Source organism: Sebastes fasciatus, chromosome 10, assembly GCF_043250625.1.
Source record: "Sebastes fasciatus isolate fSebFas1 chromosome 10, fSebFas1.pri, whole genome shotgun sequence".
Taxonomy (NCBI): Eukaryota; Metazoa; Chordata; class Actinopteri; order Perciformes; family Sebastidae; genus Sebastes; species Sebastes fasciatus.
Window position 1 is genome coordinate 10,258,899 of NC_133804.1, and position 64,861 is coordinate 10,323,759.

The 64,861-nt window shown below is 41.3% G+C and overlaps 1 protein-coding gene and 1 long non-coding RNA gene across 4 annotated transcripts in view; one reads left to right on the plus strand and one right to left on the minus strand.

The window, feature by feature from the left end:
* Positions 1 to 883, minus strand: part of tenm1 (teneurin transmembrane protein 1) — a 213,779-nt gene extending 212,896 nt beyond the window's left edge. The window contains exon 1 of the mRNA XM_074648019.1: positions 363 to 883. The gene's annotated coding sequence lies outside the window, so the exon portion shown is untranslated. The remainder of the gene's footprint in view (positions 1 to 362) is intronic.
* Positions 884 to 30,835: 29,952 nt separating this feature from the next.
* Positions 30,836 to 50,985, plus strand: LOC141774805 (uncharacterized). Of its 3 annotated transcripts, none has more exons than XR_012595470.1 (3): positions 30,836 to 30,900; positions 31,854 to 31,928; positions 50,738 to 50,985. It is a non-coding gene; the product is annotated as an uncharacterized LOC141774805 (long non-coding RNA). The 3 variants fall into 3 exon arrangements; XR_012595468.1 differs by lacking the exon at positions 30,836 to 30,900 and adding an exon at positions 30,909 to 31,378; XR_012595469.1 differs by lacking the exon at positions 30,836 to 30,900 and adding an exon at positions 30,909 to 31,374.
* Positions 50,986 to 64,861: the final 13,876 nt, after the last annotated feature.

Below are 64,861 nucleotides of genomic sequence, written 5' to 3' on the forward strand. Positions count from 1 at the left end.
ATGCAATAACGGTGCAAAAACGAAATGCACACACACACACACACACACACACACACACACACACACACACATTCATATGAAGCACAGCAGCTCCACCATATACCTGGGACTGTCATTATTCAGACTGCTTGTCACACAACACAAAGTCTGCATCCCTATACACACTTCAAAGGAGGCGCACTGATTTTCATTATCAAAAAACCCGCATCCACACACACACACATGCACACGCATGGGCCACATCACCATCCGAACAGCTGATAATAAGCATTTCCTGTGAACTCACGTTGTCTCAGCACCAGAGCCTCGTTTAGCTCCACAATGAGCCCACTACCAGGCCAGAACTGAACGGTATCTCTTACCTTTCCGACGTAAAGCCATTCCTTTTAGTCCTGATTCCACGCTATGAGAAAGCCCGCAAATAGATGAAGACTGCGCAAAAAGAAATCGGACTGAGACGCGGACGCGGTGCTCCTGCTAAAAAGAAAAAACTGTGAATGAGACACCTCTGTTTCTGTCTGTGTATGTGCTGCTGCTGCTGGTCTGGTGTCGAGGCGGTGCTGGTGCTGATGCTGATGATGCTCGCTCTCAAAATGCCGATAGAGGACGACGAAACGATTTTTGCGCGCAGAGGGATGGAGCTCCTTGCAGGAAGCTGTACTAGAGCCAGCTCCTCTTGTGTTGTGTTGCTGTGTGTGACTGTCACACGGAGAGCACGGTGCTCGGTGGTGTTTAGCCGCAGTTGAACCCGGAGGAAGCTGACGGGTTGTTGATGCTGTTGCTGCTGCTGCTGGCTGCTGGTGAGGCTCGGTGCCGCTATAACAGCCGTTCACCCGGATCATACCACCGCAACCGAGGAGAAGGGGGTGTGGCACAGACCGCCGGCCACAGACACAAACACGAGCGCAGAAGGCTCGCTCTCTCTCTCTCTTTCTCTCTCTCTCTCTCTCTCGTCAGGAGGTCGTCTGGTATCACTGGTTCAGGTGATGCCATATGGCTGCCCTGTTGTCCTGTGCTGGAATGCTGACTCATTGATATTTATGCATGGTGGAAGTTTGGTATTTTTTTTTGCCTGCTTTTGGTAACCTTTTTCAGCAGCAAATATATAAAACAATTTATTCCCATGCAACAGGCAAACAAATCACAAAAATCTATAAAAGTAAAATTTTTGGAGTAAACTAATAAAAGCTAAGGTGACAAAAATCCATCCATTATCTGTAATCGCTTACTCATTAATACAGTATATGCATGGTGGAAGTTTGGCATTTTCTGCCTGCTTTTGGTAACCTTTTTCAGCAGCATTTCCAAATATATAAAACAATTTATTCCCATGAGCAACAGGCAAAACAAATCACAAAATATATAAAAGTAAGATTTGGAGTAAACTAATAAAGGCTCAGGTGACAAAAAATCCATCCATCCATTATATGTAATCGCTTATCCTGATCAGGGTTGCAGAGGGCCTGGAGCTGAGTTCAGCTGACATTGGGCGCCAGACTATCACAGGGCTGACACATAGAGACAGACAGCCATTCACACTCACATTCACATCTATGGGCAATTTAGAGTCAACCATTAACCTAACCTGCATGTCTTTGGACTGTGGGGGGAAACCGGAACACCCGGAGAAAATCCACGCTAACACGAGGGAGAACATGCAAACACCACACAGTCGGTGGCTGATTAAGGTGGTTTAGGTGATGCCATATGGCTGCACTGTTGTCCTGTGCTGGAATGCTGACTCATTGATATATGCATGGTGGAAGTTTGGTATTTTCTGCCTGATTTGGTAACATTTCAGCAACGTTTCCAAATGTCTAAAACAATTTGTTCCCATGAGCAACAGGTAAAAACAAAATCACAAAAATCTGTAAAAGTAAGATTTGGAGTAAACTAATAAAGGCTCAGGTGACAAAAACCCATCCATCCATTATCTGTAATTGCTTATCATGTTCAGGGTCGCGGGGGGGGGGGCTGGAGCTGATCCCAGCTGACATTGGGCGAAGGCGGGGTACACCCTGGACAGGTCTCCAGACCATCACAGGGCTGACACATAGAGACAGACAACCATTCACGCTCACATTCACACCTACTGGCAATTTAGAGTCAATCATTAACCTAATCTGCATGTCTTTGGACTGTGGGGGGAAACCGGAGCACCCGGAGAAAACCCACGCTAACAAGAGGATAACATGCAAACTCCACAGAGACAGTGGCTGATTAAGGTGGTCAGGGGCCCCTAGGCTACTCTTTGTATGGGCCCCCCACCCTTACTCATCATGCTTTAAAAAAAAAGTTATTTAGTGCCATGTGTAAAAGCATGCTAGGAATATTACACGGCCCACACATACACACTCGGGGAGAACTGGCATATACACACACACACACATTAAGACAGCCTTTAATCTAAACCTTGAAATATCTAGCCAATTTAGGGATTTTTTTTTAGTAGATCTTGGTCATGGTGCATTTTCAGCCGTTGTGCTTTTCATTTTTGTGCTCCGTTCATTTTAACGCTATTCTGTCCAGTAGTGACGTATGATTTGAAATTCAAATTGACCTTTTCAAACTGGTCACATCATGGGGCCAGGTTCATAAGGTCAGCTGATTGGGTAGAAGTGGCCCACATCTACCCAATCAGCTGCTTCATTTTGTTATGTTCCTTAAGGGCCAATAGGGGTAAAGGTGTTTTTTTTCTCTGAAGTACATTTTAATAATAAAAATAATCTGGGGCCCTTAGGCTGCAGCCTAGGCCAGCCTGTACATTAATCCACCCCAGCACACAGAAGGGCCCCAAGCCAGGTTTGAACCTATGACCCTCCGGCTGTGAGGCGACAGTATTAACCAATTTACCACTGTGCCGCCCAGGTGTAAAAATGGTATATAGAAGATGGAATATGACTGTAATTTATTGCTGCAGTGCCTGGTTTCGTGATAACACCTGCAGATCATCTCATAATATCTGCTTTGCTGTAAATGATCCACCTAATGATGCTGACCTGTGCTCCTCTATATATGCGATGCATTGCTGTGGGTATTTACAGCCAGTCTGGTACAAACAACTTGTGAATGACAGGGGTTCTAATGATGCAGTTTATTATTTCCCCAAAGCACAGTACGCGCGGGGCTACAAACAACCATTTTGACAGCTGCTTCAGTCTATCTGCCTTTCTGCCTGTCTTCGCTTATATCCCCCTAACACAACACAGCAGTGTGCATCTTTTATCAACAATAGGTTTTGGCACTTTCCATCAGTTTCATCACTGGTTTCTCTCTAAATGGGAGTCCGGCAAGTTGCGGGCATTGAGTGAAATGATCCAAGGGTGTATGCAGAAAGAGAAAGAGAAAGGAGCTTTATAGGTCCGAGCGTGTTTGATAAAACTGTGTTTCTCTGACGTGTGTGTTTGTCATCTGGACGTGGGCTGTCAATATGTGGCTGCCAGGCCGCGGCAAGAGGCTGCTTCTTGGAACAATGGCTGGTTGCAGAAAGATTGTAATGGATTTTGATCAGGAGACCGAGGGACCTCCAGAGCTTCTGAGAGCGTCGGCCGTGTTTGCCTGCAAAGTCCTAATGGCAGGCACGTTACACCTCCAGCAGCTGACTAAACGCTCTCTATTTTAAAAGAGCAGCTCCTCTTCTGGTCTGGTCGACACATCTCACTGAGACATCTCCTTGACAACCAGACAAATTTTGAAATGTCACAGTTTTTTACTGTGATTCTTTTATTATTATTATTATTATGGTCTATGGAGAAGGGATAATAGATGTTAGGAAGGGAGGAGGGTTGGCCTTGCTATAAGAGAGACAGACACAGCCCTCATGCATTATTCTAGAAAAACATGGTGACTACAAAGTGACAGTAACATTTTGTATCATGAGAGAGTGAGTTTGGAGTATGTGATATAATACGCGGAGCCTACACTGTTGTCAGGCTATTAAATAGGCATTATCAGTCACTATGAGCCCCGTAGATGTGGATAAATAGGGGCCTACTACACCCACTAGTAGGTTTTATCATCTATTCACATGGTGGATCACCGAAAGAAGGTATAAAAGAACACAACAGCGACCTCTAGTGACCGTAGTAATTATGACCGGAGCAGAAGCTGAAGTTAGGCGCTGTAGTATAGACAGCAAGAAACTCCATAAGGGGTGGAGGTCGGGGACGATGGATGGGACACAAAACACAGGACTTTCACCCAGGAGACCAGAATTTGCACTCTGCGAGAAACCAACAATGTGTAGTTGTGTTTGTAATATTTTATCCCAAAACACAATGTTTTTCCCCAAACTTAACCGTGTTTTTTTGTGGCCAAAACCTAAAGAAGTTGTAATTTTGTTGCCTAAACCTAACTGTTTTTTTTTGTCTAAACCTAAATAAGTTGTAGTTTTGTTTGCATAAGCCTAGCTGTTGTTTTTGTCTAAACTTAAAAAAGTTGTAGGTTTATTCCCTAAACATAAAAAAAAATTAGTTTTGTTGCCTAAACCTAAAGAAGCCTTTTTGTTTGTGTTCAAAAAGTGAAGTTTTACAACATGTTAGAATGTGTTGCTTTTAAGTGTCTCTTTCACTTTTACAACATAGTTGGCGTAGTAGGCGCCTACTGACCCACATCTATGGTGCCGATTGATAACGCCAATTTAATGGCCTGATATCAGACCAATCGGTTGCAGCCTCCATGGTAAAGAAAGTTTGCAAAGTAGACCCAGTCAACATGTTATCGGATAATAAGCATCATTAGATGCTCTATAGTGCTGGTCAGAGTGCATTCCAGACATAATGTCAGCTGCATTATATCTGATGTCATCAGATTATAATGTAAATTGCATAAAAATTATACAATCCAATTAAAGAGCATCTCATCTGGCGAGAAAAAAAAAGATGGTCAGTGGAAACAAATAGGAGAGCCCCATCTCCATAAGACCATGTTTGCTGATCCAATTATTGCTGCCCTATTTGGATGACATGGAAGCACAGCTGAGCATACAGGGAGGGAAAAGGGAGCGCAGAGGTGGATTTAGAGCCGGTACTCCATAAAAGCGGTGCGAGAGTGGAAAAGAAAAGCTACTGTTGCTGTTGCTGAATGCTAAAATGGAGTCTGGTGCATAAGTTGGATGATGGGAAGCTTTCCGTATAGCCCTTCTTTTTCCCTGATTAGAAGCGCGCCTATTCCGTTTGACACATCTGTTAAAACCTGAATGGCTGGGATATATTACGCTTAGACATAGACCCTTAATGCTACTTCAAGCCCTAGCAGCTGGAGGCAGTTTCAATGAGCGTTATTTAAACTTGTACATGCAAACTTGCAAAGCCAACACAGTTTTTCTCCTCGGAACTCTGTGTTCCTCGTAGGCTGTGATCGATTGGCCGGTGATCAATCTCTCCACTATATAGAACACAAGGTGAATGTGGCATGCTGTAACTAGAAACTAACAGTTATCCTCTAATTTCTTTGCGGATTTTCTTGCTTGTTATTTCCTCCTCTGTCCCTTGCCTCCTTCTCTTCTAAAAGACTTTCCCATTCCTCTTCTGTTTTCTACTTTCCTCATTTCTTTTCCCACTTCTCCTTCTCAATCCCCCTACCTAGAGCTCCATCCCTCTCCAGGGTGACGTTGCTGAAGGGGGTTTCTCTCATTCTGTAATGAGGGATCTTGGATCGATGCTGTCAACAATGCTCACCAGCTGCACCAGCGATACAGTGTTATACTGCACTCGCGGTGGATGCTGGATCTCAGGGGCTGTTAAGAGTTAAAGCAGCAGTGGGTAGATTTGGAGCAAAAAAATGATTAAAAAAAGTTATTTTTATAAAACGGTCATTATATCGTGACAGTAGTGCATGAGACAGGTGATCTGAAAAAACAGAACAGAACAGCCAATAGGAACGCTCTCCCTCTGAAATGACCTGTGATTGGCTAAAGTCTCTCGTCGCTGGCTAGATTTTCTAGGACTGAAAACAGAGCCATGAGGAGGCGAGAATTCTAGTTTGCTCTCAAAACACTTGAATTACAAAATGAAGAAAGGTTGTTATGTAATTTTTGCCCAACGATGCCGAAAACGTTCTGCCTACCCTCGCTTTCACTTGGGTATTCTTTCTCCGGAAGGGTTTTCTCTCCCTCTGTTCTCCACCAGGCTCCACCCAGTCAGCCACACAATTTGAGCATCTTACAGGAGACGGAGCCAACCGTTTATTGAAATCTGTTTTTAAATGACAGAGCTATGTGACCTTTTCCGATGCACAGCCATAAATTCTCGTAGATTTCATTTTACATTTCCTCCAAGCGTTCACGACCAAATTACACCTGCGCAGGCCTTCAACCTGCGGGCAAGGATCCAGTATTTTCATCTTCAATTATTTTCACTTTCAGATGGTCCTTTAGCACTTTTGGAGGCAGTTTCGAAAGTTCTGAAAAAAGGGCGGTGTAATCTGTCCCACACATTTTGACAGCAGTTTCAAAGGCTGTCCTTTTTCTAAGCCTGTCATCAACTTCCCATCCGAAAAAAAGGGGAAAGGAAGAAGAGAGGCGAGAGCTTGGAGAGGTATATTGATTAATCACTAACAGTAACAGTGTGAACCAGTTTCAAACTGTTGACAGATGAAACAGCCATATATTCACCTCTGTGACACATTCCCCTTCAAGCCTTCCTTTCATAATTAGTCATATCCTTAAAAAGGGCATGACATTAATAAATTCTACATTAAACCCACATGTATAAACTGAGGAGGGGATTTGAAAGAAAGCAATATTTTTAACCAGCAGTGCTGTGACATTCAATAGCTAGTGAAGAGATTGCACTACAGAGGACACAGAACGATACAGGGGAGGACATCACTGCACCAAAGACAGGCACCGAAACACGTGACGCAGGAATTATTGATTTATAAGGCATATCTTTATCCTTACAGTATGCATGAAAGTGAAGAGAACATCAAGAGCATCTCTCGATCACCTTGAACAATGGAATCGAGTCTTTGTTCTGGGCTTAAACAAAGCACCAACACACACCCTTTGGTCCCAAAAACCAGGGCTAAAAAAAAAAAAGCTTTTTACTTTGGATCCCTAAAATCTGAGGATTGTTCCCGTGAGGATCAAAGTGTGTGTGTATGTTTCAGGGGGGCTTTTGGTTTTAAGTGTGTGTAGCGCTGAGTGCTTTCCTCAGCCCGTGCAAAAAGCCCTCAGATACCAAATGCCACCCCAAAGCACGGGCACTTCTCCTCTCCTCCTTTTATCACCGCACACTCCTTGCTCCCCCCACCCCTGCTTACCTGTGACAGGAGCGCCTTTCAAACGCACCTCATTGCATTTCAAAAGCCGGCGACTCCCACTCCCCGGTTTCCAAGGCCCCCACGCCGACGTACGCGCACGCACGCACAGCTGTCAGCTGCCCAAATATTGTATATATCCCCTGGCCTTCTCTCCCACCCCCTTCCTGAACTAACTCCTCCACAACCTCGAGTTGTTGAGAAAATAATATTTTATGCATGCCACAGCAGCCCACACACACACGGATACGGCTTATGAAAGACATACCGAGCCGACTCTCCTGCCAACATTTGTGTGCGTGTCGTGCACGTCGTCCCTTTCTCTCCCTCTGTGTTCACGTACATTTGTGTGCTTGTTTTTTGTGTGCTAAATTAAGATGTGCTTAAATAATGTTCTTGTGTTTTAATGCACACATAGCACGAAACTTGTTTTGCAGTGTCCCAGGGATCATATGCATTATGTAAATACTCTCTCTATAAAACTTAGGCGGTGCAAAAGGTCACAAGAGTCGAGTTCTGGCATATAGGCATCCTGCTCTCGAGAGAATTAATCACAGCAACAGATTCAGATGGAGTCTGCCTACATTGTACCTCAGCATTTGTCAGAGCAGGAGAGGACACAGTACAATGAATTTGCATCTGTTTGAAGTGGCATTATTAATTCATGCCAATGAGACTTTGCATAAGGGAGACTGGGTAAAATTTGAAAGGGGGAAAGAAAAGTCCCAGTAAGCACAGCTACTGTTTGATCTTGTTATGTCTCCTTGTTCTTGTGGAAACCATAGTGTTGTCCGAGCATCTTTTGGCGCCCCCGTATTGACTGAGCTCTTTGGGAACAACAGGGCGCTATAAGCATTGTGGCCCCTATCTTATTTAATCAGCATGTGTTGAGCTAAATGACAAGCTATTATCGCCGGCCACCCATCGACTGCCGCTGCAGCTTCTCAAACAGCCAAAGCAAAAGGTCAAACACTGATAATGAGTAGACAGAAAGAGCTATTCCTAATTAGACATGAATGTAAAATTTGAATGGGAAATTACGGCTGGCATGCACAAGCAAAGAGATACCGCACGTCCATCTGGCGATGCGTTCCAGCTGTACTCAATATTTACTCTTCTCTCTTGTTTTTTGTTTCTCAACAGGTGCTGGTGAGTGTGGGTGTTTGCGTGCGTCGTGCAAGAGAGTGTATCTACATTCGTATTTAAGCATCCGCAGGGTGTATGTTGGTGTACCTGCATGTGTATAGAGTGTTACAGGAATGAGTCTTAAAACCTGGAAATGAGTTAGTATTTGAGCACTTCCTGTTCCCTCTTCTGGAAGTTAATGGGGTTTTTAGTTAGATGTCTGAAATGAGGTCTGTGGTTAACACAAGCTGAAGAGATTTAACCATTTGTTCTGCAATTTAAAATACGTCAGTAAATACTCCACTCATGAATTTTAATGTGTCCTAAAAAAGGCGGTTGCTAACAAGTGGCTAAATGAGACTACCTAACGTCATCACGCCTACTCGTTAGCTTTTTTACTTCCGGGGATTGCATTTACGTCTCAAAAATCATGATAGTGGTGTTCATTTGTGGAGATTACCTTACGGAACAAAACGTATTTAATGCCAGAATTGATACATTTGCTTCATTTGAGTCTATGCGGAAGTAGAAGGAAGTTACCGCTTTTATAGTTGTCTTCTGAGTAATGTGACGTCATATCCGTTCTGTATCCGTCACCAAAACAAACAGCAGACGGCTGGCTGTAGGACAGAGCAGAAAATGGCGAAGGGTCTGCTTGGATACGACCTGCACCGTCACATGTTAAATCCAACGTGGTAAACACTACACATACAATAAAGTATGGAAACACGTTGGGTTCCCTCATTGCAGGAAAAGTAGAGCTAAACATCAGGGAAAAGTATTTATTGTTTGATTTTTAGGTTGCCTGGAAAAAAGAAAAATAATAATTCCTGACAATGACTGATATATTTGACTTCAGGACATCTCTGACTACATACATGCTGAAAATCAAACATTTTTACTGTATTAATTTAGATATTTTACAAAGTAAAAGTCCCTAGAAGTGTATGATTCAACTTTTCCCCCATGGTCTAGTGTTAAAAAAGTTAACAAAAATCTCAATAAATTGTAATATTGAATCACAATACTTACAAATCTCAACACATATCGAGTCGACACCCAAGTATCGTGATAGTATTGAATTGGAAGATAGCAGTATCATCCCAGCCCTCCCAATGGAAAAATCCCATTGGCCGAGGGCGATGCTAACTTCCTGGTTGGCCTACAAAAATCCCTGGAGCACTCTGTAAGGTTGCATGTGATATCCCACGTGTGTGTGTGTGTTGTATTGGTGCCCAGCCTGTGTATATGCTGGCACAGCTATTTCCCCTCGGAGAAACTGGTGGCGTTTTGGGATGGGGGTGGGGGGAGAGGTGACAACATACTGGTGGCACATTATCAGCAGCAGCACAAACACAGGCTGGCAGTATCCCAGCTGTTAAAAGGGGGTCTTTATTTGTGTATGCATGTGACTCTACGTGTTTGAATCAAGGCAAGAGACGCACAGAAGGGTACTGCCAAGTAGGGAGGTTTCGCCTTCAAGGAAAAGGGTAATTACATGCGAGCACACAGAAGATAAAACATATTAATGGTATTACTGGTCAGAGGGGTGGTGTCCTTGGGGTGTCCCGGAGACACATATCAAGCATGTTCTGTTGATTTAAATCTATCTTACAACAAATACTGTAATTCCGCAGCCAATTTTCTTCCTGTTTCTACATGATCTAATAGAGCAGTCACGGCATACTGAGTAAAGTAACCATCTTTCAAACCAAGAGTGCCTGAGCTCAGGCCCCAGTGACAGCAAGCATTTACCTTGCTTAAGTGTCCTTGAGCGTTTTGCTTAATCCCCCACTTGCTCTAGGGGCGCTGTTGATGCGGTGCTAACCTGTGCTCTCTGTGGAGGCAAGTGGAACAAGATTTTGCCCTTCAGGAGCAGCAGCATCACTCTGATGGCTCTGTCCATGGTGCTGAAATCCAACAGTAAGACATTCAGACATAATGTGCTGCATCCCAGTTCTATACTTACATACTAATTGCAACTGGTTCTCAGTATGCAGAGCGTTCCCACTCGTAAAGTGCTGAAATTAAGCGTACTCAGAGATAACGGTATGCATGCGACATTCACTTGTATTCGAGTGTGCTGTTGATGGACACTATTATCGTACAATGCACTGCACAAATGAAATGGAGGAGCAGTTTGCAGCTGGAAAAAATTAAAACAATTTGTGGCTTCAAGAGGGAGCCCAGAAATTTTTTTTTTTTAAAGGGGCACTTCAACGATTTTACACATGAAGTCGTGTCACGAGGAGTACTACTCAGCCTGTGAATACAGTCGGATAATGCCATCTGGAGGAAGCTTTGCAAATTTGTAAAAAATAACCCTTATGCCCACAAGGGTTATCTCGGCTTGGGCTTGGCTGTAAAATGATGTGCAGTTTGGAGTTGTGGGCACTTAGGGAGGTAAGGAGGGTCTAATTAAAGACACTATCGAGGTGTATTATGGGATATGGATCCAACGTTTTTGCTAATCCAGTCACCAGAAAAAATGTTGGCATTGTACTTTCCTGCAGGATTTGCTGATTGTCGACGTTTCTGAACCCAAAACGTGTGTCATAAATATGTTTCATATCAGCCTCGTATCACGCTTGCAGAGACGCACAATGCCACGTGGTTAATGTTTCGAAGTGAGCAGTTAGGTTTAAGCAACAAAATTGGTTAAAGGCAGGGTCGGTAATGCTGAGAAACTAGCAAGAGTATAATAGATTTTAAAAATGATCCAACCAAAAAACCCAGCCCAGTGTTGCCAACTCTTTACCGATGACAGTAGCTAACAGCACTAGCTCCAAAAGTCCCTAAATCTAGATAGAAAGTAGCCAAGTTGGCAACACTGACACTCCCTCTAAAGCCACTCCCCCAAAATTATCATTATGAACGTAAACATATCATAATGTATGTAATGATTGTTAGTATTCACAGTACCACAAGCTAGCAGCCTGTGGAAGTCAGAGCAGGTAGGCCGTCTAATCACGAGGCGGCCACAGATACCATATCTTTTCTTTTTTTTGTCAAAGCATTTGATTTATTGATTGCTGTTGGGATGTAATGAGAATCTCAACTAATATAACAAAAAATGTATTTGAACAACACTACCAATACTTCCTTTAAGGTTAGAAAAAAATCATGGTTTGTGTTAAAATAATAACATAACAACGTAACGCAACAACCATAACTACCGTAAATAAATAACAACCGCCCTTAGCGGACTACATAACAATACATACCATAACAAGCGGTCTCCTGGGTGAAAGCCCTGTGTTTGTTTGACCTATCGTCACTTGCTATGAACAAATGCAAAAACACTGACATTCAACGTATCCGTGGTTTGCAGAAACGAACAATGCCAACATTATTTTTCTGGGCTGTTTTTTGGAGTTTGACTCATACTAAGGGGCTAAAAATCAAAATATCTCAGTTTTTGCAGCCTCCTTTTTCACATTTTTTTTTTTTTTAAATCTGTCTCTCATAAGTACCCCAACTTTATGGAAGTGACATTTTAAATCACTGGCTGCCCTTTTTAAAGTATAAAGTCATTTGAAAAACATTTAGCTTTCTTTTTGCGAAATGCTCAGTGTGATTGATGCCTGTCAGGATAAGTCTTGTACTAAACTACATAATTTTCTTGTCAAAAACAGTACACTATGAGAATTTGTAGATAGGAAATACTGTCTACTCTTAATATTAAATAAAGAATTAGGACAAAGTAATAAAGTATATGTTGCTCCACAATTTGACTAGTGGTTCCCTGCTTTGACTTGACACTACATACTTCCTCAATTGTGAGTATACTGTAGGTCATAGAGGAAGTAAATAATCTTACCTGTTCAAAAGTGTGCAGCCCAGTCTCACATTATTTAAATGCATTACACATTTGTTGTCAAGCCAATTTATTTGGGGAGCATATTTTAAAACAAAAAATGTTGACAAGAGCATGGAACAATGGGGCTAAAAATTAGGGCTATCAATCGATTAAAATAGTTAATCGCGATTAATCCCATGATTGTCCATAGTTAATCACGATTAATCACAAATTGTCTGTTCAAAATGTATCTAAAAGGGAGATTTGTCAAGTTTTTAATACTCTTATCAACATGGGAGTGGACAAATATACTTGCTTTATGCAAATGTGTGTATATATTTATTATTGGAAATCAATTAACAACACAAAACAATGACAAATATTGTCCAGAAACCCAAACAGGTACTGCATTTAGCATAAAAAATGTGCTGAAATCATAACATGGCAAACTGCAGCCCAACAGGCAACAACAGCTGTCAGTGTGTCAGTGTGCTGACTTGCCCCAAATTGATGTTTGACAGCCCTCCAAAAAATACAATTAGATAATATAAAATCTATATATTATATATTAAGAGGCCCTATACACAGAACACATTGAACTATAGAGACATTATATGTGACCCACAGTTAAAATAACATATATAGACTCCAAAGCTAAATTGCAAAAAGTTCTTAAGACGTCAGGATTTAAAACTATGAATAGAAGAAGAAAAAAAAGCCCGATAGTGACGGGTAGTTTTATCTTCAGCCCCTCACCTCCTCACAACATGTGTCATAGCTGCGAGGTTCAAGTTTTGGATTGGATGTAAATGGGATTTTTAGTGATATCCGATGAGCCATCAGTTCTTGAAAGAAGCTCTATGATTCAAACTGAAATCTGTTCATGGATCTTCTTTCCAAGGGATCAAAATAATTTAAGCAGATTAATAATGTATTGACCAAAAAGTCACGATTTATGTAGCTTCATAAAATTCTAGCTGTGCTTTGGTGTCTTGGCCTGAAGCCCATAAATATAACCAGACTCTTGATAAGTTCTTTTTGCACCCGTTTTGTATTTCAATGTATCACAATGAGAATTCAGCTGTGACTGCCCTTGGCTCCAAATTACTCGGAGGCAGTCGGCAGTACGTGGATGGGTTAGAGAACAACAATAGTGTGACTTATCAATCCGCCTCTGAATGATCATGTTCCTGCTCTTTACAAAGCAAAGAGACGGAGGATTTTCTTTCCTCTTTCTGTTTAAATTTCTCCATATTACTATATTAAAGATAAACACTTGCAAAATTAGCATGGGTCTGTTCAAATGGTTTCATCCCTTTTAACAAAAGGGACTATGAGCCAGAACAGTTGGATTACCTCGATTTAAAGGCCCTGAAAACATATTTTCTCAGCCAGCTTTCTGTGTGAATGATGGAGTCCTCCATCATTATTTTCTGCCAAAGTTGGAACAGATTGGGTTATTTCAAACTGAGCGGTTTCTTTATTTTGTTTGTGCTCTTATCTCTGGTTTGAATTGGACCCAATTGGAAAGATGTGATGTCAGACATTTTAATCAGACTCTGACGACAGTTGTAGGTTTGTTTGCTGATGTTACCATGCCACTGTCAATAAACACAAACTTCAACTTTAGTTGTTGCTCATGGATATTTATGGAATTTGACTCTGTTTTTTTATGCAGCTCTCTCAATGTACTTACACAGAATAGAAATAACAGAATAAAGGAATACAATAATAAAAATAAAATTAAAATAAAATGTCTATATACAAGTCAAGTGTTCGGAAGTTGTAACAATACAAATAGTGCAAAGAAATAAATACCGGATGGATATACATTAACTGGATGATTATGCACAGTATGTACATGTGGATATATCTATATACTGTATGTACAGTAAGTAGGATTTATATTTACAGTGACATTAATGATATCGAGAAATACTTAAAGTACTTTCAAGCCTGTTATCAGGCCATTAAATAGGTGTCACTATAAGAACCATAAATGTGGATCAATAGGGGCCTACTACACCCAATAGTAGGTTTTATCATTTATTCACATGGTAGATCACCGAAAGAAGGAATAAAACTACAGTAATTGGGACTATAGTAATTATAACCGGAGCAGAAGTGGAAGTGAGAACCTGTAGTATAGAGAGTGTGTAACTCCATATGGGTGGAGGTTGAGGGTGATAGATGGTACACAAAACCAGTGGGCAACCTCCGGGTCTGAGAAGTGAAGCCAATGCAGAAGTGCCTTAAACTTGCATTCTTTCTAATAGCCAGCAGGGGGCGACTCTTCTAATTGCAAAAAGAAGTCTGATTGTATAGAAGTCTATGAGAAAATGACCCTACTTCTCACTTGTATTGTAAACATGAGTTTATGGTCTCAATAGACAGTTTCAAGTCTTCTTTAATGCAGCATGATGTTCATTTAGTAAATTATGGTCCAAATTATATTATTAGTGTCAAATAGACGATATACAGGGTATGCTTTAGGGCGTGGCTACCTTGTGATTAACAGGTACCTAATACGGCGTTGTCCGGTCTGGGAGTTCTCTGTGTTTTCATTTTAGAACTTTAACTCTTTCACAGTGTGTTTTCAGTTCATCAAAGTTAATTACAACCTTTTTGATCGCCTAAAAATGTCTTATTCAGCTTTTGGTTGTACTTAGCTCCACCCTCTCGTGTCACTTCTGGTTGCAAAGAACTAAGATGGCAAATACCAAGATGGTGACAGACAAATACCAAGATGGCGATGGCCAAAATGCTAAACTCAATTGGTGACATCACAGTGACTACGTCCACTTCTTATATACAGTCTATGCACAAAACACAAAACACAGAGCTTTCACCCAGGAGGCCGGGGTTTGCATCCATGTGAAACCAACAGCGTGTTTTGTCTTTGTGTTCACAATCGTTAAGTTTAACTATCACTTTTGAAACATTGTCATTTTTAGCCAAAACATAATGTTTTTCCCTAAACCTAAATAAGTGTTTTTGTTACCTACACCTAAAGAAGCCGTTTTGTTTGTGTTCAAAACGTAACGTTTTATGCAGTTAAAACGTGTTGCTTTGAAGTTTTGCTTTCACTGCGCAGCGTCGTAGGTGTAGTAGGCCCTTACTGACCCACATCTATGGTGCATATGGTGACCGATAACGCTTATTTAATGGCCTGATTACAAACGATTCAGTAATAATACTGATAGTATAAAGCGCTTTCAATGTAAGTGACAAATCCACAATCCTCGTTCTATAGAAAAATGTATTCCAAATGTTATCTGAGTCTAAAACAAATCAGCCTGGTGTGTTCCACAGTCTCTGTGTGTCCCTTGATGGCGTTTCCTTGTTGAGCTGCAGTGGAGGGATAATAACACAAAGAGAGAATTTTGTATCAAAAAGACTATAACTTTGGAACTTGATTTGATTAACTCCGGCTGCTGAAGCCTCGTATTATCTTCAGTTAACCTTTAGAACGTATTCTTGCGCAGAACAACGACCGTAGATTTGTCCCCCCATCACTTCCATTGGAAGCGCATTAAGAAGGAATCCCTTAATGGTCATTAAGAACAGGAGGAATGATTACATCCTGTAACAATGTCCATGTGGGTACCTGACTTTTGTTTTAAGACAGACTGAGCCTATCAATTAAAGACACAGTGAGATGAAAAAGGCATTTTTTTTATTCCATATCAAAATATATGTTTTTGAGCCTGTTCTTCTCTCTTTTCTATTCTTGTAAAATGTTGAAATATTGTTGATGACTCATCTTGAACTCAGGAGAATATGTGCAAATCTCTCCCATAAAATGTGATTTGAGGCTAATTCCGCCTACAGTATAAAGTAGCACTTGACAGCTTAGCTTGGGGGTCGCAGTAGCTAGCAGAGTGGTGTCATGGGTCATGTGTGTTTGGATGTTAGTTGGCAAAAACTTCCGCCTCCTGATCTAACGGTGTAACAGGTGTGTGGGTAGAGGGCAACTGTTGCGCAGAGACCTTTTCAAACTTGTCAACAAAAACATTCTAAACGGACCCCTTTGTAATTCCTTTTGCAATGTTTATTTATGCGGTAGCTGACAGGAAGTAAACTTGGACCAAGAATGCCAGAATGGCAATGAAAAGGTCTAAATTGTAAGTCATGCCCACTTCTGACCGATCCAATGAACTCTGAAATATTTTCATAATTATATATAAATATAAACTAAAGACACTTCGGTTTTACTGTCTTTAAAGTTTGAACTCAAGTTTGCAGGTGCTTTAAAGGGATAGTTCAAAAAACAGTATAGATACATTTCGATTTCAATTAAACGTGCAGTAGTCAGTATGTTTTTGGCATCATTGGGCAAAAATTCCGAAAGAACCGTTTAGCATATTATAGTTCAAGTGTTCTGAGAGAAAACTAGACTTCTGCACCTCCTCATGGCTCTGTTTTCAGACTTTAAAAAATCTAGCCTGTAACGGGAGACTTTGACCAATCACAGGTGATTTCAGAGAGAGCGTTCCTATTGAGCGTTCCTATTGGCTGTGCTCCAGCTGGTGGGCGGTGCTTGGTATTTCCTCAACTGTTGCTGCGTGGTCACAAACTTTCTCATTTTACAGCTAAACATTACACTACAAGATGTTTCTGAAAACATTTCTGGTGAGAAATAGACATTACAGTAACAGAATACTGATTCATATTTGATCAGCGCTGCCTAGTTTGACCGTTTGATCGGAGTTTGCGAGTGATTGACAGCTGCTCAGAGATGGCATGCTCCAGCTTGGCTCTGATTGGTTGTTTTCCTCCGGACTGGGAAATCTTGCAGATGCTATTAGGAGCACCGGAGGACATAGAGGAACATGATTTTTTCCCCCAGATAACCTGTCTCATGCACTACTGTAAGGATATAGTGATGTTTTAAAAAATAACTTTTTTAAATTATATTCGCTCCAATCTCGCCTACTGCTGCTTTAAGTTCGCCATCGGAAAATATTCTAAATATAGCATACACTTAAACGGATATCACTTTTTTTAGGTGGCTAAAACACGTTTTGCTGCAGGCCCCATCCACAGTAGTACATTGCTTTGCTCCGGGCCCGTTGCTCCTGTCTGCTTCTCCAAGCTGGGGGTACGCTGACCGTCATCTACTGCAGGTAATACACCGACAATGGATAAGTACCTCATACAACCCCACTTCAAAACATCCAAACTATTCCTTTAAGTAAGTATAAGTAAGTCAATAAATGCATTTATTTCGGTGTCACATTAAAAATGACAGAAGCGGTGTTTTATTTATGAAACGCTCTGTATCCTCTCAACCGAAATATGTGTGGTTCAAAAAACCCTGCAGCCTTATGCCAAGTTTGATGGGAACAAGAGGTGAAGGGGCAAGTCCAGCAAGTCTGGGGCTTTGAGTCCACATAGTGTATACTGTATGTGTGTGTGTGTGTGTGTGTGTCTGGTTGGTAGCTTCAAAACACACCTATCGATGAGACTATATTTGAATATTGTGCGTCACCATCAGGTTGATCTAGAAGGCATCAATGATCTCGGAGAAGGGTAAGAGAGAGCTTAGTGCTGCAGATCTGTGACAGGGCATCGGTTGGCAAGGTGTGAAACACTTCTCCGTTAACACTTTCACACACGGCCTGTCAGCGTAATGAAAGCCTACAACCCTAGGCTGCGACACGCGTACTGTAAACTCTATCTGTCACTTTGATTTAACCTTGCTAAATTGCTTCACAGATATTTTTTCTGAGTGGAGACAGATTTTCTGCCTGACATGTGATGGGTGAGTAAATTAAGACAGTGACATTATTAAAGCCAAGAGTGACTGTGGCGTGTTTTTATTAATTCACCATCTGACCTTTCCTCCGGATTCAACACCTGATACCTTTACAATTACTGTATCACACCTCCGAAAACGTTCGGCGGAGAAGGAGAAAACACAAATTCAGCTGTTAAATATCTCACACCGGAGCCGCATTGAGTTGTCAGTTTTGTTTCTGTGTCCTTTTCTTACTGTTAGCGGGAGGTGTGCTTTAAAAAAGGGCAATTCAAAGTCTGCACACACACACACACACACACACACACACACACACACACAGAAACATGTAGACGTCTCTTTGTGGATGGTATGCGGGAGGTCTGTAATAAAGCAATTGTGAGAGATTTAAAAACAGCATTTTGTTTGAATATTACTTCTCAGAAATGGTCGAAACTTTAAATAGGAGAAATATGACATTTACAGAAATACAAAAAGTAATCTCCAAAACCAATTTCCCACATGTACGGCTCGGCTTGAAGAGCTCACAGCCTGTAATATTAGGCAGATGAAATTATTCATTGATTAAAAAAAAAAAAAAACACAGTTACACAATACAAGGCCTCAAGCAATAAACTTATGAACCAATGAGACTCAAAGGGCAATGATGACAAACAATGCAGCTGGGATCCCTCTCTCTCGAGTCAATCTCATGACTTTGCCTTCAGCCAAAAGTCATGAAATTACAGTTTGTTATCAGGTGTAGGGGAGCCAAGAATTTCGACAGCTCATCCCATGAGCAGACACACTTCTATTTTTATCTGTGTATTTGTTTAAATCCCAGGCATTTAGCATATTTCACCACAGGTAAAAGATTAAAATTTTTCTTTTCTCTTGATTTTCAGTATAATTGTTCCTCTATTGTTTAATGTTTGTGTCTGATTGTGTTGCAGCATTACATTTTTTTTTAAAAAGCTAAAGCTAAAAAAGTAAAAGTTTAAAATTTTTGTGATTTAAAATTAAAGGAACAGTGTGTAACATTTTGGGGGATGTTTTCATTAGTGTGTAATCACCTGAAACTAAGAATCGTTGTGATTTCGTTAGCTAAGAATGAGCCGTTTATAGCTACATAGGGAGCGGGTCCTCTACACGGAGTCCGCCACGTTGCTCCTCCATGTTTCTACAGTAGCCCAGAATGGACAAACCAAACGCTGGCTCTAGAGAGAGCCTTTTACGTTTTTACGTTACCTGAAGGCCACCGTAGTTCTCCGACACGCTTGTGAAACTGCGGTAATGTGAGCTGCAGAGTGCAAAACCGTGGTACCGCCAGCCGCCGTCTGACTTCCGTTGCTCCTAAAGTAGTTATGATAAGGAGCAACCATGGTCTTGGAAAGGGAGGAGCGAGTGGAGGGGTATTCAGTTGATTGCAATCTGCAACCACACCACTAGATGCCGCCAAATCATGCACACTGACCCTTTAAAGTGCTGTTGGATTATAAAAGCCGTGAAGCTATACGATTATTAGTGAACAATCCCTGATTATTATCTTGTTATGTAAACCTGCATTTAACCAACAAAAGCAGAGATGTTAAATATTATAGCCTAAAGAATTAACGAGTGGATGCACGTAAAAGTATTACATGAGAAAGTTTGTGACCCAGCAGCCATGTTGAGTTGAGGAAATACCAAGCACCGCCCAGCAGCCGGAGCAAACATTCTCATTTTACAGCTAAACAGTACACTAAATACGCAATACAGTAACAAAATATTAATTCCTATATAGTTGAATTTGAGTTTAGCTGCCTAGTTTGACCGTTTGATGGCAGTTTGTGAGTGATTGACAGCTGCCTCCATTGAATGAACAGCCAATAGGAACGCTCTCTCTCTGAAATGACCTGTGGTTGGCCAAAGTCTCCCGTCACGGGCTCGATTTTTTAAAGCCTGAAAACAAAGCCATGTAGTTATCTCTCATAACACTTGAATTACAATATGCTAAAAGGTTATTATGGAATTTTTGACCAATGATGCCAAAAACATTCTGCCTACTGCCACTTTAAGTGATAGCCTTTTTCACAGACATGACACGGGATTTTGTCACTGTCAGAAAAGCACAGGTGTGCATAATAAAATGAAAAATGTCTGGATTTCATTTAGCAGCTTCAGTTTCAGGGTCCTCGTATTGTGCATGCTGGCTCACTGTCACTCATTCAGATACTTGAAGAGCGCCATCATGAATGTAATTAGTAACACCTGTGCTTCTCCTACTATGACATGTGAAGATGTCTGTTATGAAAAAGGCTTTTTGAATGTCTACCCTGTGGAAGAAGTCTAATCTAATCTTTTACTTGAGCTAAAGTAACACTGCCATAATGTAAAAACACTGCCATACAAGTAAAAGCTTCAAAATCACACTGAAAGCTGCTGTACTCAGTATTTTATTGTAACAATGGATCAAATGACTATGTATATGTAAAAGGTGTTGCTCATGGTGACAAGCCCTCAGTAAATAATCACCCAGCCCTGCAGTTCCCCTCGGCTCTACAGAGTGTTTTAGCATCTTTTTAGCACATTGTTACAGCCTGCAACTACGAGCAACAGCTGGCAGCTTTAGCAACAGACTCAAATAAACCCACTGTACACTACCTGCCCATTAACACCAGGCAGGTAGCGACTAGCTGAACACAGCGGCACATTTAGTTGTTAATGAGCCAGATGTTTCCCTCGGGGGCTGGTGTGTGGAGACCAAAACAGAGCTAAAAGGAGAGTGACGTACATCCGTCATGTGGACACAAAGACGTTAAGTGAACACTAAAGTTGCTCCTTCCGTGCTGGATGTGTAAATACGTAACCGTTTGCTAAAAAGTTCGTTATATCAACTTAAAAGGTGATGATTTCAGTGTTGTGTTGACAACTTGTTTCCGCTGCCCTCCAGTGGCCAAAAAAATCAGTTGATGCAGGTTTTAATAAAAGTACAGAAGTATTAATGTAAATGTATTTCATTGGCCTGCGGACTGCTGTTTTGAAGCCTCAAGTTTGGCATTTTGACCGTTTCCATCTTGGTATTTGGCTGTCGCAATGTTGTTATTTTGTAACCTGAAGTGACACGAGAGGGCGGAGCTAAGTACAACCGAAGTCTGAATAAAATGTTTTCAGGCGACCAAAAATGTTATAATTAACTTTCATGAACTGAAAACACTGTGAAAAGGTTAAAGTTAAAAGCCGAAAACACGGACAAATCCCAGACCGGATAACGCCGTGGTAGTGACCTGTCAATCACAAGGTAGCCACGCCCTAAAGCATCCCCTGCTTTATGGTCTATTTGACCCTAAATGTGACCATAATTTACTAAATGAACATCATGCTGTATTGAAGAAGACTTGAAACTAGCGATTGAGACCATAAACTCATGTTTACAATGTTTACTGAGGTAATAAATCAAGTTAGAAGTGGGGTCATTTTCTCATAGACTTCTATACTGATAACTAATAACTATGGCTTTCACGTAAGTGTAGTGGAGTAAAAGGTACTTAGGTACTTGTATTTAGTACTTTCCACCACTAAGGGAGATTTTGGAGTGACATGTCAGACATTGCATTAACAAAACACAAAATGAGATCATGTGTTTTCTGCAATGGAGTTCAGAGTCTTGGAGTATCTAAGCCATGTATAGATTGGTGGCCGAACACCTGGCACAGACACCTAATGATGCTTTTACCTTCAATTTGTCACCTATCTGTGTTTCCTTATCGATGGTAGCTGATTGGATGAACAGCCCCTGTAAGAGAAAAGCACTAACCACATTCCTCATCCACTTTTAATTAACTACTGGGATGCAACTCAAGAAGCAGCAAAGACCAGAACTGGGCGACACGCTACACACAACACTTTGAGTCTGGACCCCGAGGGCCAGTCTGGCTGGATGAGGCAGACTGATGATGGCATTACTGATTCATCCTTTAAGCAAAGCGGTGAAAAGCTGAAAGAGGTTTTGTTTTCTTGTTTCATTTTGGAGAAGGGCCTAACCAGCCGGTATCAACAATAGCGCAGCATTACACATTATCTGTGTGTAGCTCCGGTGAAAATAGCAGGTTGTGAAACACACTGAATCACCTGGCAAAACAACAAGAATAGCACAGCATGACTGTTTGACATATTGACTATTTTTTTTCTTGTTTCTTTAGACGTGCTAAACAAAGGATAAAGGCAAGAGAATGAATTGATTCCTGACAGCACCGGGCATGTTATAATGCATATTTTGTAATTAATGCTGTCAAAGTTAACGCGATAATAACACGTTAACGCGCAATCGTTTAATGCCACTAATTTCTTTAACGCATTAACACAACTTGCGATTTTTAGGTTGTAGCGGGCTCAGTTTTAAAGCTAGAGTGAAGATACTGGTATCATATGAAACTAGAAAACCTAAGGAATCCATTGGTACCAATGTTATACTAACTTAAAAATACATAACGCTCCAAAGTTACGCTAAATTTTGGTAAGGAAAAACTGGCATGGCCATTTTCAAAGGGGTCCCTTGACCTCTGACCTCAAGATATTTTTATGAAAATGGGTTCTATGGGTACCCACGAGTCTCCCCTTTACAGACATGCCCACTTTATGATAATCACATGCATTTTGGGGCAAGTCATAGTCAAGTCAGCACACTGACACACTGACAGCTGTTGTTGCCTGTTGGGCTGCAGTTTGCCGTGTTATGATTTGAGCATATTGTTTTATGCTAACTGCAGTACATGTGAGGGTTTCTGGACAATATTTGTCATTGTTTTGTGTTGTTAATTGATATCCAAAAATAAATACATACATTTGCATAAAGCAAGTCTATATGCCCACTCCAATGTTGATAAGAGTATTAAATACGTGCAAAATCTCCCTTTAAGGTACATTTTGAACAGATAAAGAATGTGCGATTAATTTGCGATTAATCGTGATTAACTATTTTAATCGACTGACAACCCTATTCGTAATGTAATTTTAACAAGCAGGGTTTATTTGTCGCTTGCTTTTTTCTGATTTGTTGGAAGGGAGTTTACAGGTTGAACAGACAGATACATACAGAACGTACAACGGCAGCCATTGCAACATTTCTGAAGAGACACACAAACACCCTCCAATGGTCTCATGTATATATGAGACACAGTACAAGCAGCCGATTCAGTCTGAGTTCAGGTCTGCCCTGATGGTATGATGATATGTAGCAGAAAACTCTCAGAGCACCTGAGGTCCCTGAACCACAGAGACTGCTTTGCAGGCAACCAAAGGCATATCTGCAGGCAGCCACATCACACGCCGGTATCTGTCTGGGGCTGGTGTACATCATCGTGAGCTCTGTAACACTGGGTACTGAAACATCCAAACGCTGCGATTCCCAGTGGAGCGCCGCTTTCTCTTCTACAAAAGCCTGAACATATTGCATTACAGTATAGGGAATATGAAACAGTACTGTATCTGCTGGAGGTTTGTGTTGTGCGCCTCAAAGATAAGTTGAATAAGTTCTACCAAAGTGTAGTAGAAGGTGGTCTTTGGTTGTTATCTCCACCGCAGTTTCACCCTGAGCAGGGGGGGCGGGGGGGATCTGTAAACAGTGTTAATCACCAGAACAGAATAATGTGATTTGCTCATAATGAGAAAGGGCGTAGCACATCACACTTAGAGCTGTGATTACTGTCATCTCACTGAGTCCCGATGTAGCAGAACTAATTCATACATACAAATGTATGTCTAAAAAAAAAACTGTGAATGCACTTCAGGCAAATTAATAACCAAACAAACCAATGAGCAGTGAAACACACAGATGATGCGTTGAGTCCGACTGCTCTCGGCTTTCTTACGATCATAATACGACGCCGTCGATATCGCCGGGAGCTCTGTTGTCTTCATTTGTACAGAGTTGCGTTTGATTTCTTTAACATTCACACCCGGCTCAGAAATCCTGCTATCCTAGAGGGATGTAAATATCAAAGTGAGAACACAAGGTAAAAGAAAGGTTATGCAAAGGAGCGAGATCTTTATCCCTGCACAAGGAAAACCATCAAGAACAATTTCAACTTCTTTGTTTCCTTTGGTGAAGACGTTTTGCAAACTTAGAGGTCAAACTGTGTGAGACACTTCCCATCCGTGTTGATTTTACACTACTGTCTTGAAGAGAGACAGAGCTTAAACCAAATTGACCTATATGGACATGACATGTTGACTTTAAGTAATGAACAGTTTAACCCCTTACCATTTCGCCCTCTTCTTTAGAGGGGTAGGGGTGGGGGACAGGTAATGTTCAGGAGTATAAATAGTGAACAGTAGATGTCACATAGAAGTGGTGTACATCATGTGAAAGCTGGGAACCTGGAGATTAATTTGAGATGTAGCTCAGCACTGTGTGTCAAGGTGTTCTAGTCATTATTAAGAAATAGAAATTATTTAATAAACTAATTAATTAAAATAAATTGTGAAAGTGTATAGGAGCTTAGAACATTATGATTGAAGTGCCATGATGGCCATTCCCATCCTCTATGTCGCATAAGTTGTTGCAGCAATTTTTGGGTTGATACCATTTGTTAAAAAGATTTGGTAAGAATTGATAAAAAATGATCAATAACCTCTCCAAATTACCACATTAAAACACCAAGACCTTGAGGAACAGCATAGAAAAAGCCATGCTGTGATTCGGTATCAAAAACTTTTGACATTTGGAGAATTCTGCAAGAATTGCATTTTTCGCAGATTGGATGGCGAGCACTTCTGTTCTGGAAACTGCTCAGAAACCCCCTTATTGTCAATCGACCTAGGCCAAGCCATCCATCCGCCGAATGCTCTAGGTCTCTAGTTTGTGGTTGTTAAGTTTCATGAGGTTGTGATTATCTTAGAGGTCACCACAGGTCATTTTATACTGTGCGGTCACATTTCAAAAAATTGTCTCACTACAATGAAATGGCTACTATGGGGACTAACATCATCACACATGAATAAAGTTGGGCTTATTGGATCCACAAGAGTCTCAGCTTTACAGTCATAACCAATTTATGTAATTCCAAGACTGTGGACCCCCAGTATGCAGAAATATTCTAATACTTTATACTAATACTAATATAGAATACATTTATACAGCATTAAAAAAAATGCATGTTTTTTGCCCAAAACTGCATGTGATTATCATAAAGTGGGAATGTCTGTAAAGGGGAGACTCGTGGGTACCCATAGAACACATTTTCAGTCACATATCTTGAGGTCAGAGGTCAAGGGACCCCGTTGAAAATTGGCGTGCCAGTTTTTCCTCTGCAAAATTTTGCGTAACTTCGTAGAGTTATTTAGTGATCTTTGTGACAACCTCTGAAAGACAGAATAGTCGGGCTGTCAGAGTTTTAAGGGGTTAACTTCTCTGTTTCCTTTGGTGATGACGTTTGCAAACTTAGCAAGTGAGGTCAAACTGTGTGACACACTACTTCACATCCGTGTTGATTTTACACTCGCGTCTTGAAGAGAGACGGAGCTCAAACTGAATTTACCTATATGGACATGACATGTTGACTTTAATTAATGAACAGTTTAAACCAGAGTCCATTCACATTTTCAGCACGTTTGCATCCAGAGCAAATTACAATTAGCGTAAGCTCATTGTAAGCTTAAACTCCCTGTCTGTCAATATTGTAGACGACTGGGCGGGTAACGGAGTGCAAGGGTCACAACTGCTGCATGCAGACAATGGCTACAGTGCAAATGACTGTGTCTGCACTCCAGGAATGTTTCGGTGTAATAGAGAAGTGCTTTCGTAGCACTTCTGTGTTAGCGCTAGGGAAACAAAAAAGGGGGGAATTAGGGCACTGCATTGTTGTCACAGTTTACAATATAACCCAACAATTAGCGGTGCTACTTGCTATCCCCAGCGTCCAGTGTGTTAATAGTCTTGGGCGGGTTCCAGTATTCCATTACTGAATAATTGGACAGCAGAGCGGGCCATCGCTGAGCCCCTTGCTCTTGCCAAGGGAGAGGTGAAAGCCTTATTGATCCCGTGTCTGAATCTCTGATCAATCAGCTCAAATCAGCCCCCGGGGACGAGGGAGGGAAAACAGGTGACAAAGGATATCTCTATGACTATGTATATATTAATCACAACAGGGGGAAGAGACGCGCGCAGCATCACAAGCAGAATCCGGCGCCAGTTTTCTCGCTGAATTCTCAAATGGACGGGAAGACCAAGGGGACGAGTGTGTCAGTGTGGTCGGGCGCTCTGCTCGCTCGGTAAAGCCGCCCCCCCGACTCTCCAGGTGACATCAGTGGCAGAGGAGCCTGCTGTGGCTTCCTGTAATTGAGTTAAATAAATGATTGCGCTTCCAGTGGCGGCTGCCGCGGCCTTCAGCTTTATGCCTGGCTAGAGCCACAGCCGATTTAATTAATTTTTAATTAGGAGGGGAAATTGCAGGCCTATTCCACCGGGACCTTTAAGACATCTGTGCATTAGAGATAACATTCTTAAATACCCTGAGCCTCCCAACAGTGGGAGCTTTGAGCGTGGCTCGCACAGTCCAGTGCCACGGGAGGTAGACCGGGGTGCTGTAAAAGTTTTCTGAGTGCATGTCGGTCGCACTCGACGTGATCGGGGTTTGTTGATCGTTAGGGTGAATGTCACCGAGCCCTAGTGAGCTCAAAGCCTCAGACTTTGAGAAGATTTGGCCCATCCATCAGTCATGGAGTTTCATGTCGCTGTCACACGCGGCTTTAATTGAGTGATTGATTGGACTTTCCATCCTCCTGTCACATACAAACACTTACTGTATACCGGCGCAGGCGGCACACCATTAAATTGCGGACTCACACACAGCCCCCCTCTCTACCCTGATGAATATGTAGTGCTGTCCTATTTTGCTTCTCGCCGCGTAATTCCTCACACACTTAGCCTTTGTATGCTGTGGCCCGGGACTTGATGTATGGCAGTCATGGTGTGTAAGAATGTAGCGGGGCGGATGTTCAACAGCCTGTTGGAAGATGTTTTACAGCCCTGGCAAGCAGTATGTTGTCACAATGTGTTCAATATCACAACGCATCAAAAATTTACTGCAGGCTTCCAGCACTTTCCATTCATTGTGCTTTATCGCTATGGCGACACACATTGATCTTGGCAAATAATACTTTTTATTATTGAACATTACCCCACGCACTCCATAATCAGATTTATTTCCTGTCCGGCATGTCTACGCCGAGGCACATGAACAGAGGCAGACATAAAGGAGAGGATTCTTCCCTATATACTTGATGCGATAATATCCATGAAGAACACTTTATCTGAGGAGGAGATGGTATCTGCGTTTGTTATGCCTGAGAAAAACACCTGACCTTCTCTTGGTGATACAGGCTGACAAGTTCTTAAAGAAATATGGGAGACGATAGCAAAAAAAAGCCTCGCGTTTGATCTCGCGGGGTGTCACAGACCATCTGATCATTTTCTGGCTCGCTTTCCGAAGGCAAGTGAGGATGAAAAAGGAGGATAATACAACAACAGGGCTATTAAACCACTGTAGAAATGCGAAAAATTGCTAAATCAATCTGCCATTAATGAATTCCAAAGAGCTGATGGGACTATTATCAGTGGTAGAGATCTGTCTCTCCTCTGCAGAGCAGCACTGTGTTGCAGTGTTCCATTAACAAATGTGTTTTTGGAGGGAGCATTTTGTTGGAAGAGCTGATGGCAGAGCATGGAAGTGCCTAATTAGGCTGCTGTCCAGGAGGCTGTAGTGTGTGTGAGAAACGCCCCATCTCTGGCATTTAATCTAAGCCTGTCACATCCACTTTGCCTCCCCCTCAACCCCCAGAAGCACTCTGAACGAATGGCTGAGGGGACACCTGAATGCATTGCTGTAATTTCCTCTTTGCGAGATGCGGGGTGATATGCCTCTCACATGACACCGGCTGGTGGTCCTCCAGGCCGAACCCTGCGAAAACCCACGAAAAATAATGAATGAAGTACCACTGTGTGTATATGTGAAACAAAAGTGGAAGTGAAGGCACCACGACAGGTAGAGAATAAGTTATAATTGGAAGAAGCAAACAACGACTGCGACCCAATTATTATTTTTTTTACACAGTTTTGTTTTGCCAAGTGACAGACTTGTAAATTGAAATGTCTTCTATTGATCGCAACATATCAATGAGACGCAGAATGAAGACAACACAAAAACTGCAAAGACAAACACTGGTGTCAAACGGGGGTGTGGCTGACAGGCAGGCAGGGAAAAACAACGTGCAGCCTGATGAGAAAACAAGAGATTTTTGAAACACGTTATTTGTCAAATGATCTACATGTGTTTGTTTTTCAGTGACGAACGACAGAAATTTTAATGGCTTAAAGGGTTGATTCAGCCGAATTACAAAAAAACTATCAAACAAACATAATATACCTGCCATCACCCCAAAACAACGGAGGACTTTGTGGTTTGCACAGCACTGAAAAATTAGCACCATCGACATCTCTTTGCAAAATTTCTGTCCACATTACTGTGGATAATCTGCCACTAGCTGTGAACAGTTTTCACTGGAACTACTTTCTAATAAAGAAATAGTCCCTAAGAGATCTGTGTGTTTTATCTAGAGTATAGGAGATGCTTTGTCTGGAAAGTCATACTGCTGTTGAATTTTTTCAAATGTAATTTTTCAATACTATCTGCATCACATATGACATCCCATTCTCCTCCATGGAATTGGCGTTGTAGCATGCATTACACGTTCTTATCCCAACTCGTCACATACTGCCACTTTGACACGCCCCTTGGTGTCACTTTAGGTTTAGGTAACAAAACCACTTAGTTGGGTTGGGTTAAAGCTACTACATTTGTAAAGTGAAAATGAAACTGAACGTTGTGAACACGGAACACGAACGAACAGCTGATTGTGGTGTGAAAATGAATCTCAACACAAAGGACACAAACAGCAGTCTCCTGGATGAAAGCCTTGTGTTTGTTGGACCCATTCACCTCCCCTCCCGCTTGCTCTTAGTGTGTCTTTTCCCTCTTTAAACTACGTCACCACTTTCCCTGAGCGTCTCATACCGACGCTACACAGTGCCTTGTGCGGCAGTGTCACACGCCGACGGCCATGATAAAGCGGCGGTATTTGACACCCTGGGGAAGGAGAAGGGGCTGGCTTGCACTATGGGTATGAAATAGATATCAAAAAACTTAGAAGGCTGCATAAAACAAAAAAAAATATCTGTATGGCTAAACACCACAAGGGGTGGACACAATTTTTTTTGGTAACGGGTGAATCAACCCTTTAACTACTGGGCTTTAAAGTCAATATTGCACTTTGTTTTCAAGTTAATAGGTCACTTAATGCAAATCAGAAAAAAGAAAAATATTGACTGTGATGGTCCGTTTTTAATCGACAGATGACCAAACTCCATCCAGAGGAAAACTGTAAGATATGATCGAAATCTGAAAGAAAATTTCAAAGCGCTAAAAAATAGTTTCTTATTAGTGATGTGTATCATGTAGACAGTTTCAGTAGCTCTGAGTTTTGTTTTTAATTTTTACTTTTCTGTTTGTGTAGGGATTAAAAGAAATGAGATATGCCATGTTGATACAGTGAGTCAGTTTAGCAGGTGCTGGAAGGCGGATGATTACTTTAATTACATTGGCTGTTTCCCCCTCCTCCCAGATTTGGTATTAAACTAAGCTAACCATTGCCTGACTGTAGCTTCATAGCCTACATAACGGACAGATATTGAGAGGTATTGTTATCGATTTTATACTCCAACTCTCAATAAGAATGTGAATAAGCATATTTTAAATATGTAAATGTAACCAAGTCTAAATATGCCTCTAACAATAACTAAAAAAATAAATCTCAAGGTCTGGGATTACCACAGTTAATCCTAAAGTGATATCCTGGTTCGAGGATAAAGACAATGTATTTACATTGAATATTTAATTGGTCTTTGGCTGAAGATAATGATTGACTTCACTCAGAGAAATAATACACAGACACACAATAATTCTTTTTCTGTACCAATATTATTGAAAATTTCCACAATCAACCCCCACATTAACTCAGAATGAAAAATAATAACAAATGAATAAATAAAATAAAAATAAAAAATCTGGCCAGAAAATGTTGAAGTTTTGCTGCAGCTTTAGTCTCTTCATTTAGTTACTACAGTTTACTACAGTCCTTATTTTAGTTTAGTCCAAAAGTCATTTTAGAGATGGTCTTCCCAATCCCAAATGATGGAAAGATCTTACTGGTGTAATAGTAGGAATGAAAGCCAAGTCCTGCTCAGGCCTGGAGTCCAGAATCCAGATGTGCAATCCACCAGCCACGGTCGCTCCTGGCTTTAGGAGTCTATGTAGAGTGGAAGGGCTCCTCTCCTCCTTCACACCAGACACCTCTCTCAATGTCCGGGCTGTTTCAACAGAATACAGTTTTCAGACACCACGTTGTAACATCCCCAGGTCTGATCTTATGTTCCTTTTCTTACAGAGAGCTAACTTCTCGTCTTCTCCCTCTACAGCGAGCAGCGAAATGTAAACACACCGCGCTGTGCATCTGCCACCTAGAGGTCATTACCACCAAGCGTTTGCCAACTGCTGCAAAATGTTGAAAACAAATGACTCAAGCAAAACAAAGTGTCTTAGCCTGGTCTATCTGTGTCTGATTAGGCAGTGAAATAGAAAACTCATAAATCAATTCAACACTTTTCTTCCAAACTTAAATTCAAGTGAGCTTGTAAAATTAAACTACATATCACATTATGATAATTATGATTATGATGATAATGTTGATGAAGATTTTGGGTGGGTTACATCAACAGATGTATTGTACATATAATAACTTTTGCAACACTATGGAGAAATGTAAAATTTGGTAAGATGTTGAAATGTCCTTTGTTTTGAGTAGCCCTTGAACCTCTCAGGTGAGTATGGGAGACGGGGCGGGGCTATAAATAGTGGAAAGACTGACTTGAGAGCGCGAGGAGCAGGTGAGATAGTTAGTTAAACCATATTGCAAGTTCTATATACGCTGTTAGCTTTAATGAACAACAGTTAATTAAGAGCCGGGAGGTTTATATCAGTGTGTAACTTGTTAAAACGGGAGAGTAAGCCGTGTTTTGGAGTTGTTTTCAGTCAGTAATTCTGCTAAACTGGTGCCGTATAGCCAGGTGTGAACCTGTTGCTAATTAGATAAGGCTTGCATTCTCACTAGCTGGGAGGAGAGAAACGAAACAGTTTCTGAGTGAGTATACGGCCAGTATGGACACTGAGAAATGTCATGATATGAACATTTATAGTTAAAAGATAGAAGTTCATTAGTGTTTGTGAATCTCACTTACACACGTGGTGCTGCAGTGGAGATGCTCAGGACAGCATGCCAGAGAAAGCTGTGTTTTGCACACGGGCAGAGCCTCAGGAAGGGTCTCTGGGTTTCTTCATCGCACAGCTCACCGCTGGACAGAGTAAGTAAGTAAATAAGTAAAGCTTTATTTATATAGCACCTTTTAAAACACACCGTTACAAAGTGCTTCACACACAAATGAAACATCAAACAATGATGAAAACAAGGGAAAATTACAATATGACACACAGAAACAATGAGAAACAGATCAAACAGAAACAGACATGTGGATGAGGCCTATAGAAAGGCTTGCCTATAGAGATGGGTTTTTAGAGGCAGCTTAAAACAGTCCAGAGATTCAGCAACTCTAATAGATTGGGGAAGGTGATTGCAGAGGGTTGGGGCTAACACAGAAAAGGCCCGATCACCTTTTGTTTTGCAGTTTGAGCAGGGGATGGATAAAAGGCAGAGATTAGAGGATCAAAGTGTTCGACAGGTCGAAAAATGGAACGAGGAGATCAGAAATGTAACTGGGGGCGAGGTCATTCAGTGCCTTAAATGTAATTAGCAAGATCTTAAAGTTGATTCTGAATTTTACAGGGAGCCAATGGAGGGATGCCAGTTTGGAGTTTGGAAAGACTGTTACTGTAACAGTTTGCTGACTTCCAAGGAGCAGTGAGTACAGACAATATTGTCCTTGAGGATTTCAAATGAGCTCCAACAAGCACGCCAACGTTGTGGTACCACAACCTGAATTATAAAAGGTACAATTTTGTTTTCTTTTCTTTTGGGTCACCGGGATACTTTAGAGGTGTGAATGTAATAAACATTTTGTGTTGTTGCATGTTTGATAGTAACGTAGGGGTGTAAAGATTAACCGCTATGTAACGGAAATCGATACAATAGTCTTAGATACAGCTACATCGATACAAAACTATGAATCAGACTCAAATTTTGAGGGGAATCGGTCAACAATCGATACGCCCGTCATAAACCGATACAGTCCTAGATGCGTCCTAGTTTCCTAATATAGCTATATGTTCAAATATACGGTGGTGTAAAAATGGTCGGCAAATAGCTATATTTGCTATATACACTAATATAACAAATAGCTGGGTATAGATGGTGTCAACACAGTCCTTAAAGTCGCAGTGTAATGACAGTCGTCTGTGCATCAAGTCTTTCCAGTAGATTTTGATTGCTCTCTTAGTTATTTATATATACAGTATGTATGTATATATATATATACAGTATGTATGTATATACTGTATAAACACACATATAAATAAATAATAAGGATCTCACCTTATGGTCTTACAATGTAGGACACCATGTCACTAATTCAATGCCAGCAACAGTTGAAATTAAAGATTATTATGCATTAAATTACAACCATGGCCAATGAGCCACAGCGAGCCATATTGTTATTGGAAATATATGACAAGTCATGAGAATTCTATGAATTAAGTCAAACTGAAGGAAGATATGCACACTCCTAAAGTAATGTGATTCATGTGGTAAAATAATAATGGCTCAGTATGGTTGCATGGGAGTTTTAAGCTCACAGCAGTCTTAATTTTAATTACATCTGGATATGTTTGTAGAAACATTTCTTTCCAATGACCCAGTAACTCGCTCTGAGCAGTTTTCATTATTATGACTTTCTTCAAAAGAAAAAGAAATGTTGCCGTTTAGTTTGTCAAATGTTATATTTTTGTATTTGAACAGTGGCAGAAGTCCCTTGAATTGTTTGTAATTTGGATGAACCAACCCTTTAACAAGCCAAACCCCTGGCCGTGAGTTATTTGTATGCAACTGGTGCGTCTACCTCCCTGGCAGGAGTAGTTAAAATCTGTATTTACTGATTCCAGCCTCATCATCTGTATTCCCCCTGCTCAAGTCCTGGGAGATTGCTGCAAACATAAAGCAAAACACTTTGCAGCGTCAGTGCAGGTTTCCATGTGTTTCCCCGAGGGATCCCGCCTCTCATGCTTGCTCCATGGTCACTGACAGCATTAACACTTGCAGGTAGCGAGCTCTTCGGCCTTTACATAGAAAAGCTCCCTCCGTGGCGCTGGGCTTTAATAGACGATAATGAGTAGGAGGGCGGGCCAACGCGATTTAATAGCTTCAGATGGATGTTTGTACAGTGGGACGAGGAAAAGAGGCAGCGACATCAGCACCTACTCACACTGACACTGAGGTGACCTTCTCCATAGTAACGGAGGAAATGTCATCTCAATTAGGCCAATCACATGCTCCGTCTCTGTCACGGCTGGCCAAAGGGACTCGCTGAGGAGTTTTGACAGCTGGATGCTAAGAGCTCAAATTGCTCCATTCGAAACAATTTGATTTGAGTCTAAATGAATCCAAAGCTGATTCATACAATCTGCTGTTAAATTCACTGGTGGAATAAAAGTCCATACACTCCCATTCATCCCCTTTTATAGCCTGTCATATTTATGTGTTAGCAAGGAGAGTTTAAATGAGGAGATTATAAATACACTGACATCCTTATGGTTTAAGTTTAAAGCAGCAGTGGGTAGAATTGGAGCAAATAGGATTTAAAAAAAGGTATTTTTATAAAACGGTCACTATATCCTGACAGTAGTGTATGAGACAGGTAATCTGAAAACAATCCGGTGCGTCTGTGTCCTCTGGTGTCCTCCGATGCTCCTAACAGCATCTGCAGATTTCACAGACTGGATTAAAACAGCCAATCAGAGCCTCTGAGAGGAGGTGTAGGAGTCTAATTTTCTCTCAGAACACTTGAATTACAATATGCTGAAAGGTTATTATGGAAGTTTTGCCCAATGATGCTAAAAATATTCTGCCTACTGAAGCTTTAAGTATAAAAACAGTTTAGACTGCAGCTGATCTTTATCTTTGCCCGTGACACCAACCTGCTACGTTAACCCCAAACCAGACTTTCATTTAAATCATTCAGGTGCCCTGTCAAGGCATTTCTAATTTTAGTTTTAATCATTGAGCTGATATATCTGCATTGTTAAATCAGAAACCTCATATACCTGTTAAGCCGCATCGTTAATCAACTGGTAATCATTTCAATATTCATTTTCTCCCCGGCCATGAAAAAGCCTCCCAGATACTTAGATATGCACCCATGAGCACACACACACACACACATACACACACTTTCCTGTCTCTTTCCCTCTCACACACACACACAAACATACGCAGACTTGTTCAAATCAGAGCGTCGCACCCTCACATGCCTATTAAACAACAGAAAATGGCGACCTTGGTTTCACACGGAATATGAAATAAGCCGGGCCATTATTTCGTTAATGCAGAGTACGTGTAGCCCTTCAAGCACTTTAGTTTCTGCCTTAACATTTAACCATTCTTTATTACTTGCTGACTAGGCTCAAGACAGCAAGGTCAATTACCGAGGGTTCCCCTCAGAAGGTACTTTACTTAGCTCATCATTTTGCATCAAGTCTTCAAATGTAGCCAGAACGACCCCTTGTAAACGCCAGGCGGGAGGGATTAAAGACAATTCCTTTTGTTTTGATACACTACTGTTTTTGCGATTTTAGCCGGAGCTGGGGAGCGATACGCGGGAAGGGAGAGCGCCGTAAAGAGGGTTTAAGATCTCGCCGTATTAAAATATTCAACACGCCGCCTCGAAAAGAGGGTCACTACATGAAAAATGTTATAGAGCACATTATTTAAGGCTTTGGGAGAAGAATAGCCGGCTCCCTCAGGCTACATTTGGAGGGGAATATGAGGTACGTCTGCAATTCGCGCTGCAGTTTAGGTCCGCACAGAACAGGAGATTGTAAACAGCAAATACCCATGAAATTATTTGTGTAGGCCGCCGACTTAATGACACCAGGTAACACAACACTAATCCGCCCCCCCCTCCCCTACACAAACTCCCTCCAAATCTACCTCATAAATGTATGCATGCGCACACAAAATCACACACACATTTGGCTCGTAAATTTCAAACCTTGCACTATACCTGCAGTAATCACAGCTGCCATGCATGAGGTACTCTACCCCGACCATAATCAAAGGTCACACGTGAGAGAAAGAAAAAAATGCACCACTGTAATTGTTACATGCCTAATTTAGTAGAACATTGCATAAGCTTTGGGCTGTTGTCTGCCATTGATTTATGTTATTGCAGCCCTATTGCCTTTCATAACAGTATTCAGTGAGCTATTCCCCTCTAATGTTTACTACACTGGATATGCCTATTACATCATACAGGGCTACAATGAATGAAATGCACTTTACCTGCATGATAGGAGCTATTGCTACTTATTGCCTAAGATAAAAATGTTTGTCTCACAGGAAGCCGAATTGCCAGAGACCCCCCTTTGCCACGGCAGCTGTAATGTAATGCTTTAGAAGAGGTATGATATTAGAGGAATTTTTCATCTATTGTCCTCTGACAACTGCTTCTGGCTCCCCCCCTAAAGGCATTCGCCAACATGAATTTGAAAAGCAGACTCAGCTGACGTTATTTCCTATTTCGCAGACAACCCCAGCACACGCTGGATACTAATTAACTGGACATTTAGTTCTGTCAGAAGCCGGCAACTAAATGCCCAAAGCTCCCGACAACTCAAAAAGAAATCATTCTTAAGCTGCGGTTAACAAAAATGTCATTTATGAAAAGGAAGGGTTTAATAGCGTTCCTGCTCACATTTAAATGTGCACCATTCACAGCTCGCTACAACTTAATGGCCTTTTAAGTGAAGACAGCTTTAGAAAGAAAGCGCCGTGCAATCCTTGAATTTTTTTATTTTTATTTTTCTGACGTGATCTTGACACGCACTAAAAGAAATATGTCTGTTATTTTGCTATGATGGAAGCGGTGTATTATTTTGTTTTGTTTTTTTTGGGATGTTAACAAGGTTAGGAATGAATGTAAGGCTAATGACGCTGGTAAAAGATAGAAGAGCGGATAAATGATGTGTATTATTGACTAAGATGCAACTTCTGGAGTAAAAATGCAGCGCTATTGATTTGCTATTTGAGTTTTGACATCAAACTTAATGCTCCCTACCTTGACAGTAAAAGGGTGAAGACTTGGAAAATAGATGGGAATCCGCTCAGGTTGAGTTCTGCCTGGCAGAGGCACTATTGAATCCAACATGTCAAACACAAATGGCTGCTTTGACAGTGCTAAACATAACCCTCTTGTGCTCCACATCATATTGACAAACATCACCCGAGTCGGGCTTATTGGCCCCGGCTCTCCCTGCTGCTGGTCTGTGTTTGATGAGGCCACCGTGTTAGCTCAGCCTCTCAGCAATCATCGGGTGCTACAAGCCCGCCTTACAGGGTGTAAAAGCACCTCTATGTCTTGCACCGTGCGCTACATTTGTATGACAAAACAAATATCAAAAAACCTTCACACGGGTTGTAAAAGCAGAGCGACAGCGGATCCGCAGAACTGAGCCTCTGCCCCGGTAATTTGCCTCGGGCTCCGTGTGGTTTCAATCATTGTCAATCATTAAGTTTAATGCACTTCGGAAGACCGGGGAGGACCCGTGTCACCGCTCTGAGCCGTTCAGTCCTCCTGCCTCTGCTCTGCACAGGAAGACAAAAACAACAAACCCTAAATCACAAGCTCCTCTGAATATAATTACTACTCTCTGGGTAATTCCCCAAACCCTTTTGTTCCTCTGCCTTCGCGCTCTTTAGATGTGCTCATTTGAATAGGAAGCAGAAAAAAAAAAATCATGTTCCTTTTAATATATGATGTGTTTTCTTCTTTGGACATTATTATGGAGCCCTTACAGAATGGTTGTAGGAATAAAAACGTCATTGAACATAAAGCTCCGACGTACCGTAGGGCTGCAGACACTGACTATGCTAATGAATGCTCCATGCAGCCTCATTATGAGCCGTGGAGAGAGGTCGTTTTTTTTCCTCGGCTATTTTCCCGATGAAGTATTGCTCGAGGTGGGGAAGTGGGCCGAGGTCCGCTGGTGCGCTGCTTCAGAGGATTGTAAAGGAAAAAATTGAGTAAATGAAGAGAGTGCAATCATTAGTTCACGTGATTTATATATGTGTATTAAAGGTCTTGGTGTGCGTGTCTCCTGCAGGGTGTTTTGTGTTCACCAGTTGCTGACAAATGAACAGCAAATTAGTTTAAGATTAAAAATCTGTGGGCATTTTATGGACATAATTATGGCTTGAGTTTCGCTCGCCACTCCAGGGACCCTGTGTGGTTTGAACATCCAGTACAAAAGGGGAAAAAAAAGACATCCTGTTTTTCTTTTCCTTTTTTTTTCTGAAATGTGATCCACATGGCCTACAAATTAGATGAGTACCATCTATAATTTTATGCACAAGTTATCCGTATTTTTACGCAATAAGCTCAGGGTGTGAGACAAAAACTGAGCATGCCAATTAAGACACTCACTTCCAATCTTCTCCCTTTCTCTCTCTCGTAGTCTTTATTTTCATCCTGCAACCTCTTCTTCTTCTCCTGATTATTTCTGATGCTGCAATCTCCTCCCCCCCCCCTCGTTCCCTGTCAGCATCTCAACCTCATAATTAGCCGGCATTAATTAGATGCACTGGCATAATTGTTAATCATTGGTTACGCTGGAAACATCTTGGAGAATGAACAGAATGCCAAGCGAGGAGGGAGGAAAACAACGGCTCTGTGTAGCAAGAGAGAGAGAAAGGAGATACACAGGGAGGAAGAAGAATTGTGTGTAGATGTGGAAAAGGAAAAATGCAACGAACAAGAGAGCTTTGCTAGTTTGCCAGAGGAGACGGCACATGCAGCTCTGAGATCAGGCTGGGAGGTAATTCATTAATGACTCCTCTCTTATCACCTGATATTATTACTGCGTGCGCTCCAGAGGAATGGTGGTGAGAATTTAAAGCAAACCCAGCCTGAAACGTGGACTACAAACACAGTTAACGATGAACGGCACGAAATGGAAAGTCGTGGCGATAGTTTGCTTATGAAGTCCCCTTCGGCTCGCTGACACTGACAGCACCAGCGCCTGTCCATCTCCGATTACTGTCTAATCGAATTCAGCCTCATGTCTGGCTGCTCCCGTGGGTCTGCTCCGGTGGTCGACTCCTGTGATAAAACATAAAAACAAGACACCGCCATTTCATTATGGAACGAATCAAAGGGGGACATCAAAAGACCCGCGTCGCCTCTCTTTAGCTATCACTCTCTCTTTAGCTATCACTCTCTCTCTCCACCTATGTTTCTCTTTTTTGCTTCTGTTTATGAACTTGTTTGCATTCTCCCTCCGCCTCTCCCCGACCTCCAATCTTTTCCTCGCTCCATCTCTCGGCGTCTTGACGGTAGCAGTCGACTGAGCGTAGGTTTGTGTCATCAGGAGTCAGGCGGCATCCTGCAGAGGTTACATGGCTCATTCTTTATTCTCCATGTCAACTGCCCGTAAATGTTTATAGCTTTGTGGTAAGACCTCGGCTATTCAAATTATCTTGTCACAATGCATCCCTGAGCAGGAATAAAGCCCTCCTTTATGGGGAACTGTAAACAGTCGCTGTGTGCTTCATGGGGAACAATACCCATTTATAAGAGTCCAGCAGAGGCCATGTCCATAGGGGACAGTAAACTTTTCTCTGTGTTTTTTCCTCTCCTTTAGATTTCCTGTTTCTTCTCCCCTGTATGTTCTTCCCTCCTCTGGTTTTCTCTTGCCTTTCTCACCCCTCCTTTCCCAGGGCTTGGTTGAGATCAGGCCCGGGTTTTAATGAGAGCTGCATGCCTCAGTCTGAGCCCTCCTCTCTATGCAGCTCCATGAGCCTCGTAATCCGCCATCGATCCTGCCATGAGTTGTTGCTGTCAGCTTTCCGAAATAACAGAAAAGAAAAACAAAGCGCCATTCCAATTAGTCCACGTTATAATTGGGTATTATTACAGTGTCGGAGCGGGACTTGTCGGAGCGTGACGCGTGTCACCGCGTCCCCTCCTCACAGCAAAGCCCCGCCGAGAGGTCGCGAGTGACACGGTGCCCTTCTTGCCAAAGCCACATCCTGCCCTTCTTGCCAGCTCATATCCACGAGCAGAAAAGCTCTCGCCGCCACAGCTCGCAACGCCGAGCCAAGTAAGCACTCCATTTGAATGTGACTATAATCCTAATTACATATGGACGGCCATTTGGTAAAAGCTCGCCCACTCGCTAGATATATATATAAAACGTATATCTGCTGGAATGGACTTGTGAGAAATGTCCGCTGACTTGCTTGAAAAATGCTCAAGGACAGGCGAGGGAGATAACCTTTCTGAGGAGCAGCGGTGTTACAATACACCTTTCAAAGCTTTTGTCCCATCAGCCTGTCTCACCTTTGAGTAATTCACCGGACAACTTTTGATTCTTCGCTCTGCCTTCATGGTGCTGAGGTTGTACAATGGGATGAATTTGAATGACAAAGAGAATCGTTTAAGAAATGAACCACACACTCATTTTCTCCGTATAATAGCCTGATACGGCAACTACCATTCATTTATTATACATTTTCTTCTAAATATTCTTAAATCTAGGTTTCTAGACACATTTGTGTGTAAACGGATGTTAAGTTACAATCTAAATACTAAAAAACACTATTGTTTATCATTTAAAACTATTGATAAAAAGAAACCTTTTTGGGACAGATGGGACAATTTAGACAAATTTGTTCCAGCAATAAATTTCCTTTTTGCTAATTTCAAAACAGAACTGAGTTTGTACTTTCTCTTTGCTTTTGAGTCCCATCTCTGATTCCAAGAAAAATGATCTTCAGAATATTGGAATTAACTATGCAAACGCAGGGAAAAAAATAAATGTGAGACGTCCAGGACTCAAAGCCAAAGTAACATTTGGTACAAAAAATCACAAGTGTTAGGGAGGCTTAAATGAGTCTTCACACTCCTCCTCCCTAAAGCGCATTCAGAGAATTGAATTACACCCCTCTGGAGACAGAGAGAGAGACAGAGGAGAAAAAAAGAGACAGAGACGGATAGAAAAATGGAGTTTGCTCTACCTTGCACGGCTAGCAATGTGGAAATACAGTTTTCTGGCACTGCAAAGAGCAAACATCAGGACTATCAGCTCAGACGGAGCCGAGGCTGGCACCTATGCGGGAGTTACTGTACGTTGCCATGGCAACAACTAAACCAACTGATGATGCGAGGTAGCCTGATTGTCACAAACACGGTCACCGAGACCTGGCTGTCAAGCTGCTTGGGGAAAAGCACTCAGAGCACTTACAGGCCTGTTCTTTTCCCTCGGTTTACTGTACCCTTATCCGTCCAACTGCCAAACTCGGCTTCGTGAAGGACAGGCAAGTACGGGCGCACTTTTATGCCCCGTCTGAAGCGACCTGTGTAAATCTGTGTGGGCTGTTTCGAAGCGCCTCTGATTTGTAGCATCAAGTCTTCCGAGCCTTTGATGTGAGAGAAAAGCAAAGCACACTGAAGCCGTACCATTAAAAATTGTTTTCCACTTTTTATGTGCTGATTAAGTATTCTGTGTGAAATGCCTCTCTGTTTTCTTGTCGGTAGCTACGGAGCCACAGACCATGAAGGTGTTTAATAAAAAAAGAGCACAGCGTCAGGCGATCTTTGCCTCCGCCGTCCCCCGAGGGAGGCAGGCGATGGGCAGCCGCCACCTGCCACTGGGAGCAATGCACTTTACTGGTGCCATGAAAAGACAGAGGCGGCTCTCCACAGGCCAATCAAACTATCCCAACAGCTGGCTGGCTGCCCTCCTCAGCCTTGCCCGCTCTCCATCTCCCTTCTCTGTGTCTCAATCTGTCCCCCCTCTCTGTGCATCTTTCACTCAAACGCACAATCCCCCTCCCCTGTCCCCCCTTCCACACACGCAGTCCTTTCACGTCATCCGACGGGCCAGGATGGCACTACAGAGAGCGTCTCCGTCCTCTTAACTCCCTCCCCGGCGACAAATATTTACTGTGCTGCCCTGATTTATTCTGGGTTAATTAGTGAAAGTTAAATAGCTATCATAGGCTTGATTCCACAAACACACACGTGCGCGCACACACACAATCACACTGACAACTGGCTGTCTCACACAAACTCAGTGCCAGCTCCTGACCTGCCCTCTAGCCCCCAAAGGTATAATGTGGTTTATTATAGACATGTGAAGACTTAATTAGATGTGTATAATGCATGCTGTCCGGGGACTGCTTGCTGTACTGCTGTATAAACCAGGCCGTGTATAAAACTGGCTGTGTTAACAGCCCGCATTAGTAAATCTCTTTGTGTGTTATGTTTGCGATGAGAGGCAGCTTGGTGGTAAAGCACTGCATGCTCCTCATTATGACAGATATATGTTGCTTTGCTAGCCAGGAAGAGGAAGAGTAAGGGGATGATTTCACACACTCACATCTTCCTCAGCTTTTTTGAATAATTGGCTCACTGCACGGTAAGGAAAACGGAACACTGTGAGGAGTTATAAGTAATGAGCATCATCATTAAACAAATACAACCTGACACACCTTTTGGCTCCCGATTTGACAACTCCGGCAGTGACAGCTGGCGCACTCGAATGCGTGTGCAAACTCCCTTCAAACTCAGCTAGCTCGCAAAAGAGAACTTCTAAGACTCCAGAGAGTTTCTACATCTCCGGCAAATCATTCAGCGGTGCTCAGCGCCCTGCCCTGGAGAAAGCCATAAAGATTAGCAGTTAGATTACAATCTTTACTACAAACAGTCTTTCCTAGAGCGGGAGGGCGAAAGAGCAGGCCAAAGCTGTGCCGATGAGGGAGATTAGCCCGGGCTGAAACAAGGGGGACAAAACAAATCCAGTCAAAGAGAAGAAGAGGCCAGTCACACAAAAGGAAGAGGTGAGAGACGGTGTAAAAAATGGAGGGATGCTGCTGACTCCAGGAAATATTTATGACTCACCGTGGACATAAAACTTGAGTGAGAGCTTCTGTGAACCAAACGGAAACAAAAAGAGGAGGAATCAATAAATCTATACAGGTTCACAGTAACACCAGGTACGCTGACATTTGTCACATGCATTATTGGCCCGTTGGACAGGACAGTGACCCTATGGGTGACGCCGCTGACCCTTTGTCCGTCTCTCGTCTTCAGAAATGTGCAGAACCCACACAAAGTACAGAAGGGCTATGATAGAGAGCGATGACTTCCTAATCCTTTTTAAAGGGATATGGGTGGTGTTATTCTATGTTTTATAGAATGTCAACCCATGAAAGGACCTAAACAAACAACGTGTTAGTCCGTCTCTCAATACATCCAGAGCTCCCTAGGCGGTCTGTGGCAGCTGATTCCCACTGAAGAGGTAAATCTATGAAAACAGGTCAGAAATGTCTGGTTACATCTTTTAAAAAAGGCTGTCATTTCCTAAAACAGCTGGGCACTATATTTTTTAACATACATTATTCAAACAGGAGTGAATAGTGCATTTCTTGGGGACTGTTTTCAGCTGTGGATTAATACACAAACATGCAGAGAATATTTGTAGCAACAGGAAAGTTAATAAGGATTGAGTCAAAATAAACTACAGTGCCCTTGTTCATTATAAGTAAGCAACATGTGAATGTCCATTGATGTGTTTTTAAGGCACAAGAATAAGGAATATCAGACATTGGTGATACTACTTATCAATTCATTGCTGGTTTTGGTCTTTTCGTGGGATTTGGTGACAATAAGAAAAATAAGATCACCAGACTTATCCTTTAATCTTTCTTCTAGATATCTCATAAATCAATTTGACATTTGAGGCATCTCTATGAATCATGTCTCTTGGTTACTATACAAGTTAAAATGATGTTCATATGTGCAGAAAGTGAATAAGGTTGGGTTGTACAGCTGTGCCCTTGAAATATATACAGTAGTTACACATCCTGCTCATATTGTGTGTTGCTGTACTGTATGTACTGTGTGGAATTGCTGTTTCTTGACACATCCTTGACATAGTCCCACCAAATGGCGTATGAATGACAGTAATTTGTAATTGCGTGCAGTCTCAATGCCTTTGTTGCTTTTGGTGTGTCATGTATAGTCCATGTAGTCTGTACTAACTGCAATGCACACAGCGTGAATATGCTACGCTCAGAGCTAGTGACATAGAATAAATGTAAGAAAGGCCGCTTATGGTGGGCAGGAGGGGAGTGTCCAAGACCGGTGTTCGTGTCCCAAAGTGTTGAGTTATTTTGAAATTACGTTAGTGACGTTAGTGACGTGTTGTCCGTACTTATGTTACTTTGTTTATGTATGTATTTTACTTAGCTTAGTAACTTATTTTGAGCCCAACCATGATGTTTTTCCTAAACCAAAGTGGTTTTGTTGCCTAAATCTTATCTTTATAATCAGACTCTGCATTCACATGTAGAATCTGTAGGCAACGGGACAAGGTTTTGGTATCAGAAGCGTTCTGGTTTCCGTTTGTAGTCCGAGTAGCATTGACCAATCAGCAGGCTTTGGTTGAATGCATGTAAACAGTCCGTGTGGAGAGCAAAAGAGGCGGAATGCATTAGCCGAAATGCAGTCTTGAAATCCATCGGCTGACGTCTGAGGATGATTTAGCTTTATATTGGTTTAAAATGATCTTGTACACTGGCTACTTGTTACACAATCTGGTCGTAGACGTCGTCTCTCAGGTTGCTAATCGGACTCTAAACAATGAGCAGTGCATGGAGGAGGAAGTCTCGTCCTGGATATCCGCTGGCTACATCTAAGCCCCAGAAATATAGCGACTTGCCCCAAGAGGCTTATCCTTCATCACACCAATAGCCGATGGGTTCTGAATTCCGAATTGCGGCTGTTTCGCGGTAACGGCGTGGCGTTAAATGTCACACGAAAAGCTGTATTGCTATGTTAAGCCCATGGCGTGTAAATGACCCACGAAAAGACTAAAATGCGTCATCATGACACACTGAATGTCCTCAAAATGTTGTGCTATTTATACGCCTTCCCATGTGATCCGGTTGCTTGACAATAGGAACTCTGTATTGCCAATAGGTGTTCCTGAATTCTTCATCTTATCTAATCTTTACGGTAGTATTTATATTTATACAGCAATACTCTTCTGAAATGTTCTTTTTGGAATCAATACATTTGCTCTTTGTCTTTCTCTTCTTCCCTCGATGTTCCTTCCTTGTCTTCTTCTTCAGTTGCTGTGCTATCAGTTGTAACATCAAGACATTGATGTGCTTGTTTCTAAGGTGACTAGACGGATGCTTTAATGCCATTTGTTCACTTAGCATGAAAAAAATGACTGAGAGACTGAAATAGATTTTTCCAATCATTTTCTGCTTCTTTTTTTTCAAATTTAGACATGTACTGCATTACTAATTAATGGATGAAAATCTATTTTGTAATGCAGCAAAACCCACAGTAATCTAAAATACAAAGCACAGCCCTTGTGGGTTTTTTTGACTTCTTTTTTATTTCTTTTCAACAGTTACAGTCGTACAGCACAATCACATGTTTTGACTTGACACAACAGGGTCAAGAGTCCTTAGGAGGAGTCTGTGAGCTTCGGCATCCCTGAAATGTCCATACATTGTTACATTAAGTAGGAATGAGTAATCTTTTTTGTCCATAGGCCCAGAGAATACATACATGTACAGGGAGGAAAAAATAACATGTGTTTTTATACTTATATTAGAAGAGAAGAGAAGAGAAGTATAAACAAAGTAAATAGTGATAATAAATCACAACAAGAAAAATAAATAAATGAATTAATATCAACAAAAATGAATAGAGGACTGAAAAATAAAAATCCCCAGGTTGTTACATATTCATTTCGTTCACATCAATTAAGAAAAGTTAAGTTATTGGGAACCACTTAGTTAAGAATACATCTGTCCTTAGTTGTAACCTTGCAGTGATATTTTCACTGCATAAATCATTTCAAATCAAACACATTTACAGGTTGGGCTGTACAGCTGTGCCCTTGCAATTTATAAAGTAGTCACACATCCTACTCATATTTTGTGTTGCTGTACTGTGTGAAAAGCTAGTTGGTATTGTTTTTTTGACACAGCCCGGTCTCACCAAATAACGTATGAATGACACTGTAATTTCATTTGTAAGTCATTTCGTGGGCAATAACAACGCCTTTGTTGTTTTTTGCTTGTCATGTGTATGTCCTGTAGTCTATACTGACTGCGATGCAAACGCATCTGTGTGAATATGCTACGCTCAGAGCTAGTGACGTAGAAGAAAAACGGAGAAAGTCTTTATGGTGGGCAAGACTGGTGTTCGTGTCTCAAAGTGTTGAAGAGTCAGGCGGCAAACACCGGTTCTGAAAGGTGAAGCCAATACAGAAGTCCCTTCAACTTGCATTCTTTCTAATAGCCAGCAGGGGGCGACTCCTCTGGTTGCAGAAAGTAAGTCTGATTGTATAGAAGTCTATGAGAAAATGAGCCTACTTCTCACTTGATTTATTACCTCAGTAAACATTGTAAACATGAGTTTATGGTCTCAATCACTAGTTTGAAGTCTTCTTCTTCTAGTAAAATATAGTCCCATTTAGAGTAAAACAGACCATAAAGCAGGGAATGCTTTAGGGCGTGGCTACATTGTGATTGACAGGATACTACCACAGCGTTTTCCAGTCTGGGAGTTGTCCGTGTTTTCGTCTTATAACTTTAACCCTTTCACAGTGTGTATTCAGTCCATCAAAGTTAATAATAACATTTTGATCACCTAAAAATGTCTTATTCAGTGTTTGGTTGTACTTAGCTCCACCCTCTCGTGTCACTTAAAACTTTAGTTCACAAACCAATGGGTGACATCACAGTGACTATGTCCACTTCTTATATTCTATGGTTTACGTACATATTTTACTTAGTTTACATACAGTTACAAACAGTTTTATATCTATGTCTGTGCACTACTGTAAGCTATGTATCCCCTGCCGTTACAACTGTATGGTGTATCAAATATCCCTAATCTCAGCTCGATTTGTTGACACGTGTGGCAATGCTGTTTCACTTCCATTAACATTGTGAGATAGGGCATTTGTGCGGCATTCATGTGGTGTCGGAATAATCGGAAATACGACTTCCCGGCTGGTAAAATTCACGTGATTCAAGTTGGAGCAACAATTCAAAACATGAAAGGTTTTGTCAACATTTAGGCCTACAAATTATTCTGCAGCACTTTCACCATTTAAATAATGATACTATACATGATGTCAAGTGCTTTTAATATCTTTCTACATCATAGTCTACAGGCATTGAATTGTGTTCAGGGATGCATGAGGCTGGGAGTGGGAGGAGAACAATGTCAAGCGATGAAGGTTGGGGTAGCCTAGTAGTAATGGCAACAACTTCAATCTACTTTCCCCCCTGGGTAACGACATGGTGTTAAATGACACGCGAAAAGCCTAAAATGCGCCATCATGACCCACTGAATGTCCTTACAATGTTGTGCTATTTATACGCCTTCCCATGAGATCCGGTTGCTTTACAGTAGGAACTCTGTATTACCAATAGGTGTTCCTGAATTCTTAATCTTCTTGGATCTTTACGGTAGTATTTCTATTTATACAGCATGCTATTCTGAAATGTTCCTTTTGGAATCAATACATTTGCTCTTTGTCTTTCTCTTCTTCTTCTTTCCCAAATATTCCTTCCTTGGTTTCTTCTTCAGTCGCTGTGCTATCAGTTGTTACATCAAGATATTGATGTGCTTGTTATCCTTCTGGTCTAAGGTGACTAGAAGGATGCTTTTAAGCTATCCGTTAATGACAGAGAGTGAAATTGAGATTAAGGATTGTTGATTGCTTTTTTTCTTCAAATTTAGACATGTACTGCATTTATAATTAATGGATGAAAATCTATTTTTGTAATGCAGAAAAACTGGCAGAAATTTAAAATACAAAGCACAGCCCTTGTGTTTTATATTTTCACGGCATAATCCATTTCAAATCAGACACATTTTACATCTACCTCCAGGTGTCACAAAACTAATTGTTGTGGAAAATTTGAACACTATTCACTAAACAAACTGCTTAATTAGGTACAACTAAACACAGTCGATGAGTTGGAGCAAACAAATCACAATGGACTAAGTGTCTCATAACAACAAACTAACATTTAATTTGTTGTCACTTTATTTAATTTCAGACGTCGAACAGCTCGTACACCTAATCCAAACTCGTCCGACTGTATGTTCCGCTCTCGACCGTGTTTACATACAGTTCCTATCATCACAACAATAGTTGCTAAATGAGACAAACATGAACCCAGCGAACACAAACAGGCAAACTGTGATCATTACTTTCAGAGGTGTGTGGCTATGATTACAAGTGTGTGTGCGTTTGCCATATTTGTTTGAGCTTGGCCTGGATGTGACTGTCGGCTGTTGGCTGTTTTTGTGTGTGAGCACGCCGAAGCGAGAGCTGCACCCATTCATTATCCTGTAAATACAGCCTGAGCCAGAGCCATTATTTAGTCGTGGGATAAAAACAGTGAGAGCAGCTGGTGAATTTAGGGATTTACTGAACGCTAGAGCGAGCTGACAGAAAGTTAGTGTCCTCATTTTAATATATGATCATGAGAACGCCGACGGAAACAACAAGTGCCACTGTATAGTTTGGCAGTTATAGTGTTGTATTCTGATCAAATAAACAAATAAAAATGCCATCATATATTTAGAATTGCAAATCCTTGTTTGCAGAAAACTCCCAAAACTTCCAATTTTACTATTGGGCTGAAACCATCCGTTGCTCATCCTACTGGATGCATTATTACCTTGAATCTTCCTGTCTTATGGATTCTAGTGTATGTAGCCCAGTCTAATTACCTGCCATTTTAAAGGGGACATATCATGAAAAACTCAGGTGCTAATACGGTGTTTCAGACAGAGGGTGAATACAGGTATATTCAGACAGGCAGTATGAGAAAAATACAGTCCTGTCTCCTAAAGATTACGTTCCCATACAACAAACCTGGATTGTGAAATACTTTTCGAGGGAAATTTATTTTCTCATGGATTCCATTTGTTTTTGACGTATCACTAAAATCTGTTTGTAATAGGGCTGTCAAAGTTAACGCAAGGAAAAACTGGCATGGACATTTTCAAAGGGGTGACCTCTGACCTCAAGATATTTCAATCAAAATGGGTTCTATGGGTACCCACGAGTCTCCCCTTTACAGACATGCCCACTTTATGATAATCACATGCAGTTTGGGGGCAAGTCATATACCACTTTCATACCAATGACCAGGGTTGGACCAGGGTTAACCTACCCTGGTCCAACCCTCCTCTTGCCAATTCAAACCAAGCCAGTCAACCCAGGTTGAACCCTGGTCAGGACAATTTAGATATGACCAGGGTCACACCTGGGAGCAATGCATACCAATTAGCTCAGGTGTTAGAAATGGGCGGGGGGGTTACATCTCTGGAGGATTATAGAGAGAGGGGATGATAGTGACATCTTCAATTTGAGCAAAAACATAAAATGTCACAGAATGATGCATGTTTTTGGGATACAGTGTAAAATATAGTACACACAGCATTTTTAGCTTAAAAAAATGTTTAACTATGTTGTACGTATGGACCTGTAATGTATGCAAAAAGATTAAGAGTATCTATTCGTCAACATGAACGTTCTTTCCTCTGTCTATCTAGTACCCATTTATCATATATTAGACTACATTGTGTTATCTAATATGATAATATATGCCACATTTAATGGATTGGACACTTCTGAAGACTGAAATGTATATTTCACTCACTCCACTATCCCAGCAAAGATTTACTACATACAGTAGGGCTATTAAGGTTTTTTAGCTGGACATGTGGCAACTGTTGGATAATATAAGAGTTTATCCAAACATAATAAAATGAGTTTATATTTCATTTAGTTTGCTAATTACTTGATAATGTAATGAACCAGGACTGGGTTTGTTACTTTATAACAGATGCGACAGGCGACCCTTGTCCAACCCTGGTCTGACCCACCTCTGACCTCTCACCCCTCTCAAAGGCGAGTCGATCAACGAGGGTTAACCCTTTCATATACACAACCAACCCTGGTTCAACCCTGGTTGAGTCTTTGGTGTGAAAGGGGTAATAGTCAAATCATCACACTGACACACTGACAGCTGTTGTTGCCTGTTGGGCTGCAGTTTGCCATGTTATGATTTGAGCATATGTGTTATGCTAAATTCAGTACCTGTGAGGGTTTCTGGATAATATTTGTCATTGTTTTGTGTTAACTGATTTCCAATAATAAATATATACATACATTTGCATAAAGCAAGCAAATCTCCCTTTTAAGATACATTTTGAACAGATAAAAAATGTGCAATTAATTTGTGATTAATCACGATTAACTATGGACAATCATGCGATTAATCACGATTAAATGTTTTAATTGACCGAGAGCCCTAGTTTGTAATGATAGTCCACAGAAATCCGTGAAGGGAAGTGGATGGTTCAAACAAACACTAGACTTCCACGCAGGAGACCGCTGTTCGTGTCCTGTGTGAAACTAAAAGTCAAGTATTACTACTAAAAGTGTTTTAATTTACGTCCGTAGGTTAATAACATAACAAACATAGTTATTTTCGGCCAAACCATGATGTTTTTTTTACTAAACCTAACCAAGTGTTTTTGTTGTGTTTTGTTTTTTTCTTGGAAACGTAATTGAGATTGCAGTTTACTTGTATTGGAACATCATTTTGTAGGAGACAGGGTTGGAAAAATAAAGTGTTTTGACCATTAAAGCATGTAAACATGTTCTTGTAGAAACCCAAAATGCAAGTATGAACTTGGAGTTGAGCATGATATGCAGCTTGCCTCGCTCATATCAAAATGCTATCAACTCATCGTTCACCCCTTTCAGTTGGATTTCAAGCCCTTTCTCTTCGTAGTCACATATCAGCCAACTACTTCTTTGTTCCATTCCCTCTCAATGGTTCATTCCAATTTCGGCACAATAACAGTTTAAAGCTGAAGTCGGTAAATTTGAGCAAATATGATAAAAAGTTATTTTTTATAAAACTGTCACTATATCTATAAAGTGTTTCAATATCCTTTTTATTATTTCTTTGCATCTTTCTCCCAATTGACTGTTATAATTGGTATACAATTGGTATATTAAGATACTTTTATTTTTTGCAATACCTTATAACTCAGTTCCCATAGAAACACTCACAATTTCATTTCTTTGACGCGGCCTCTAAATTCTCTCAATTACAATATTAGTAATTTTTGAAAGAAAAGATGTTAAAACATTTAGTCTCCTGTTCTCAAAATGTGAGGATTTGCTGTTTTTTACAGTTTTATGTCACAGTAAATTGAATCTTTGGGCTTTGGACTGTTGATTAGAAAAAACAAGTTATTTGAAGATGTCAAATTTGGGCTCTAAGAAATTGTGATGGGCATTATTTCCAACATTTTATAGACTAAATGATTAAAATCCACCCATACTAAAAAAAAACTAAAAAAACCCCAGCTAAAATCCTCCCATTCGGATCTTGTTCCTTCAATTTGGAAATGAAAGTCTTTTTTTTTTTTACAGTGTCACGATGAATTGTTCTTGCCCAAAACAAAACAAGGAATGCTAACGTTCACCTCAAGCAGCCCCCTCCTGTGCTGAGAAATGAAGCCAACGTGAAATTTCCAAAAACTGCAGTTCATCAAATGGCCACTTGAGGCTGGCTCCAAAAGTGAGTCAATCCCCATAGTTCCCCATGTTAGAATGCCTAACTTTACAGTAGGAGCAAACATGTTTACATGCCTTGAATAAAAACAGTTTTGGTCTCTATAGCTAATATCACCTTATTTATCAGTTATTTTTGTCTTTCTTTCTTTCTTTCTGCTTGGTTTGTCATTCATGTGTCAGTATGTGTTAACATGTGAGTTGTATACGTGCGTGTTGTGTGTCAGACAGATTTGGGGTTTACTGGAAAACTATAACGCTATCTTCTTTTGTTCTGTTTCTCACTGCTAGTCTTTAGTTACTTTTGAAAGAAACAAGTGGATTAAATTAAGTTTAAGAAGTTTAAGTTTCAAATCATTATTCTTGCAGATGTCAAACTTGTCCTTTGTGTTCAGTTAGTGCTTCATCAAAAACTAAGCTGAGAGAAGTTGTTCAAGGTCTCGCCGCTGCATTGTTTCTGTTGAGGTAAATATGAGGTGATGGATATTGGCAAACAACCAGCACCTTCCATTTTTAATCTCATAAAACATGTTTTCACCGGAGTGACTTTTTAATCCCTCACATCACTGTTTTACACTTTAATTGGAAATGGAAGTGATGCTTACAAACTGTTTTCAATGGACCAGACTGCCATTGTCTGTTTTGGTTTCCGTGCCGTGGCGTGATGGCCGTCTCTGAGGAGCATCCAATGAGCCGTTGATTAGATTAATAAGGCAACAGATTGAATGTGGTGATGTGTTTGGTTTACAGGTCATTCCCAGAGCCCCTCTCCCTCTGTGGTCGGTCGCTATAGGGGGACCCGCCAGTAGAGCCATTTGTTGTCCGCCGGAGATGCTGATAGGTCCCCCGGGAGCCGGTGTGGTTGGCTCACTGCTCCAACAGGCAGGCGGTCATGTTGCAACGAGAATCCCCCTCGGTTTTCTTCCCTCCTTTCCACATGCAATGCGTGTCCTACTGTAGCATCTTATTAAGTCTCCACAAAACACATAAAACCTTGGGGGACAATCTGGAATTTACTGCTGACACCGACTGGTTTACTTTGATATTCCACCAGAAGAATTGAAGCGCAAAAAAACTTTTAACGTGGATTTCTAATATCCTGGTGTTGATATTGCCTCGCTGTTATCAAGGTCCACTGAGGCTGTGCAAAACATTATTCGGCGAGATAATGGAACAACGTCTCACGGTAGCCTCCGTTCCTCATTTCTTTTCCTGTATAATCACTGATATGACATGATATAACGTGACAAATGAAAAATATCACATTTCAAACCAACCAGCGCCTCGCATTTATCATCGTTCCAGGAAATGCCCAAAGGGTTGAAGCCACAGTGCTTACCTGAGACTGTAGCCTATTGATCTCAGCTGGCAACACTAACTGTGCTCTATTCATCCTGTTCTGGCTGAGGTCTCGCACAAACAGAGCCGTCAATCACAGCCGCCGAGCAGCCTTGGCACCACCCTTGACATTAAGCTAACAATATCATTTGTCTCTTAAGTCACTTTTCCGCAGAATTATAGGGGCATTCGCGGGGGATCCTCTTACATTTAGCCTCTAAGGATGCAGAATTAAATTTAAAGTTTAATTAAGTCGTAATGAAACTTGAAGGGGGGAAGCAGCATAACCCTCCTTAAGCTCTAGTTTTGCTCACAACAGCAATTTAAGATACAACCATGTGCGTCTTCTAATGTATGCCGCTGCTACCGCATGTAAAACGCCGCAATCCAGATGCACTGTGTAAACACGGCTGCCTGCTGGCATGTGGGTGAGTGGCATCAATGAATATGTATCGATGCGTGCCGGGTTAAGTATCCGACTCAAGGTCAGAGCAACCATGTCACTGTGTCAGGAATCCTGATCAGCGCTTCTCTCTACCGGAGCAATATCTGGGAATAATATTGACACCTTTAAACAACTGATGATTTCATTGGGAGCTCAAAAAAAATCCATTTGAAATGATTTCCCCATCAGTAAAAAACAGAATGTGGGCATTAATAATTCATCTGGATTCAGGGGGAATTGATCCACAGAGATGGCAGAGTCTTGACGGTTGGGAGGGTAGGAGGATTACTCCCACTTAGTGTAGATGCTTGTGCACGCTTTTACATATAAGCGCATGCACATACGCAATATAAAGATTCAACAAACGCTTGAATACCTTCACTGTTCTTAAAACACTTGAAAGACGTGGGTTACATAAGATAAGTAGAAGAAAACAATATCCTATAGAGCTCTTAAAGGCAACCTCACAATAATGTCATGATAAATTGGCTCATTAAATAATGATGATGCTTTTTTAATTCCCACAATTCACAAGAGGGATCAGGTTTCTTTTTTCCTGAATGTATTCAGCAATGCCCCCATTTCTGCAGTAGTTAAATGGTGCTTCACTGTCTTGGTATCCATGAGCTTCTTTTTTTTTAGCTTTGAATTGAGTTTATCCAATTATCTTGCAGGTGTGACATCACCGGAGCCGAAGAAAGCCTAGGAGGCAGAGAAAGTGCTGCCGGTTGAATGAGAGATAAGCAAATGAAAAAGATGCAAATTGAGAAAAAGTTATTTTGAATTTTTTTTTTCATTTTTTTTTTCGAATGTCTAAGCTAATTGGTCGCTAGAGAGAAGATGCTGATGCAGAGTTATTTTGCAGCCTGCTGCAAAGCCACCCACTCCACATCTCGTACAAAAAGCTCCGAGGCGAGCCACGTGTGCATGTGCAACACACACGCACTAGAATGCATCCGCCACAGCTTCAGTTACACCCCAACTCTCGCTTGCTTAACAATAATCTGTTCTGCCAGTTCACATTAGACGTCATTGTGTTCTTGCCTTCCGTGTCATTTCTCCTGCCGGCCGTCTTTTGTTCGGTGTATGTTAAAAGCTGACATTAGCGCGCACCGGAGTGTCCTGCTTTTGTCCTTTTTGTGAAGCATTTCAATCTCTCACCTGCCATTAGCCAACATGCACTGTCTGCCTCAGTCACATTTTACAGAGAGGAGATGTAGAACTGTTCTCTCCACACCCCATTAGAGACCAGGAAAGAGCTCCAATAAGCCTGGGACTCTGTGCAGAACATATGCGCACTCTCACACACAGGTGCACAAACCCACATACACATACACGCATACATTACACCGTTAGTCACAAAGCAGGCGTGCTGTTCCTTCAAAATGCTCACCGTATAGTTGATAAAGATGCAATAAAATAAACCCAAACAAAATGAGCAGAGTTATAATGAGCTGCAGAGGGAGTGGAGGACACCTGTTTGTTTATACAATCCTTCACAAACACTGCTCGGTTAATCACCTGAGGTGCTGCCGGGGTGACGCTTATCTACATCACAATGGAGGGGTCGGCCCGCATTAAACACAGAGGACAGATGCCGTTCCATTTTGCTTTGGCTTTTTCCGTTTTTAATGCCTGCTTTTTTCCCAGTGAGACACAGATGCAGATGTTCTCTATTGTGCTGCACCTGCAGTTCCAGCCCAGTTCCCCGCTTGCCAACCATCAGAAAACAGCCAGACTCGATGTGCTCACAATGAGCCGAGCAAAAAATACCTTCCCCCATCAAAGATGGGAAAGAAAGACATCAAAAACGATTTCAATCTCGCCTCAATTTTCTCTCGATAGTTGTCTGTAAAGTAGTTCTCCTCTATAAGGAATAAAGAGAATCCTATTACATACGTCTTATTTTTACTAGCTCTGTTTCCTCTGACGGCCTTTCAACAGCTGTAGTTACCACTTTATTTGCTGCCTCCATAAAGGTGACTTATAAGCTGTTATCACAAGGCCGGCAAGAAACGTCAATACAAGATGAAAAGGTGCGAGCAGAGAAAGGGACAGACTTCATTAAAGTTGATGTAGAGCTACAAGCGCTATTTGATATGTGCGAGACATCCGGGGCAGTTGATAGGCTCAATTGAGTTTTGGCCCCTCATTGACACCTATTGACTCGCATTGATTTGTCAGATGTAGCGGGCTGACGGGGAAATCTTGATTTAGCTCAGCATTCATTTTCAGACAATGGTAAATATCGGTGATACGTCTAGAGGCCTGAGAAGAATGCCGCAGAGAAGATGGCCTTCACTGTTCAGACACACTGAGCCAGAGTGCAAGATAATTTTCAAATGCAAGCTATAAAGTCTGTGGATGCATTTTGTTCCAGGAACCCACTGGTTTCCATTTATTTCATTACAGTATAAAAACTAGAGACCATCTTGCGATGGGATCACACCAGCTGAGACGGCAATTCGGGCCAGGGGCGTAAAGTGTGCGGGGGCAATGGCCCCCACTTTCCTCACCCATCTTTGAACTCAGTCTTCATTTTCGTCTCAACTACACACCTGTAAAGTTTTTTGTAACTGTATCTTACACATTCATAACACTATCGCTGTGACAAAATCTTACCACAGACAGACATATAAACTAGGGCTGTCAATCGATTCAAATATTTAATCCCGATTAATCGCATGATTGTTCATAGTTAATGGCGATTAATCGCAAATTAATCACACACATTTTATATGTTCAAAATGTAACTTAAAGGGAGATTTGTCAAGTATTTAATACTCTTAACAACATGGGAGTAAGTGTATGTATGTATTCATTATTGGCAATCAATTAACAACATTGAACCCATTTTGATTCACATATCTTGAGGTCAGAGGTCAAGGGACCCCTTTTGAAAATGCCAGTTTTTCCTCGCCAAAATTTAGCGTAAGTTTGGAGCGTTATTTAACCTCCTTTCTTTGTATGACATGGTTTGTACCAATGGATTCTTTAGGTTTTCTACTTTCACTCTAGCTTTAAAACTGAGCCCGCTACAACCTAAACATTTTAAGTGTTAAAGAAATTAGTGGCGTTAAAAGTAATTTGCGTTAATGCGTTATTATAGTGTTAACTTTGACAGCCCTAATGTAAACACCTGGAAAAGTACTCAAAACTGCTTCTGTGGTAGTTCCCACTACAGTAGGTGTTTCTAGGACCACATTTTGCCATGACGACACACACACACACAGACTCACAAGGCGAAAATACCAAACAAACAATTCCAGCCACACGCTGTCACGGATGGTAATCAATAAGCAGACTCCTCAAACTTTATTGAGTTGTAGTTAGAAACACAAAACACGCACAGACTTGATCATAAAACATAAAACAAAAATATGTAAAACCCACTGCAGGAGCTTGAAAAAAACAACAAAAAAAACATTGTTCAGAGGTGACAAAACCTGGAGTACATCCAGCCATCATCATCCAACCCAATCATCTGTACTTAAAATAACATCACCGTTGTTTTTATATGGAAGACTCATCATCAGATGACTCATCACGAGTATGCGAAAATTCAATGGCATGAGTGACAAAATAATTCTGCATTGAATTACCCCATAATGATACTTAACTTTGACAAAAAACAAACAAAAAAAGGACTTGTGTTCAATGTGATGCATTACAAAACTTCAGCAAGTTTCAAGAGCCTGCCAACAGATTCTCATCACGCACGGAAATAAATGGAGAACAATAGATGGCTGGAATAAAAAAACAACAACAGCATAGTTTGCCAAATGGTTAGCTCTAATAAAAAGTGTATTTGATGTGTACTTAAAGAGCTAAAATATGCAAAACCACTTGTACGGTTCTTTAAAAAATAAGTGTGTTGATATTCTATATTTCTCTTACTGTCAACACACAGTAAGCATCTTTGAGTCCCTGAAAAGCGCTATATAAGTTGAATTTATTAACACACTACATGAAAAGATCAAAACCAATGATGAGTTGATCCACCTAACAAGCAGTGTATGTGTGCCACAGAACAAAGTTGTGTCTAGAAGGTAACCTGCAAATTGGGAAAACTTGCAAAAACAATGACCTATCTTTACCTTAACCATTGAAGGTCAATGCCTAACCTTAACAATTCTAGGCCAATGCCTAACCTTAACAATTCAACGTCAATGCCTAATCATAACAATATGAGGTCAATGCCTAACCTTATCAATTTGAGGTCAATGCCTATCCTTAACCATTCAACATCAATGCCTTACCTTAACCACTCAACGTCAATGCCTAACTTTAACCACTCAACGTCAATGCCTAACTTTAACCACTCAACGTCAATGCCTAACTTTAACCACTCAACCTCAATGCCTAACTTTAACCACTCAACGTCAATGCCTAACTTTAACCACTCAACGTCAATGCCTAACTTTAACCACTCAACCTCAATGCATAACCTTAACCACTCAACGTCAATGCCTTACCTTAACCACTCAACGTCAATGCCTAACCTTAACCACTCAACCTCAATGCCTAACTTTAACCACTCAACGTCAATAACTAACCATAACCACTCAACGTCAATAACTAACCATAACCACTCAACCTCAATGCATAACTTTAACCACTCAACGTCAATGCCTAACTTTACCACTAAACGTCAATGCCTAACTTTAACCAATCAACGTCAATAACTAACCTTAACCACTCAACGTCAATGCCTAACCTTAACCACTCGAGGTCAATGCCGAATCTTAACCATTCACGGTCAATGCCTAACCTTAACCATTTGACGTCAATGCATAACCTTAATCCTCTTGCGAGTGTTTTGCAATTTGGGTGTTATCTTCTTGACACGGCCATAGAACAATCCGTAGAACAATGAGCCAAGAGCCACATTGTTACACTGTTGGACATGTTCCCTCATTACAAAGACGTGGGCACTGTACGGAAGTTTATCTTGAGTCATTCCCACCTACACCGTCCTGCTGCCATAAATACTCATAGAGCATCAATTCACACCTGGAAATATTTCCCAACAAATGCATAATTTACTCCTATTTGAGTAACATGAACAGTGCCCAGCTGCTAAAAATGATGTACATGTTTGTAACCTGTCTTTAAAGATTTTCAGTAGGAACAACTAGGAGGATAGACTAAAACATTGTTGGTTTAGTCTTTTCATGCCCTGGGAATTGTTGACAATAACAAAAATATAGAATATCGCTGGCCTCATCTTTTAACATACGTTTGGGAAAGTAAAACTATGTTGAGGGTAGGGAAAGATCATGGCCATTGTTAAGGTTAAGGAAACATCCTCTTCATGATTAAAAGAAACTGTTGTTGATGTAAACACAGTATCTGTTGGAGTTACTTGAACACCCCCAAAATGTCACTCTGACCTGAAGAGGTTTTGTAGTTTTAAAACAACACCACGCTACCTACAGAGAGAGGACAGTCATTATTCTCAAAACCGCAGAAGGTAAGAGCAACAGAAAATCATAAACGTAGGTCATTTCAGATGTTTGAACAAGCAAATCTGTTGTTTTCCTATTGAGGACAGTTACTGTAAAAAACAACAACATCCGTTCTGTGGGTCATAACATGCGACAAAAATACATCACAGATAAACAGCGCTGCTGCTGCTGTGGCTGATTACTCACTTAATGCAGCGTTATACCACATCATGCTGTTCTGCTGTAGTTTGGCCCTCAGCTCCAGACAACAGAGCGAAGGCTGGAGCAGGTGAAAGAGTTCATTAGAGCAGCAAGCTGGGGTCCACAACAAGCAGCCTCTTCACATGGAATAGCAGAGCTTAGCCTTCAGCTGTGACCTCAACCATCCAACATGCAGAGATAATACGGCAGCACTGAAACTCAAGGCAAACAGTGCTCGACAGAGACACGCGATTTTAGTCGAGGCAGAAAGTTTAACAAGTAGCACATAACAACCTTGCCTCGCAGCACACTGCCCCCAAAACTTACTTCTACCCAGACTCCCCCACAACGCTCAAAACATGCCGTTCAAATAGTTTATTTTATTTATGAATATTTACAAAGGTCAAAGCTTCAAAAGTTTGGAAATTGTCGAAAGAGATATGAAGAGTTAAGGTCAAGGTTAGGGGTGTAATGAAGGCAGAAAACAAAATCTCGGTACATTTAACACTTTTTGCATGCTGATGATTTTTGCCCTTCACAACCCTTCAAACAGGCAGGAATATGTTCTCCATCTCTCCTTCATATGGGCACAGAAAACAAATGCCTACCTGTGTAACAGCTGTAGAACAGAACCCAGACACACTATCATCCTCCAAAGTATTTCACCTAGAAACTGGATGAGCACAGATATATGGCAGTCTATTAAAAATTAACCTAAATTGCCATTGCTCTGCATGGGAATAACTTGGATCATTTACGCATTGTTCGCTATTTTGCCAATAGAATGAATTGCCTCGGATACATCTCTCAGAAGCGTTTAATTCTCTCAAAGTGGGTTTCATACAATGAGGTTGAGAAAAGATTTAATCTTTTACCACCGCCAGATGTTCCTTGTGGTTTGCATCACATGTGCACATCGATGTTTTCTCACCACCAACACTGTTCTCTACAACAAATGTCTTGACTCATCTTAACCAAAGATTACTCACAAGCCTTTAAAGGTGCTAAATGCGAGATTGGGGGCATTTCTATTGCCTCCGCACGGCTCTCAATGAACAGTGTGCACGGCTCAACAAAGCCCAGAGAAGCTTGGATTACAACACAAAGAGGGAGAGAGACTTCATTCTCTGTTCAGGTAGACATTACTCCTCTATATCTTTACATAGCAAATAGTTGTTTATTGCTATATTAATGCTCTGAATATCATGTAGAAAAGTGGTTCTCAACCTTTTCAGGTCGTGACCCCCCAGAATAATCACGTTGGTTTTCGCGACAACTGTGTTGACAGTTTAGTTTAGTTACAGCTAGCTCCGAGGCGTTGTCCAATGTGCTCCAGGCACTGTGGATTTTTGATGCGTTTCCGTGACTTTTTCTCTCCTCCTGACCCATCGTCAGAAACTCTTATGCACGCACACTTCCAACTCTCACAACCGCACTCAATAAAATCTATTCTGAGGCAAATTATATCACTGCTACAGGCGATTTAATTTAAAACCCATTCCCCAGTCTAAAATATGTTTTTATTTATTTTTAACATGCTATTATATTTTTTTTCTCCACAACCATCTGGCAACCCCGCGGAAATTATCTCAAACCCTCCTTGGGGGTCCCGACCCCCAGGTTGAGAACCACTGGTATAGAGCACCTTTAATAAACAATTTGTTCTGTTGGGTGAAAGGCATTTATCGCCTGCAAAAGTTTAGATTTCACTGGTTATTTGCAGCAATCTTTCAAAAATGCTCTAAGATGCCCTTCAGTTTGGTCGGGCGAGAAAAGCAACAGCAAATCACAAACCATTAAGAGGCTCTCCTCAAAGCCGGGGGTCAACTTGCAGTTAAAAAATGCATAGCTTTTTGCCTTTGTGTAATTCAGTGAGAAGCAGGGGTTTGCGTCCCACTGGGATTGACATGCTAAAAATGTTAGCATTCATACTGACTCTTGGATGTCCATTAAATTAAATGTTCACTTTTCTTTCAGATTATGTGTCTTGCCTCAAACGACACAGCCTGCTGTAACTAGTTATGGCAAAAGCCTAGGGTGTCTGACTCACTCAAGCCTTCCTCCTGTCCTTGTTCTACTTGTCTGCCTCCACCAAATGGGTAATGGATTTTGAGCAAAATACCAGCCAAGAAAACCGGCCAACCAATCAAAATGTTCTCCAACAGTACATCCAGTCTCCACTGATGACAGTAGAAGCAATTGAGCTCAAGTATGAAATATCAAGGTGGGCGACTCTTCTCTTTTACCCCTACTTTTTATTAACCAGGTAGGCGAAGTGTTACTATGTTATCAATGTCAAGGTTAACAGCATAACTCCAAAAACAATCTGACTCTACTTTCTTATAAACACCATGTTTATTATGCATCAATTCAAGAAACAATTTAATTTTTTATGAGCAATTGTATACAGTCCAGGAATGAAGAAAATGCTTTATACGCACTTGTTCCTGTCAAGAGGGAAATCTGTATGAAATTGCCATAAAAACATTGTTTCCAAAAATTGTTTCTAGATGACTTGTAAAAGAATATTTTGTATAAATGCCTTTGCACAAACCCTGTCTATTCAATTTGAATAGCAAAACAGATGGAAAGCAAGTGGTAAAAGACAAAGTGTTGTGATATACACATGGGGAACACCTTTAACATCTGATCAACACCCACAACTGCAAGGATGTTACTGCTATTACTACCACTACAGCTGCTACTACTTCTATAGGAATAATAGTATAACTGCCACTAATACTGCTTGTCAAATTACCAGTTTATCACAGGGCTGACAGATAGACAGCCATTCACACTCACAGTCCAGCCCAGTATCCCTATAGGAGTTAGGACCATATTGGACGATTCTGCATCTCACGATTTAAAACCAATGCCAACATTCAGTATCGATGCAGGAAGCAGTGTGCTCTTTATGTAGCAAGGCGTACAGTCAGGGTGTAGAGGTTGTGATTGTGGATGGTCAGACGTTCATGCGGGAAACCAGAATGTGCATCTCATGACCGACCAGCAATTAATGTTTGCCTTTTTAAAAAAAAAAAAAAAATCGTAACCATGATCTCTCCCTAGACTTAAGTCTTTTACTTGTCTCACCCTATCCATGTTTTAACCATGATGCATTTGCCATAACCATTATCCTTTCCTAATCTATCCTAACCATGCCATTGGATGTTAAAATACAAGGCTAGGTCAAAACCGAGTATAGATAGATAGATAGATAGATACTTTATTGTCATTGTCATTGAAAACAACGAAAAACAGTTTAGCAGCTCTTTGCAGTGAAAAACAAACATTAAAACATTCAGTCACAGAACAATAAATAAGTGGATCATCATCATAAAGTGCAAATTATGGTTCAGCAGCTAGTGTCCTCAGCCTTTGGGGGGGGGGGGGGGGTTCTACACACTTGACAGCCTGTGGGTAAAAGCTGTTTCGTAGTCTGTTGGTGTGTGTTTTAATTGTCCTGTATCTCCTTCCGGAGGGAAGGGGAGCAAACAGTACATGTCCAGGGTGGGTGGGGTCTTTGGAGATACAGCTGGTTTTCTTACAGAGCCGACCAGTGTAGGTATACGGCTGGACCGTGTATGGTTAGTCTGTGAATTTGTGAAATCATGTCTATAATGTTAAATCCAGCAGTACATGTCCACCAGGTCCGGCGAGGACACTAGGAGAAGCGTTGCTCCATTCAACTGGCCGTTCAAGCGGTGACATACCCTATTGTGGAATGCACCTGATTGGTCCCTGGTTTTCTGCTTGCCGTTTCAAACAGGAAACAACATAGCGGCCTGCTTATAAACTTTCTGTTATTCAGTCTAAACAATCCACCAAAATTTTAAAAATCCCAAACCCAACCATTTGCATAAAGGACTGTTCTCCGCCTTTTAATTTTGAAGTCAGTCAGTGACAGACTTTTGCGTTTGCACAGGCTTGCCGAGCTCAAACCCTGGGCCCGACGACGTAAAAGAGCTGGGGAAAATAAAATAAAATTCACAGGGAGAAAAAAAAAAATCATACTTGACTTTGTGTGGTACTCCGAACTTGTTCTCATTCCCACTCATCTCATACTGTAGCTTTGTAACACCCCTTGGCATCAATCTATGTTTAGGCAACAAAACCACTTAGTTAGGTTTAGGAAAGAACTACATGGTTGGGCTTAAAACCACTAAGTTTGTAAAGTGAAAATGAACCAGACCGTTGTGAACATGGGACGCGAACAAATGGCTGATCGCAACGTGAAAGTGAAACTTAACACATGGGACATGAACAGCGGTTTTGTGTTTGGTGGATCCCATCCACCTCCCCTCCCGTCGGCCCTTTCCGTGTCTTTTCGTTCTTTAAACTACGTCACCAGACTCCCTGCGCACTTTCACTGAGCGTTTACTGTTGCCGTGGATGGGTTTACATTGTAGGTCTAGTTAATGGAAAGCTCGTTGTTTCTCATACTGATGCTAAAGGGTGCCTTCTGCGGCGGTACCACACGCCCACAGCTGTGACAATGTATTTGATGCCCTGGGAATGAGAACGGGTTGGGTACCCCTGACTGAACAGAAACAGGACAGAGGGCTCTACGCTACTGGGTGCACAGGGATGCTTCGCACATAAAGATGTATTGGCAGTGGGGGGTTTTACTTTTTACTCCAACACAACCTGCCACGAGAGAAAAACAACTTTTTCTAGCAGCTGTGTATCTGTGAGATCTGTTTCTATTACCGACTGACTGACTGACTGACTGAGTGAAGGGTGAGAGGCGACTGACGCTCGTAAAGAGGAGGAGGTTCTCCTCTCCTTGACACGGGTAACAGAGATTCTCTTTCCCTCTGTGTGTGTGTGTGTGTGTGTGTGTGTGTGTGTGTGTGTGTGTGTGTGTGTGTGTGTGTGTGCATTGTGTGTGTGTGCATTATGTGTGAGAGAGATGGATATTGGCCTACAGCGAGCCGGCCTGTGCCTTTTGGTGACGCAATTTCTGGATCTTATATGTCTGCTTCACTTTGGTCTTAAAATTATTATGTGACTTGTATTTGGTGCGGCAACAGTCATAAAATTTAACTGCAGTCATGAGTGATTATTGATGCATTATTGTATGCAAATAAAGCGTGGCAGATGTTTGTGCAGGTTGGACGGGGCAGTAGCTGAGTCGTGATGGTGCTTGGGGGAGTGGGGGTAGGGCCTTGAAAATGTTGTAGCCCCGGGGCCTATTGTTCTTTAATGCGGCCTTGGTCATAACGCCACATTAATTGCCTGAACGATCAACAACCTGGCTCTCAGACTGGTTGGATTTCTGGCAGGTCAGAAACTTTGGTCGGCTGTCTTGCAGTTTGAACAGTACCAAGGTCTGATTTCCCACGTTGCTGCTGTCAAAAGATCAGTTATACACTGTTTAATAGACTGTGCTGTGATCTAAAACTGAATATTATTCTCAGAGAAAAATATGGAACATGGAAAATAATGATTTCTTTTCTTCTTACTTACTTTCTGTTCACAGTAGAATTTCACACCAGACCTTTTTCTCTTTTTGTCAACATACATCAGACCGGCACTAATGCATACATCGCAAAACGTAAAGGCCACTCCCCTTTTTTGGGGCTGGATATTGCTTATCCAGACATCTATACATGTTTGATTGAATCACGTTAGGCTAAGTGTCTGTAAATAACCAATGTGTTAATAGCCAACTGTTTGATCTATAGGCTGAGATTTAGTTGGAGACGACAGTCTGATGCTGCTATAACGTTAATGTATGACTGCTGCAGGAGCCTCCCACTCAAGCTAACGTCAGCTGGCAATAGTAGCAGCATCTTTTTGCGATTTACCACACTGACAGTGAATATTCACGTATCTTATGTGCCTCAAATCTGAGTGTGAACGCCTCAGTTAACCCGCTACACAAAAGCTTTTCACCATTTTCCATTTTCTCTCCTGTGACAGTGAGTTTCTTTCCCCCAAAAGGGATCGCAGCCTCGGCAATGGCGCGATGCTGGTCTGATCTTTAGCTTGGGGCCATAAAGAACCATATACAGCAACTTTTCGGCATAATGTTATTAATTTAAACTGGTTTGTTTAAAGTAGAAGTTTGGAGACATGTTTCATCTTCCTCTGTTTACGCTGTTGCCGTCTACGAGGGATGCGAGGGACGCCTGATGTCTGATGTATTGTTTTGGACACGGTTGTTTGAATAAACTTTACTGGAATTGTCAATGGACAAAACCGACTGGGGGCTCTGTGCTTACTTTCCCTGTGAGCAACTGTCAGTAGATCTGTACAGTGTAAGAAGTTGCAGGTTATGGCCTTGCAGAAAGGCCGATTAAAATGTGTAGTGTGAGTGCGTTCCCAGTTTCACACCTACTTTAGAGGTGTTGCAGCACCTGGAGGAAACCCACACAGGCGGCACGGAAAGAATACATATACTCCACACCGAAAGGTCACAACCGTCCGGCGGATTTTAACGCAGGATCGTCGTGCTCGTGCCAAGACTGCTGCCTTTCCCAGCTATTATTACCTGCTCCTTGAAACAGTATTCTTGTGTGATGATAGACTTGCAGGCTATCATTAAAA